The 72089-nt window shown below is 35.7% G+C and overlaps 1 protein-coding gene across 2 annotated transcripts; it reads left to right on the top strand.

Annotated features, from left to right (window-relative positions):
- The first annotated feature begins 17219 nt into the window (after positions 1-17219).
- emc2 (ER membrane protein complex subunit 2) lies at positions 17220-55116 on the top strand. Of its 2 annotated transcripts, none has more exons than XM_066715960.1 (11): positions 17220-17328; positions 18268-18381; positions 26023-26087; positions 30896-30981; positions 33665-33743; positions 39622-39707; positions 39832-39891; positions 42876-42957; positions 43294-43404; positions 44466-44570; positions 53925-55116. In XM_066715960.1, exons 1-11 carry the CDS (start codon positions 17262-17264, stop codon positions 54009-54011), a joined length of 942 nt encoding a protein of 313 aa, XP_066572057.1. In that variant the 5' UTR covers positions 17220-17261; the 3' UTR covers positions 54012-55116. The 2 variants fall into 2 exon arrangements, with proteins under 2 accessions (XP_066572057.1, XP_066572058.1); XM_066715961.1 differs by having other exon boundaries at positions 17221-17328; positions 33686-33743.
- The last annotated feature ends 16973 nt before the right edge of the window (positions 55117-72089 follow it).

Raw genomic sequence — 72089 nt, 5'->3', positions numbered from 1 at the left:
CTGACGCAATGCGCTCTGTCTCCGTATCTGTAGTCTGTTACACTTGGTTACAAGAGAACCTGAATATGGCATTGGAGATGCTTTCTTCATCTCTGTGTGTAAAACAAAAAATTAAAGAAAACGATAGAAAGGACCCCTTGGATCCAGGAAATTGGTGTATTGATAAATTTATTCCAATTTGATTTAATTTCTGCACCTACAAAGTCTTGCATTGAACTACAGCCCAGTGTGTTTTTGGTGTGTGTTTACATTTCTTACAGTGTGAACCGTAATTCGAATAAAGGCTGTTATATAGGATTTAGTCAGTATCCAGTATCAGGTAGTGCTGTACAACATGATTCACTGACTGACTAGATGGAGTTTTCTGGGAGGATTGACACTGACTAATATGATGAACAACTGCAAGTTTGTGTTCATGAATAAATGGAGTGGGATGCAAAGAAGGAAACTGATTCACCCAATGTAAGAAGAGAATAAATCTTCACATGACTGGGATTTCAGGGTCTCTCTTGCCAGGTGCACAAGTTTCCTTCATTTCTTACCAATCTGTTGATTATTCAACACAAACTACTGCAGCCTTTCAATAACAAGTGTGTATCACTTCTGTTAGTGCTGTTCAGTACCTCCCCTAGAAAACACCATCCAAGTATTCGACTCGGACCACCAGTCTGGGGTTTCTGCAGGTATCGCAAGCACTTTAGGCACATGATCATACAGTATGTGTGCTCAGTTTGGAAGGTAATGGTACCTAACAAGTGGCTACACAATTCCAATTAGTATCATCAGTGAGGTAGGCCAGTCTCTTAAGTCATGAATGGATGTGCAGTGCTGGTAGAAGCTTGACTTGAGATGTGACATGCTGACTCCTTTATGTCAGATATAAATCCTCAACTTGTCTCCTTGCAGTTGTATGATGGTGGTGTCATATCTTCTCAGCCTTGAAAGCTGACTGTTTTAGACTAAGCATTCCTGTAACCACTTTCTTTTCTTTAATAGCAAACAGACCATCCAATGATAGTCTTTCAAACTGAAATTAAACACTTGTAAAAGCAGCAAACAACAGATCCATGATCAGATATCCTTATATTTGTCACTTATTAGTGCATTGTTCTCTTTGTCTAATGCTGACAGGAAACTTTTAATACATATTATCTGAGAACCAGATTAAAGTAGTCCAACTTTCCAAATTCTTTATGTTTTAATAAAACATTCATTCCATAGTTCTGAAACTGGGTAAATTCTCGCTAAATGCTCTTGAGTCACACTGATTCACAGAAATTGGGCACAGTTGGCTGATGGCAGGGGGTCTCTGGTGTCAATAGCATAACAAAAGGTTGGTGAGGAGACGCTCTGTCTACCAGTCTTGTATCAATAGCATATCGTTAGTAGCAATAGTATAATAGGCAGGAACCATTGGCTACTCTGGTGGATGGGGTGGTCACTCTGGAAGGTGGAGTTGGACAGGGGTTCTGTCCTCCATCCAGCTGACCTCCATCAAGTCTTTGTATCAGTTTTGCCTTGCTGTACCCAGTATACCTGTATACTGTGCTCTATATTCTTGACTCTGTAATTAATAATAGTTAACCTGAATTGTCTTAGTTCCAGTCACTTTTACAGGAGTTCCATTTCTTACAGTTGTTTTGTGCTTTCATTTGTATCGATGAATAGATTGATTGTTTTTCTGCCATAACTGGTTAAGCGTATGCTGTTAAGTAAAAGTTTGTGTTCATTTGTGATGGATCTAAAAACATTAGTCATATACATAAATGTTACCATAGTGTTGTGTTTAATCTCAAGATGACATTGCTATCAGTACATAGCTAAAGACATATACCAAGGTCTTACCAGCAGTGTTGTGAAGACTGTGTAAAGTAATTGTTTGATTACTGGGCTAAACCATGGACAAACATGGCTTACAGTGGAGTTTTCTGATGTCTAGACCATATGCAAGTGATTATATTTATAATTCTAAAATACAATTATGAGAACTTTTGATATTTTATATTTGATGTTTTTGTTACTTTAAAAAATTGCATCCAACTCTGATAGCAGGTTTGCCTTTTAACTGTGCTTTTTAATTAAATAAAACACAACAGTATAAAATTGGCAGAACATTCTGGAAAGAGCAATATTAAAGCTTCACAAAATGTGGCCAATAAATACATTACAGCCATAGGTTAAATACCACAACTAAATCCTAATTGACAAAGAATTTTGTATTTGAAATTCTGATTTGGAGGCCAAATTGCTTTGGTTTCTCCTATTTCAACCAGCCAATCATTTTTAATGATGGAACTCCTGGGATCAGATTGTAGGAAAATCCACATACAGGAATACATTTTCCGAAAGCAAAGTGAAAAAACAAAGTGTTTTAAAGTTTGTTTTAACCTTTAATCTAATTTCACTTTTGAAATTCTAGGACTTAAAAAATATGTACTTGAATGAAGCTATCTTTACAATGTCAGTGAAGGCTGAAATTGTACCTGAGATGTCAGCACCTTTTAACAGATGACGTTTGTGTACTATTCATATGTAAAAAAAATAATAATAATATAAATAACATGTCAATTCTTAAAAAAAAGCATTTCTCAGTGAGTTTCTGTGCATCATTCTTGAAAATGTAAACCCCTCTGTATTTGATCTACATAAACCCTCTTTAAATTGTAAACATGCAGTAATATTTCAGAAATTCCGACTTGAATTAATTCAATTCTCCACACATCTCCCCATATTTTAAAACTTGGTCTGCATCTAGTGTCATTCCTCGTGCATTTTAATTTGTGATAGATTGAATTAGGAATACATGCAGACTGTGGTAATAGGAACAAAGGCTGGTCTAGACAGTGAAGAAAGGAATAAATCACAGAAGCCAGTTTTTTTTTTTTTTTTAAAGATCAGGCAAAAACTGAAAATATACACATTATAGAGCTCTTGTCTGTCAAAATAAAATGAAATAGGGGTATCAAGATAAACATAGAAATCACAGATCAGAAGCAGTTTACACACTACAATATAACATTAAGCCACCATAACCTTAACAAGAATTACTTAAGGATGTGTAGTTACATGCAGCCTTAGGTTTGGAGATGTCTGTTGTGTCTGTTGTGTCCTCCTGACATTTTCATTGTCCCCATGCCAATGAACGAATCAAAACTTCATCACCTAAAACCAACATATGTGTGGTTGATGACCATTACAAAATTAATTAGGTATTACTTCTTGGACCTTAATTTCATAGAGGATCCTTTTATGGATACATAACTAGAGTGATTCAGTCAAATGTTGCCAAATTATATAAATTCCCACACTATGTGAAGGGCTTTAAAACAATCAAGCAATTAAAAAAGGACTGAAGAAAAATGTGTATTGCTTTTGAAACGACTAATGTTCACTTAATTATCTCATAATGAGGAATCATTTGAGAATATAGAAAAACACATAGTTATGAAAATAAAAGTGATTTCCTAATGACATTTACAAGGGAAAAGGTTGAGTAAGTTGTGACTCGAGGTTCAGAATCATGCAAGTATGTTTTTTAATTATTTTACGTATTGCAAATATTACATAGGAATCCAGTTGTTGTCAGTTCCACATTTCTCATTAATTGAGGTCTGATATGCTTGTACTTGCATATTGATTCCAAAGATTCCCACTGAAACAAGGTTATTGTTTCTGTTTATCCTGTACCTGCTTTTTGACAGAGTAAAGGAGTGTAATCATATCAAGATATACAGATACACAGAAAATATAATTCAGTAATGAGACACAGTTTGAACTACTTGCTAAGTGGGTTTTGATCAATGTAATAGGAGTCATATCAATCTAAACATATATTTTATAGAGAGAGAGTGAGAGAGAGAGATTTGTATAATCCTATAATTCTATATTTGTCTATAATTCTATATTTGCATTTGTAATTATTTTCAATGGGTCTGCAAACTTTTCTATGATCCCCCCCTCAGATTTCACAAACCTCTGTACGATGGGCCACGCTGTTTAAATAATTAACACATACAAATAAAATCAATTCAACTAAAATCTCTCAAGGCACAAACAATTCATTGTTTGCACTAAGGTGGAGTATTTTGGAGACTGTTGCTACCATTAAAGGAAAAAAAAAAACGTGAATGTTGCTGGAGTGTTAAATGATCCTTGCATTTCAGTACTCAGAGAAACTGGATATTTTACAGTAGAAGAACACTACTGTCTTTCATATTCACCAAATACTGTAGGTAAAATGTACGTAAATACTGCTTGCCAGCCCATATGACAGTGTTTGCCATTTCTGCTTAATCAGTTTATTTTTAATGTTATTTTTTTCTTAAACATTGAGTCATTGATACTTGTGGCTGACTCTACATTCAGGGAAACAGTGGGAGCTAAGATGAGTGATTAACACATCCCTGTTCCACTGATGTACATCCTGAAGGAAAGACTTACACAGCTATGGCAAAAGAAAGACCAGGCTGTAATTTCAAAACCAGATGTATCTGTGCCCACTTGGGTACACTGCATGGTACCAAATATATAATAATCTGTGTATATGTAATGTATAGGCTATAATCTGTGTGAGTGTCAAAGTGAGTCGCACAATTCCTTGGTTAATCAACAACTTTTGCATTATCTGATCTATATAACGTTTTTTACTCGGGTATTTGCAATATATATTTAGATATTTGTATCATTATTAGAAGAAAAACTATTAAAAAAGACTTTAAGGTTTAAGTACTTAGTTCTTAATAACCCTTTAGTTTAAAATAAGTTTAAAGAGGCCTCCGTAACATTAACTAGTATGTTATATTATTCTATACATATTGATTTATAATTTGGAATGACCAAGGACGTGTAGAATTAAACATTTGCAGAAATTCAGTGTTGTCAGCAGTAAGCTGCATATAATATGTATTTAGATTTTATATATTGTGATAAATTCTGCAGTTGAGGTCTATGTAAATATTGAATCATGAGTTGGAGAAAACATTTATTACATAATAGAAAGAGATGTGCCAAGATGTACTGTACTTATATAATGTCTGTTACTTACGTGTATAAACAGAGAAGTTCTGTTTTATTAGTCCAACATGTTGTGTGGGATAATTTCAGTACATATATTAAAATAAAAAGTAAGTAACTCATTACATTAAAAAAAAAATGACAATCAGTTGAACAATCTGGTCAAATAGCTTCAGCAGATTCTTCCTGGGTGTTTAATAGAAATATGGTTTCAGTTTCTTTTGGGGTTCACACTCAATTCTGGCGGTTAAATCTAGCAACTGACTGACATAAACACATCAGTGTGGATGTGTTGGTTGGCCAAACTGAAATGAGCAAAGATGATAGCTATCTGATGGCTTGATTTTGTGCCTTGTGCAATGACTGATGTAGCTGTCCATGCAGAAGGCTGCTATTCTTTCTAAAGCTATGGAAATATTGTCAGAAAAATATGAAAATGTTTAATTTGAGGGCACTTGTACTCATATGGTAGAACTCTGTAGCCCTTTCCCCTCCTCTTCACCCCAAAAGAAAGAAAAAAAGCCACAAAACAATCACTTAGACAGAATAAAAACATTGTCTCATCCCAAAATACACACATCTACGCATGGTTTCACAATATATTCCAGGCACCACAAAGAGAAAATGTTACTGGAAAAAAAACAAAAAACTATAGTACTAGTCTCAATTCACAAACCGCACTTCACTGCAAGCCACAATTGATGCACACTTGCAAATGTCTGTTACTTTTGTCTTTTGAAAAAGCACCAAATTTTGGATATAAAAACAACAGACAAACCTTTTACTGAAAAGTCATATCAAAAAGTAGTATCATTTGTTTTATAACTACCACACTTGGCAACAGTGTAGAGTAGTGGTTAGGGCTCTAGACTCCTGAGTAGAGGATTGTGGGTTCAGTCCCAGGTGGCTACTGCTGTAGACCCTTGAGTAAGGTACTTTACCTTAATTTCTCCATTAAAAGCACTAAGAAATGTAATGTCATAAATAAACAGTCCCTAGTGATAATTGGCAATTACAGATGGCCCCTGAATACATGCAGGAAACACTTATTTTGCAACAAGTGGACAAAGATGTCAAACATATCAAGTTGATCCAGCCGGTGTCCTCATTTGAAACAAGTACTAACGTAATGTAGAATTAGAATTTGCATGATTGTCGTAATTTATATAATGTATACCCCATAAAATAAGTTTCTTATTCAGAGTAGAGATTATAGGTTGACAAAGTTGTGTGCACTTTGAAAAACATTGATTGATTGTATTAATCTACATAGATGTATGGTGAGAAGGGTTCCAGCTTTGATTTGTGTGTGATAATATTATTTACATATTAGATAATGTATTTGCCACATCTTTATTAAATGTGGATTGGAAAAATCATTAAATTTTTTAAATTGTTGATACAGAGGTTATTTGGAATTGACCTATGGTTCCGTCTGAACTGTTAAGAATTATTTTCAGTAATTTAATTGAATTATGCACAAAAGTTACATTCAGAGGATCAAATGATGGTAAAGTTGTGGCCCGAGCTAGGGTTAGGGCTAGAGTCCATGGTGATGTTATTCTACTAAGCAAACTGAATTGAGTGTTGTTTGAATTTTTGAAGCTTGCTTAAGTTTGGGGTCAGACTTGTGTTTGGATTTCAAAGGGGCAGGTAAACTACTGATGTAATACAATGGGTTTTGTTGTAAAGTCTCTTCAATCTGCAGTATAATACAGTATCACTGTTCAGCTAAGACATTCTGTTACTGTATGTAGTTGTTAGGCTAATACATTGATATATGGGAGACAAAATTGAACATGTCATTATCTATTATATTCTTGTGTTTTTTAATTATTATCTAAAGACATCTGTATGAAAAAAAGATAATCAGCCAGCTACATTTTGTGCTAGTGGCATGTTTTTACCACCCCCCTAGGGTTTTGATTGGAACAAAGACACCAAACAGGTGTACATAAAGTGGAAATCTGTGCAACAGGAGTGCGACCTACAACAAACACACAAAATAAGCACACAAACAAAATTAGACAAAATTGTAATTAGATTGTATTGTACTCATGGCCACTGAAAACCAACTTAAATTACCTAATTTCACACAAGTCAATCTTTTTTGCTGAAGAAAGTCTCTGTCACAACATAAGTAATACATGAGACACCTGGAACCAAATCCCTTGTTCCTACATATTAAGCCTTCTAAACTTAGCACCCGCTTTTTTTCCGTCAACAGTAGGTTACCTATACATGCAGAACAAATGCTCTTATTGCTCTTACTACCGAGTTTCAAACTGCCTCTGAAAGCAACGTCAGCAAGACAAACAAGACCTGTTTGTTGGGAGCTTCATGAAATGGGTTTCCATGGCCGAGCAGCCGCACACAAGCCTAAGATCACCATGAGCAATGCCAAGTGAAGCTGGAGTGGTGTAAAGTTCGCCGCCATTGGACTCTGGAGCAGTGGAAACACGTTCTCTGAAGTGATGAATCGTGCTTCAGCATCTGGAAGCCCGCTGGACGAAGGTCTACCTGCCCGAATGCATAGTGCCAACTGTAAAGTTTGGAGGAGGAGGAATAATGATTTGGGTCTGTTTTACATGGTTCAGGCTAGGCCCATTAGTTCTGTTTCTTAACTCTACAGCATACCATGACATTCTAGATGATTTTGCACTTCCAACTTCGTGGCAACAGTTAGGGGAAGGTGTTATGTCTATGCACGGCACAGTGCTTCAAATTCTGACAGTGTTACAAGTGAGTTACACAAAGGTTATGCTTATACACTGCTTAGGTACGGAAGGGCAACGCATTTTCAAAACCCTTTGCACTTTTGAACTCACAGTTTGCTACACCTCAGAGCATCATTCTCCAGAGAATACTTTTCCGTCAGCGCAGAAATCAGGCAGGTGAGTCAGTTCATCATTATATTGTGAATTTGAGGAGCTTAGTACGTCTTTGTAATTTTGGTGCGTTGTAAGACAAATTAATTAGAGACCAACTTGCAGAACATTCTAATAGACTGCTACGAGAACCTGATGACCTGACACTCACTAAGGCTATTCAAATAGCTTTTCAGATTGAGACTGCAGTGGACTTTGCATCTAAATTAACTTGCCTCAGCCCCTCTCCACCTCTGCTTGCGGTGCACCAGGTGGCTCAATCATGGCGGGCTGACAGTCTCTCTGAAAGCTCAGACATCAGCTGTGGGCATCACGGTGCACCCATTGTGAGAATTGTGGCCCTCTACCACCCTGTCCAGCTATGGCAGCTCTAAGATTTAAATTGTGGGCTCCCTTCGTCTCTCAGTGCGCTACGGCAGCAAGCCGTCTGACTTTGTGGAGTTTCGCCTGAAAACTGACGGCTTCAGCCCACTCCACTCCAACACCGAGGCAATCCAGCACTTCACTGAGCCACCACAGCACCACTACGTCAACTGCTGAGGAAGGACACACCTTGGGCCTGGACACCTGCCTGCTCCGAGCCTGTCCGGCTTCTGAAGGCCCAACTCACTTCGCCGGCTATTCTCTCACACTTTGTACTCTCCAGCCTCACCTTCGTCACCTGCAATGCCTCCAGCACAGCGGTGGGGGTTGTGCTCTCCCAACTCCCGTGCTCTATCCAAGCAGAATACTCGGTTGGTGAGCATGAGGCTCTGGCCTGTATCTGGGCATGTGAGAGTACCTCTATGGGCATGCCTTCATCCTGCAGACCGACCACCAGGCTCTCACAACCCTGCTCACAGGCTTCACCGCTGGTCTGAGAAGCTCCAACAGTACAATTTTACATTGCAGTTCACCCCTGGGCCTGAAAATGTCGTGGCAGATCTGCTGTCCCGCTCCCCTCACAACCCACCTGCAGCCCCTGGCTCTAATACTGTTGAGCCTGACCTCATCCTCATGCTTCATTCACCAATACAGGCTGCAGTTTCTCTCCAGGAGCTCCAGCTGGCTACGGAGCAGAACCCAGTCCTGGCTCAGCTCCGTCATTTTATTTGCACAGGCTGGCCTGCTAAAGTTACAGATGAGCTGGCCCTTTACCACCATGTCCAAGAGGAGCTCTCATACTGGAATGATTTGTGCGTTGCCCGCGGACTGCGCACTGTGGTCTTGTCAGCAGAAAAGCTGGGCCTCCAACCTCACCTCCGCTGCAGCCCCTCGACTGGCCAGCTAAGCCCTGGGGGCATCTTCAGCTGGACAATTGCGGGGAACTACATAGGGTTCCACAGTTCCTCATCATGGCCTACGACCTACATTCTAAATGGCCTGAGGTGACCTCTGCAGGGTCTGTCACAACCTGATCTTTTTGCCCGCTGGGGACTGCCTACACCTATCACTACAGATAATGGGCCCCAATTTGTGTCTGGGTAGTTCTCAGCACTCTTGGCGGAGAGGGGCATCCGTTACATTCGCACAGCCTTTTATCATCCCGAGGCAAACGGGGGAGTGGAAAGACAAGAACAGCATCAGAGCTCACCTGGCCGAGGGGTGTTCCTTCTCTGCGGCACTTTTTCTCACTCTGTTACATTACAGAGCCACGCAGCATGCCACAATTGGCTGCTCACCGGCATCTCTCATGCTAGGACGTGAGCTGCAGCTTGCTCTGGATAGGCTACGGGCCCTTAGAGCACAGGCCCCTCCACCATGTGGACACAACAGAGTTGCCCACCGCCGGCGTCAGCTGAAGCTGCATTTCAGTCATTCCCATAGGGTGAAGGAGCCCTGCATTTACACCCAGGATAGGGTCCGGATCTATCCCCATCACGACCACAAAATATGTTCATTTTGGTCCCCCCAATGCAGGTCATGGATAAGAAATGGTTTGTCGAGATCGGTGTGGAAGAACTTGACTGGCCTGCACACAGCCCTGACCTCAACCACATCGAACAGCTTTGGGATTAATTGGAACGCCGACTATGAGCCAGGCCTGATCGCCCAACAGCACATTGCAAAAAATACAAGTCTTATCAAGTATATTAATCTTGTTTCCAGGCTAAAAAAATCTAACCATCCTCTATGATACATTTCCTTAACAAGCAAGATAATAACACATAATAACACTTGTTTCTAAGAAAATATGCCTTGAATATGTTGTATTTAGGCTTGTTCCATTGGCAGATTTTTTTCACTTATTTCAAGCAATTTTTGAAATTTTAAGGATGATTAGATTTTTTAGCCTTTAAAGAAGATAAACAAACTTGATCAGACTTGTATTTTGTGCAGTACAGTGCCCGACCTCACTAATGCTCTTGTGGCTGAATGGAAGCAAATCCCCACAGCAATGTTTAAACATCTAGTGGAAAGCCTTCCCAGAAGAGTGGAGGCTGTTATAGCAGCAAAGGGGGGACCAACTCCATATCAATGCCCTGGATTTTGGAATGAGATGTTCGACAAGCAGGTGTCCACATACTTTTGGTCAAATAGTGTATAACTTAAAGACAACTGCTTGTAAAGTCTCTAACTTGATAGGTTGATAACAGCTGTTTATAGCTACTGTGAATCTCTTCTTTTTCTCACCTGGTAGGAAACTGCATTTTATCTCCCCCTTTATCTAACCACACTTGTATTACATCATCATTTTCCATGATTATTTCAGCTACTCTATTCTGTCTGTCCTCTGAATTTCTTTATAAGAAAAACAAGATTAAGACGTTACTGATCATTCTCATTTTCCTACAAAAGCTTTGTCAGATGTATAATGAATATGCATAGTATATATTTTTCTCTATGCTCTGTACATTTTGATTGTTTTTCTCAAGTCAGAGATTATTTCCCTGCCATTTTTTTTCAGTGCAGACCTCTGAAATGATTATATTATTGCGACTGCACTACTCTTTCCAATTTGTGGTCTTGACGAAATGACTGGAAAAGAAAGGTGAAATCTGATAACTTGAGATCATACCGTTTAGCAATAGCTTCCGATGAGGGGATATTATTTTCCATATTTTAAGTCTGGTTCCCTAACTTTTTGGAATAATTGCACCAGGATAATTATATAATGCAGTAGAGGGTCACTAACAGAAGTTTACTTTAAAAACAATGGAAAGAGATTGCTTATAAAAATGCTTTATAACCATAACTTCTTCCGCAGCAAAAAAAAAAAAAAAAAAAACTCAACATAATTGATAGGGAAAAGAAAAGATGCACTGCTAGTATACATAGTAGTTTGTTATCTATCTGTGCTTGATATAATAGTGTCACAAACTGAACTATTGCTACTGGTGTTCAAAATCTAATAATATCCCTGTAATGTTACAAAATACATTTAAAATATTTGAAACTTTAAACTAAAAGTCATACACTGCTAAACTTTCACGGTTTTAAAACAAAAAATATTTGTAATGCTTGATTTGCTGCTTATCACAGCTCTTGTATCGTACAACAATGTCATGGGAGAGTGGTGGTCACATTCTTCCTGTACTAAAACAAAGAACCTGTTCAAGCTATCAGGGCTTTTCCTTTTTAGCCAACTCAGAAGCTGTCTAAAACCCTTTTGCGGTTATGCCAACAGCTAAACAAAGCATTTTTGACTAATTAAAAATACACAACTTTTCCGTAGGCATACATCTACACACCTCCATGCCTCCTTGTATAGTGAAAACATAGAATGGTTACATTAACTGATGTACAGTTGTACACTATGTGATATGTGGCTCCTAACATATATACAAAATAAAACATGAAAATGCTGCATATTATTATGTCCTTTCACATGGCTCATCTTTAGTTTCTGTTTCATAAGAATGTGATTTTGGTCCCTCCATACAATGTTTAAAGTTAGATTTTTTTTCAAAGAAGGGATGAAAGTGCTAAAACGGATTAACCTAATTTGAAGTCTAGCCCATGATGGTTTTAGCAAGGCACAATATCAATTCCACATGGTAAGGTTATGACAAACTATCCCTTTAGAATCAGGAAGCTCTTTGGACAGAATTATCAGTTTCAAACTGGAGCCGAGAAACTATCCTATACCCAAAACATTTTCAAAATTCGTAACAGGAGAAAGGTATTCAGCACATCACTTGTAATAGTCTGGTGCTTTTCAGAAACTTACATCTTTACCACACATGGCAGGGTTCACAATGCTGACAGTGGCAAAAGCCTACAAGACAAGCGCAACACTACACAGCTGTCAGGAAAGTTTAGAGATTAACTAGGTTTCACTATGTGTCTGCTCAAATGCACTGATTTCTAGTTTCATCCTCTCCGTTTCTTTAAAATGCAATGAAAATATAAAGTGCCAGAGAGAGACAAGGAAAGTAAATTTCAAAAAGGAGAGCAATAACAAAGCAACTCCTTTATCTAACCTAATCAACCTGCATAAAGAAAATAACTTAAACATGTTATTAATCAATTCAGACCAGCTGTCCATGTAATCAAGATAAAATAATACAAGAATTCTTAGAAATTATAATTAGTGTGGTTAGGGATAATTTAAAACATTGTGGCAAAGGTTTGACCTCAGTGACGTTTAAGTATTGTATCATTATACTGCATTTCCTTTTAGTCCAACTCAATGCATTTAAAGTCTGACACTTAATTTAAATATAGAGATGACTTTATCCAGGACCAACTCATCCTTTTACAAAAATTCTTACCAGATGTAATTTATGCTATCATGTTTCCATAGATGTTGATTGTTCCCATTCAGTTTCCTGTGAGAAAAAAAAAATATATAAAAGTATTGCAAAGTTAAACATGTTAAAAGTGCAGTTGACTTAATTTATTCGCCAATTATTATACCCTAATATATAATCGACACCAGCCAATTTAACCACTATTCACCAGGCTTCATTATGTAGACTTTTAAAGGTCTCTTCTGTGGTCTTTATTGCAATTCTGGAGGAAAAAGTAAGCACCTCTTGTAAAGAGCAGATATTCAGGAACAAACCTGGAGTTTTACCCCAGTCTACAATTTTAAAAAGCTTCCTTCTGCATATATAAATAGAAAGAGAGAGAGAGAAGGATAATCATACTATGATCTTATATGTCTAATTCAAATACTTTTTAATGGGAAGTAACAAAGGTCATTTTATGTAATTTGTACTGTAGATAATTATGCTTTTGTAGCATAAGAAACTAGACTTTGAGGTGTCAAGGGAGCTATACACCCAAGACCCATTTGAGTAACATCAATTACCAATGACTTAAGACTCAGTATTGTTTTTGGCTTTCCCATAGAACAGAATGGTGACAAGCCAATATTAGCCACGGCAAACGCTACTTAAGGATCCAATGATGTCAAAGGCAACTTGGACTGAACTTCATTATTTGTAGTTAAGTAGATTTAAGTCATCTGTATAAACTGACTCACCAACTCTGAAGACAAACTAAGCTGATGGAAAGATCAATTTCATTATCAAAGTTTATAGATTGTATGTAAGAGCCAAGCAATAATCAGAAAATGAGATGTGGGATGTGCTGCACAAACAAGTCTGATCCATGGATGCCCCACCTCACAACTTACAGGACTTAAAGGATCTGCTGCTAACGCCTTGCCTCGTTGGGTCAGGACTGTTTTGCGGCAAAAGGGGGACCTACACAATATTAGGCAGGTGGTCATAATGTTATGGCTGATCAGTGTATATATAATATATATATATATATATATATATATATATATATATATATATATATATATATATATATATATATATATATATATATAGAGAGAGAGAGAGAGAGAGAGAGAGAATAATAATAATAATAATAATAATAATAATAATAATAATAATAATAATAATAATAATATAAAACATTTGAAACATCATGTTCAAATGCAGCACTGAGTACTTTAAGACCTTTGAAGCAATGTGGAGGTAGGAGGTAGGTAACCCAGTCATTGAATTTGACAATACAAAAAAAGGTAACGGTACCGATTGATATGCTGGTGAAAACTACATAAAAGCAAAAAAAAAAAAAAGGTAAAAGTATAATTTCTTCTTCTTTTTTAAAATTTTAGTCAAGAAACTGAAACAAAAGTTACATAATTTTAATAAGAAACCCCTGAAAACCTTATTAAACATTAAATAAAAACTGAAACTAAAATGAAATGTTGGAACTGAACTCTCACTGACTTAAACAGAGCTTGTTAAAAATGTGAACACTGGCCCCTGTCCATCAGGAACACAGTTACTTTGATTCAGGTCTGCAGTGCAGGTTTTGAGCAGCACACGTTTTTAATATCATCCCTGTCTGCTAAGGAAAGCCCTTCACCCAAAGGGCAGTGTTTGGTTATTTTTATGTGGTTCCCTCACTATTTGGTTTTCCAACAAAACTGACCACATATCGACTGACTGCCATCTGTGGACTTTAAAATTACAAGTCTATGGATCGCTGAAGAAGAGCGTAAGCTGAACCACACATAATGTACTTTTTGTGCATTTAACAGAGATGATGACATTTTACAATCCTTATGTACACTTTTATTTACCCATTAACAGGTCACACTCTGCTGTTTTACTATAGTAATACTTTGCATATATATATATATATATATATATATAAACTATTATTGTTCAAAAACATGCAGCAGTGTCTTACAGCACTGGGCAAAATGTCTGCATCCATTGGGATGACATCAGTTTTGGAAAACGCTGCTGCTGAAAATGTGCTGACTACACTTCAGCTGTGCGTAATAAAGTAGCAATGCAGACAAAATCCACAGCAATTCATAACGTACCTAGATTAGGGACCTGAAGCTGTTTAAATTATACTGCTGTATATGCAGGAAGTGGTTTTGCTTTGTACACATCATACTCACTCCTGAGTGCATATTAATGTGCATATGCATTTTTCTTAAAAAAACTAACAAACAAGGCAATACACCATAAGAACATAAGAAAGTTTACAAACGAGAGGAGGCCAATTGACCCATCGTGCTCGTTTGGTGTCCATTAATAACTAAGTGATCCTAGGATCACGTCCAGTCTATTTTAAAATTCCCAAATTGTCTCTTCAGCCACATCGCTGGGGAGTTTGTTCCAGATTGAGACAACTCTCTGTGTAAAGAAGTGTCTCCTGTTTTCCATCTTGAATGCCTTGAAGCCCAATTTCCATTTGTCTCCCCGGGTGCGCGTGTCCCTGCTGATCTGGAAAAGCACCTCTGGTTTGATGTGGTCAATGCCTTTCATGATTTTGAAGACTTAAATCAATTCCCCACGTAGTCTCCTCTGTTCCAGGGTGAAAAGGTTCAGTTCCCTCAGTCTCTCAGTAGGACATTCCCTTCAGACCTGGAATAAGTCTGGTTGCTCTCCTCTGAACTGCCTCTAGAGCAGCGATATCTTTCTTGAAGTGTGGAGCCCAGAACTGTACACAGTATTCCACACAATCACATTTACAACCCTTGCCTCCACCCAGGAGATATAATAACCACATAATGCATACCTTCTTTGTCAAGCCATTCTCTTCTTTTCACTCTGTAATTGAAGAGCACAAACTGCATATGTTTCAAATTGAGCAAAGGGAGTGACTGATACCACTGCATTCCCCCATGCTTGCAGGTATGCAACCATCAGCAGGGATAATTGATAGGCAGTGAACTGAGGAATCCCTGCATGGTCTGGTGGGTGTTTCCAGATACAGTCAGAAAGTGACATAGATTAACTGGCAACATCAGGGCTACTGGGCACCTGCAGTCTCAGTGAAAACTTCACCTGATAACTGACTACTTAATTTAATCAAAACCCTATCCTCAAAAGGTCTAGGCAAAGCTGAAAACTTATCAGTGCATAAAATACAACACATTTCTGAAAACATAAACATTGACTTTGATTATGATTATTTCAGCCACAGACAAGCTTGAGTTTGAACAGGAAGGGACTTACACTTTATTATAACTATTTAATCAATTCATCATACATTCTTCACAATGCTTATGGTGTTTATTTAGAAGGTCTTATTGTTTAATGTAAACAAGAAGACCTGAGGCTCAAATCAAAAGCAGGAAAGCATATAACAGGATTAATTCCCCCCCCATGCTATTGGTTAAGTCTACTTGACACTGTTTCTGAACATATATAAATTATATACAAATCCCACTAAATTCATTTTACTGGCTGGATGACAGGAACTAACACACTGAATCCCTGCCTCTCTCATGGTTTAAGAATTCACAGAATCTCCCATTAAACTTTCATTATTCCTCTTGCACCCCTCATGTGTCAACTATGGTTTTATTGGTTTCTCAGGACCCTTTTATCCTTCTTTGTAATAATCCTTCACCTTTTCACTCTCCTTTCTTTGCTCTGTAAGTCATTCATCTTGTAGAAAAACGTATTTGGCCTGAAGCCCTTGACTATAACAGTAGTGTATGTTTGTGTACATTCAACATTTGTATAATATTCACTCTTCTGGGTATGTCAAAAGTGAAGTAATAATCAGTCAATCCATGTCCCATCTCATGCAGGCCAGTCTGTGAAGGAAACTTTCTATTAGCATGTATACAATTGTGATGGCTTGCCTTTCATTGACTGGTGAGAGTGGTGTGAACTGGGGTATTGCAGTCCATAAAAATACTGCCCTCTTTTGGAGAATGTTTATGTGTCAGTCACATGTATCAGTCAGATGTATCAGACTGACCACCAACGGCTAAAAGTCACTCCCCACATTAAAGGCAACCAGAGCAATACATCTCCGTCACTGCCTTACGAATCATCTAAAGCTACCCCATTTAACGAAGTGAAAGCTATTCTAGGCTGATCCTAAACATGTATTCCAGACCCACTTCCCAGAATTTCATTTGCACAGGTTTTACTCAGAATGGACTTTACAACTGCTGATATAATTTACTCAGTGTGCAATCTTATATACAGGAAAGGACACAACATAACATATAAACCACTCATATTTCTTTACTTTAGTCCCCGAAAAGTCCTCTTTTAAATTAAATGTAAATTGTCTTATATCTATGAGTGTATACACAATCTATATATTCATATTCACTGTTCAGTTTAAAAAGAAAAGTCATCTTTCATACCTATCTATCTAGCTAGGGTGGCAAGGTAAGGGTGTCTGCAAATAAATACATAAGACATTATCTCTCATACATACATACATACATACATACATACAAACATACATACATTACTTAAATAACAAAACTAATAATTAAGTTATAAATAAGTACAAAAATATATAATAACTTCAAATTTTAAGTAAATAATAATAATAAAGCAATGAAATGGAATAAGTCTGCACCATAGATCTTCCTAATCACCACAAAGCACCTCCCCTTAGCGTGTGACCTCTGAGACGTTTACGTCAATGACGTCAGAGCGTAGTGTCTGGAAAATGGCGTCCGTTTCGGAGTTATACGATGTGACCTGGGAAGGTAAACATTCAGATTGTTTCATTTATTGCTTAATTAGAAAATAAATTCAAACGTAAAATCCAGAAGAAACGCATTTTCATCATTGCAATCGCAGAGGGCGAGGCTGGTTACAGATGACACGTCCTCTCCTGCTTGTTGTGGTTGAATGCAGTGTAGCATATGCTCCTGCTGCGCACACAGCCTGCTTGCGTGCGGATACACCTGGACTAAGAAAGGATATTTGCATGTTTCAAATATTTTGTACTCCACAATACTTACTATATATTTGCTTTCTGCATTAAGCACGTAATATAAGACTTTGTGTGCCTGTAAACTGAAGAGGAACATGGAGCTTAAGCTGTATGTGCTCATTGTATTTGTATTCGGTAGAAGATGCCAAATAATGCGTGTAACATGAACAATAAAACAGCATATCATTAATTTTCACTCAGTATTACCTTTCTGTATCCCACATGGTTCATTCTGACTTCATGAAAACTTAACTATGTCTGTCTGTCTTTTTATCTATTTGCATTTCTGACAGCATTTCTATCGGTCTGTTTGTCATCCAGGTTAAATGAAAAGCAGCCATCTTGGTTCTTTAAACAATTCGTATCAGATTAAATTGTAGTACCAATGCATTAAGTCAGAACATAGTGTAATTATATACCATGTACCATACACCAGTTTAGCAATTAGTTTTACTTAACCTTCTGGATTTTAATTTAATTTGATTCCAAAACGAATGTTATTAAAATGAAAACAACAATAAAAATGAACATGACAATCTGACAAATGTGGACTATTATTATTTTTCTTATGATACCCTCATTCTACCAGGTTCATGTGTTGTCAAGTTTCTTATATTTTATTTAACCCAAATCTATCTCTGCTTTAGGAATCAGAGGCTGCTGAAGTATAATGTCCAAATATGTAACCATCACTCTTTTCTTTGGACAGTCATGCGAGATAAACTTCGGAAATGGAGGGAGGAAAATTTCCGGAACAGTGAACAGATAGTTGAAGTTGGGGAAGAATTAATACATGAGCATGCATCCAAGCTCGGGGATGACAGTAAGTATTCACTCTTAAACTACACCGGAAAGTGCATTTTAATCTAAGTGCTGTTGTCATTTTAATTGGTGCAACAGAAAGGTGATTCGTCTATGCAACTGGAATCTTTGTAACTGGATATACTTTTCTTTGTGTTACCACTGTCTTCAGTTGTCAAAGCTCATTTCCCAAGTGTTTTTGAATTTGGAGATTCAGACTGGAAGTGCGAAGATGCAACAGTTAGTGTAGTAATACATTTTCTTGCTAGAAGTGTTACAGTAATAAATAAGTAACACATAATTTCTTGACATTGCTGAATACATTTATTATATTACATGCAGCTCTTTGTCTGTGTTTTAGAACTTTAATTTTAAGTATTTAATGAGCAATACAAACCAGAATAAATACATACATTTTATATATATATAAGTCTTAGATGGCCTTAGCCAGGGTGACTTGTCACAAAACATGCACAATTCAATATATATGTAGAGTAAAAGCTGCCCATTTTTAGTCATTCAGCCTGGACTGCAGGGGAAAACAAATATTATATATAGTGGATGTGTAGACCGCAAATCATCTATTGATAATATTATGATTTTAAGCAAGTTACAAAACAAATTCTGTAAAATGCAGATGTTTAAAAACGTTACACTTCAAAAAGTAAAAAATAGTGGGCTGTCTCCGAAGGTTCGAACGTTCGAAGGTTCATTTGTCACGTGACAATCACATTGATTATTTTCTCTCTTGTTGATAGACATTGACAATGTTTGAATACTGTAGCGCCACCGCACCCAATAAAGGGTTAATGGGGTAAAGACATAGGGAGAGGGGATAAAAGGTGAAGGGATGGAGAAGAACGAGTCAGTGTGTTTTTGCACCCGCAATGATGAGTTGAGTCGACTCCTTGGAAACCCCTGCAAGCGTTACATTACTAAAGTACACTTCAAATGTTTTAATGTATATATCTGATTTGTATAATGCCCATTCCTTAAATACAAGTTGCTGGATATATCTAAGTTCGAGCCACTGTCGTGTCAGCGGGCATTGGACAGGATTAAATGTAGACAATGTATTTTGAAAATATACGATTACACTGATAAAAAAAAGTTTCTTCTGAAAGAGAACTATCCTCATTTGCCAGCATCCCAGCTAACATACAATTCAGTTACGTTGCAACATTGTTTGTTTGCAGGGATACCTGTGGATATTGTTTCTTCATCTTTACAGCAAAGTGTGGACATGTAAAACAAAACAAATGTTTCGACAAACATTTGCTGCTTGGATTTTTTTGCTAAATGCACGGAAGACCCCCCAAAAAGCTTAATGTAAATTTGCAACTGAAAATTGGAATATCACGGAATAACAAGTATTTTCCAGGATCATTTAACCAATGTAAGTTTAAATTATTATGCGTTATTTATTAGGCTTAACAGATCAATTGCATAGAACTGAAAGCAGCGCACTGGAGATGATCCATACAACTCTGCAAGTTCGTTGCAATTGACCCATTATTATTATTATCGTTATTATTATATCGGTATAATAATATATAATGTTGACACAAACTCTGAACTGTAGAAGGTAGCCTTTTTATTATAGTTAACCCAAAGTTAAGGTTGCTTTGTTTCGGTTTCTAGTATTTACTACTTTCAGTACAGTACTGAACACAGGGATATATTCATAAAGGGGTTTACACTGATTCGCTTTTTCTTGCAAGTAAAATCAATATAAACCATGAATAAATAAAAACATCACTGTTTCATATAACTTATTTTAAACTACAAGGGAATTTTGTTTATATGGATTACCTTAAAAAAAAAAAAAAAAAGTAGTCTGTTCATTCAAATCGATACACTAGTAGCTGATGTGACATCATCAATAAATTATACAAATTAGCACCAGCGAAGCTTCGAACCTTCGTTCGGTAATGTGTTCCAAACCTTCGAAGGTTAAAATGTACCCTTCGGCACAGCCCTAGATAGTTAGTCAGAGCAGAATATGGTACAGGTGCAGTTCACTTATAACCTACCCCCAGGGACCATGGAAATCAGTATGTTATAAATGTAAGAGTACTTTGTAACCATTTTAATATTGAAAATGCTGCAGACATAATAACTTAAAATATACAATATAAATAACTGCCAAACATCATGAGTTTATTAGCCTGTATTTTGTTATTTTAGCTAAATCCATATTAGGAGCATTAGGCTATATAATATATTTGTTTTATGTTGTAATCTGTAAACTGCTTATGAAAGCATAATTTATAACATTTTTAACAATACTTCAATGCCAATACGTTGAGTAGCCGACATCCAACATTTGAAGACATTCATGTTTATAAGTGCACAAGGAATTTATAAACATTGTCGCCCCTCTAACAAACTAAAAAATGTATGTTAGATTAAATTACCAATTTTTGTCTTCAGACTTGCTTTTGGGATTTCCTTTACTATTTTAGTTTCTGAAACATTTTACTCTCCCAAATCTGTTTTATCAAGTAAAAAATCTCTGTGGAATCTTAAAACTATACGTTATAAACTAAATACAGTGAGGGAAAAAAGTATTTGATCCCCTGCTGATTTTGTACGTTTGCCGACTGACAAAGAAATGATCAGTCTATAATTTTAATGGTAGGTGTATTTTAACAGTGAGAGACTTTGTTGCCTTGGCTGTGTGTTTTGGGTCATTGTCATGCTGGAATGTTGTCACCTTCTCACCAAGCTGCTTGGCGATGGTCTTGTAGCCCATTCCAGCCTTGTGTAGGTCTACAATCTTGTCCCTGACATCCTTGGACAGCTCTTTGGTCTTGGTCATGGTGGAGAGTTTGGAATGTGATTGATTGATTGCTTCTGTGGACAGGTGTCTTTTATACAGGTAACGAGCTGAGATTAGGAGCACTCCCTTTAAGAGAGTGCTCCTAATCTCAGCTCGTTACCTGTATAAAAAACACCTGGGAGCCAGAAATCTTGCTGATTGATAGGGGATCAAATACTTATTTTCCTCATTAACATGCAAATCAATTTATAACTTTTTTGAAATGCGTTTTTCTGGATTTTTTTGTTGTTATTCTGTCTCTCACTGTTAAAATACACCTACCATTAAAATTATAGACTGATCATTTCTTTGTCAGTGGGCAAACGTACAAAATCAGCAAGGGATCAAATACTTTTTTCCCTCACTGTATAATAAATATAATGAAACATAAATGGAATATGGTATAAATGAGTCTGTTTTAACCACAATACTCCACCTTTATTTAGTTGTGATCTACCTTTTAAGTGCATTGTAAATGGAAATAAGTTCTTACAGCATCTGTTAAAAGTGTAATATTACATCAGTGTTACATAAACTATAGTCAGAAATAGTGATGTGCATGACAAATATTTAGATTATCAATGGTTCCACCGCTGTTGTTGACGACTATTCGAATAAAAAATGTATTGGACTTTTTCCATGTTTCAAAACCACACTCATCATTTACCAGTCCATGTTAAATCAAATTGGAAATATAGCTGTGTGTTTGAGTTCCAGTGAAAACAAAATAAATAGCCTAGGCAATATCTGGATATCTATATAGCTAACTTTTGTTGCTGTCCTCTTGCACTGCACATATTTTACACATAACAGTATTTTCATTTACTTTATCAAAGTATGTCCATACAGAACTTTTCTGTGAGGAAGAAATTGTTAGCTGAGGTTAGTTTTTGTTTAGCCACACAGACAATAAATAATAAATCCCATCCTCTAATCAGTCTTCATTACCGCTACATAGAGAATCAATACTACTAGTACTAGTACTGCTAGAACTACCCTGTACAGCTCTGGAACACAGTAAATGTACAAATTTGCTTCATTTAAACCATTAACAACTCAGCACCTTGTTATCAGACAGTCATTTTTTATGACTTTAATCAAGAGCATAGAAATCACTCATGCGTGGAGCAGTCATTCCCTTATATGATATTAATTAATTCCAGTTTGCCTTTACTTTGACTCAGGGCCCATTACCACTCAGGCAGACTGTAACACCCAGTAATGCTCTCTGTTTCAGATCTTTTTACTTACTTATTACGGTAAGCCTTGCAGTGCTCTCACACTTAATACTTTTCAGGCCCCAATAATAAAATTGTAATTTGGAAAATCAATTGAAACTTATTTAGAAATTACTTTTTCAGTCCATAAGCAAAGATCCGTTATCGTACAGTGACAGTAATCAAAAGTTGAAACTGACTAACTAATAACTAAAAATTATTTATCATGGTCTTAGTTTTCCTCTTCTGGTCAGTAACTGAATTTCATCCCATTCCTTGATAAGGGCTTCATGAAAAATAATAAACCTAAAACGTGCAGGGGAAAACCCGTTCTATGTAAACCACTTCTTAAATTGGCTGTGAAATGAGCAGGCAATTATCAAAGCAGAGTTGGAATGATAAAGCCATGCTTGAAAAAAGAAAGACTTTAATTTGCTTGTTTTGGCAAATCAGATCTTATGTTCAGTGACATGTTACAGTTCTTTTTAAGTTAAAGGTCTTAAAACGCTTATCTAGAGCAGCCTGGCATGCTGACTGAAACACATTGATGTAACATTAAACCAAAATTATATAATATACTCACAATGTTCAAAGACAAATTATTGGGTAAGTGTGGTCTTAAGTGTACTCATTTCTTTCATTTACAGTATCCAAAAAAACAAAATGAGATCATTGAGTCATCTAATACAACACTGCGATGTTAGTAGGTTGTGTAAGACTCACCACCAGCCAGCAGTTTTTACAGTATATAGGGTAACAGTGACGCACATTCGAAAGCAGGGTTGAACTAAGGGATTGATATATGTACAAAGAAACAAGTTTAGTTATTTAGCAAAACAACAACAGAAGTCCTCCTTTAATCTTTAATTTGAGGGTAGTTACATCCAAATTGGGTGAATGGTGTAGGAATTACACCCATTTTTATATGAGGTCCCCCCAACTTTAGGGGCTCAAACTTATTTGGACAAACTAACATAATCATGAATTAAAATGTGAGTTTCAATACTTGGTTGCAAATCCTTTGCAGTCAATGACTGCCTGAAGTCTGGAACCCATAGACCTCACCAGATGCTGGGTTTCTTCCCTGGTGATGCTCTGCCAGGCCTGCACTGCAGCTGTCTTTAGTTCCTGCTTGTTCTTGGGGTGTTTTGCCTTCAGTTTTGCCTTCAACAAACAAACAAACCAATCAGAGAAATAGCAAAAACATTAGGTGTGGTCAAATCAACTGTTTGGTACATTCTTAAAAAGAAAGAATGCACTGGTGAGCTCAGGAACACCAGAAGACCTGGAACACGACGGAAAACAACTGTGGTGGACAACAGAAGAATTCTTTCCCTGGTGAAGAAAAACCCCTTCAGAACAGTTGGCCAGATCAAGAACACCCTCCAGGAGGTAGGCGTATCTGTGTCATAGTCAACAGTCAAGAGAAGACTTCACCAGAGTAAATACAGAGGGTTTACCACAAGATATAAACAGGAAGACCAGATTAGAGTTTGCCAAAAAATCACCTAAAGAACTCGGTACAGTTCTGGAACAACATCCTATGGACAGATGAGACAAAGTTCAACTTGTACCAGAATGATGGTAAGAGAAGAGAATGGAGAAGGGAAGGAACTGCTCATGATCCGAAGCATACCACCTCATCTGTGAAACATGTTATGGCATGGGCATGTATGGCTGCCAAGGAAACTGGTTCCCTTGTATTTATTGATGATGTGACTGCTGACAAAAGCAGCAGGATGAATTATGTAGTGTTTAGGGCTATATTATCTGCTCAGATTCAGACAAATTCTTCAAAACTCATTGGACGGCGCTTCACAGTGCAGATGGACAATGACCCGAAGCATACTGCGAAAGCAACCCAAGACTTTTTTAATTTGAAGAAGTGGAATGTTCTGCAATGGCCAAGTCAGTCACCTGACCTGAATCAAATTGAGCAGCATTTCACTTGCTGAAGGCAAAACTGAAGGCAAAATGCCCCGAGAACAAGCAGGAACTAAAGACAGCTGCAGTACAGGCCTGGCAGAGCATAACCAGGGAAGAAAACCCAGCATCTGGTGAGGTCTATGGATTTCAAACCTTCAGGCAGTCATTTACTACAAACGATTTGCAACCAAGTATTTAAACTCAAAATTTAATTCATGATTATGGGACCTCATATAAAAATGGGTGTGATTCCTACACCGTTAACCCAATTTGGATGTAACTACCCTCAAATCCATTGTGGTGGCGTACAGAGCCAAAATTATGACAATTTTGTCACTGTCCAAATATTTATGGACCTAACTGTACATATGAATAAAAATAATTTCAGGATTTTAAGTGTCCTTTGCTTTATAAACAATGAAGGCACCTTTAAGACACAATGGGGTACTCTTTCATAAACACTAGAAAAAGTATTGCAGTGAAAACCTGGCATGATTAGTTTATCAATAAGCTGGTTCATTTTGATCAGTCTGAATTTTTGTTTTGTATGTTGGATTCTCTAAAAGTCACCAGATTATATTTCCTTCCAAGAGATTTTTCACAGTTAAAATGAAACAAACAAACAAAACAGTTCTGCATTTCCATCCGTACCCGCTTTCCCTTGTGGAAATCAATTTTAGGAATATATGTGCAAATGGCATCTTCTGATAAGTGCATACTCACTCAGATAGCCTACCATATAAGCTTTGTAGCTGTACTTGGCTACATTAATGTGAAAATACCCAGATTTGTAGGTGGCAACTTTTCTTTATAAAAGATGCAGAGTGGAGCCCATGATCATTCATATGTTCAAGAGTGTGGAGATCTTAGTCCTTAGTCATGAAGAACAATGGACCTTCCCCTAGTCAAAAACTATGAGTATTGTGCTATAATACAAATATCTAGTTAACCTTTATTTTTTTTCTTCTATTTTTTTTTTCCTTCTATATTACAGAAACACTTATTAAAACACATTACATGCATGGGTGAAAGACGTGACGTTTTGTGAATATCAAATATAAACAAATTAGGGGATTTTATTGTTAAAGCTTTTTTAAATGGAGAGTTAATATAATAATACAATGATTTTTAACTGCCTGACACTATGGTGTCCTCGCTGAACATATAACTCAAAAGATTATATTTTAATGAGAAACTATTAAATTGGGTGTGATTAATTTCATTATTAATTGCAGTCCTTCATATTTCAATAAATGTGTTAACAATCTAACCCTGCAATTATGAAACATTATACTACCTCTGCTGCTCTTCAGGTTTTCATGATGACCATCATAACGTTTGATGTCAGTGTGCATTACAGAAGAAAGAATTGTAGGCCTACTTTATAGCATCTGTGGATATATTTATCAAAGTGTCATTACTATTATAGTTATAACTGTGCAGTCCTGGCATGCCTGTCTACTTTAGTTTAAAAGAGGCAATGTTTTATGCTTTAACTGATTAAGCCTATTCAGTGCACCATTTATTTTTTCCATATGATCTTAAAACAAAACACACTTTGTGTTATAGTTTACTTATAGTATGGAGAAAAAACACTATTTATTCATTTATCATTTTCATCATCATCATGTTTGATACTAAGCTTGCTGTGAAAACAGAACGCATATTGAAACTGTCTTTTTTTTTGTGTGTTGCCCAGTTTGGATAATTTATGAGCAGGTGATGATAGCTGCTCTGGATTGCAGTCGGGATGACTTGGCATTGGTAAGTTTTACAACCAACCTCCCCACACAGACACACACACACACATGCACACCCTTTTATGGCTATTGCTACTTTGTATTACGGTTTCCCAAGAGAGACATATGATTGATTTTTTTTGTCCAAAACGCCTTGCCAAAAATATCACTTTATCTGAGTTGTGGAAAACCTTACGCTGGCAAAGCAATTTAATTAATCCCTCTTTGTATTTATGAACTTATGTGTGGGTTGCAAAGATTCTCCAAAATGAAAGCCATCTCTGACTCTTTATTTTATATAATTTATGAGATACAGATAAAGAAACTGTTACATAATAAGGCATTTAGCTTAGTAGTTAAATTTTCTGTTGGATACAGTGGCAAGTACAAATGACAACAGTCAGTTTTACAGTGGAACAGCTTCCTGGAACTTTTAATACTGGAAGTTTTCACATATTATTTTCTAATTTTTACAGCTTCCACTTCCTTGAATTTGTTTCCTTCCTTCTTAATCATGCAGTTGATTTCACTTCTTACCATTTCCATAGTTTAGTGTAAACCTTCATGGAAATGAGGTCCAGTCAAAATGAAACAATATGCACATTTTTCTTAAGTGTATTTCTAACACTATATACAACCATAAATCTAAAACTTTGGATGTCGACCTTTATCGTGCTACAAAGGATTGATTCTGTTTTTCACAGTTCAGCTATAGTTCTTTAATCTGACCTTTGATTGAATGTTGTTCTAGAGACTCCAACTGCTTACAAATGCTGGGTTATCCAGCTGCTGACATCACTGGGTGCACTGTTCTGTTACAAATCTGACAACATAAAGATATGCTCAACTCAACAATAAATGAAACGGCAAACAAAGAAATCTGGCACTCTTTAAAATATCTCTTATTTATGTTTCGTCAAGTTCGGCAAAAGAAACTTATTTCTTTTAATTTGATATCAGCAGCACATCAGTATATGCACTGATGAAGGCTTGATCACCACAGTTCATATACTGATGTGTTGCTTTTATAAAATTAAAAGAACGATTTTGCTCTTGCCAAATGTGATGAAAAATAAGATTTGTGGAGAGGTGCCATTTTTTTTCTTTGTTTGCTGAATGAAAATCAGTCACCTTAAAAAATCCTTTCTACTTGTTTGTGAGGAGATGATTATCAGTTCAGGGAAACTAAGATGTATACTGTGCCAGGAGTATCAGTTGGGAAAGTTTAACAATACAATCACCATCCCCTGAACTTCTGATGCATCATTTTTTACTTGCACAACAAAATATGGGACTGGATTCGACTGGGTTAATGGGTTAATACATATTGCTTACGATTTTATTAATTATCTCTCTCTTTTTAAAAAATGATAAAAACAACTTAAAGCTAATTGTTAGACCACAAAATGGAAAAATAAAAACATTTGAAGTACAGAATATCAGTGTTTGGTATTATGGATGCCCATGCAAATGCAATGGAAAGTCTCACTCTTGTCATGTATAATGCAACTGCTATCTCAGAATGATTAATGGAACATAATCTGTTTATAGCAGGTAGAGTGATTCTTAAAAGCGAACTTATCCATGCTTTTCTTGGAAGAGCTGTTGAGCTCAGCATTCACTGGGAACCAAAGAAAAATCTAAATGCATGTTTTTATAAATTTGTATATTAATGCATCTCTGACTTAAAAAAAAAATATATATATATATATATCAGAATCATCATTTTTTATGTAAGGTTAAGGGCTAATTATGATGTATAATGTCTAAAAAATACGTCAGTGTATTAAGCAAAAGAAAATACTTACCATGTGATGTATACAATTAAATTGCATGCACAAGATTGAAGCCATGTGTTGGAATTAGGAGTAAAATGTGGGCAGACTTAAGTCTATCAGATACATAGAATGTCACATTCAGATATATTTGCTGATAAAAGTGGGTATAAGATCTTAAAGGTGTATAGTATAGCATAACTAAATTATGTAATCTGTGTTTGTAGCTTTTGACCTCCTTAATAATATTTTTTTTGTGTGAAAACCTGTAAAATAAAATATCAAACAGACAAGATAAGTTTCAATATGAAGAAAACATTTAGCCTAAATCGCCATTCAGCATTTTCTGTCTAGATAAATTGGAGTCTGGCCACTCTCATAAATGTGTGGTGCATAAACTTAGTGTCAACCAAAGCAGGATCCAAAGACTTCGGGAACATTTCCAAGAGCAGAGAGATGTTTGTAGATATTCTGTTCAGGGCAAGGTTTGTCTGTGGTCAGCCACAGCAGCAGATGAACAATGTGTGTTCCCTACTGCAATGCTGAACCATTCAGCAACTGCTGCAGGGTTGTCCAGTGTAACAACCACGGGGGGTCGTGTTTCAGTGCACACAATCAGGTGTCATAAACATGGGCGCTATACCAGACTAACAATTGTTTCTATTGCTCTGCAGCCAATGCATTGGAGGTTCCATAAAGAGTCATTTTCTGTTTTTGCAGCTTGGGTCATGGAACTGTGTTCCAGGCTAATGAGTTATGGTATAATTTATAAAGTGGTTCCTGATGCAAACATAAATATGGAGCATCTGATCATTGCTGTTTTTGGGCTGTGGTCTGTGAAGAGATGCTTATGACCAGAGAAAGTGATCATATGAGAAGAGTATCAACATGGATGCTGCACTAACCACTTTGTCTTCATTAAAGTAGTATAATGTCTCTAACTCTCTGGGAAGACCTCCTTCATCTGATTGCAGCATCTGTTAATTCACATGTTGTTTCAATGACAGACAATAGTTGCCCTCACTTAGGGAGATTGGTGGATACATTTCTTGAAAGCACGTAGATGTACTGACCAGAAAAAGGTTACCTGATGTAAAACCCATTGGGTTCATTTGGGATGTTCATTTGGGACACCTCAGCAACATGCTGATACTGTTCCACAACTGCCCTGGTAGAAGTCTGAAGTAGAGGTTTATAGGAGATAATCATCTGTTTCCCAACTTTTTCGAGCCTAAAGGCCATTGCACACTGGATCTGATACATCATTTGTAGTCCGTCATCCGAAAAGTTGTCCATCAGATCTGTTATAATCACACCAGTTACGTCACCTTTCCCCTTCTTGCACTGGTGTGTGTCGCAAGCTGTGCCACTTTTTCTTAAAAAAAAAAAAAAAAAAAAAACACCTTATCGCACACATACTACACTTCAGACACAATAGTAATGTGTATTGTTCAACATTCAACTATTTGAAAGTTCAAATCTTTGAAAGTAACGTAGGTCACTTTTGTGTTGTTTATCTGTTTTTAACCACTTTCTGGGAAAATATTAGTTACATAAATAGGTACCATTCATACCCTGTTCCTCTGCAATAGCTTGCCATGCATTGTATGTCTATATTTATTTGCTTTGGTGTATACTACTGTGTGGCTAGACGTGCAGATAAGATTTTCCAGAGGTCACAAACAAACTGCATCTATCCACGTCTTCATGTCATTTTTCATTGGTCAATGTCATCTTTTCACTTACGTAAAAATCAGATGCATCATCGGATCCAGAAAGCTGCGTCTCACCTACTTAACAATTTAGGCAGCACAGCAACACCTTCTGCCCACCTGCCCCATTATAAACCTTGAAACAAAACTGACTTTCAGCAAGAAACCTGATTTGGCCTGATATACAGAGTTTAATTTTAATTAAATTTTAATGTAATTTTAGGAATTATTTAATTTGTCATTTTTTCTCTTGTGTGTCTTTTCCAAAATTCAATAACAACTGTGAAATAAATCTAACAATGGTAAGTTTTAATTAGGTGCATGAAACCTACTGATGTAATGCAGTGGTGTGTAGCTGTCTCTTTTTGTCACTGCAATGCCATTTTGCAGTTAAGGATAACAATTCTGAATAGTATTTAGGTACTAATGAATTGTTATACTAATTCGGAATGAATACATTTGAAAGTCGGACATTGTCTAATTTGACCAAGCTAGGATTAAATGAAGGTTAAAGATGAAGGTGAAAATAGTCTAATTGTTACCTTTCGGTTTTTCTGACAACATTATTTTAAATAATTTAGTTACATTGTGCATTCAAATGAAGTTAATCAATGACATTTTGGTAACATTTTAACCCTAACCTGACTAGGGTTAAGAATCCCCAGTCACTTTATGCTTTTGTTAAGGTTGGGTATGCTTTCCTACTGAGTTAATCAGATTTAGGTTTGGATTTGTATAAGCCAATCTTGAAATATTGGTGTTGACTAGAGTTGGGGTTCAGATAGTTTTGTAACCTCAAAATGGGGTGGGTTACCTACTGATGTATTACAATTGTGTATAGTGTAACAACTCTCCTTTCAGCACTGCAATGCTGTATTGTGGTTCAGAATAATGATTCTGAATAGTATTTAGATTTTAGATTAATTTGCAATATGTGGCCTAATTGAATATTTGGATATTTAAGACAAATATTACAAAATATAACAACATCTGACCAAGCTGTTTTAATCTCAAACCTACTTAAGATAAAATATTTTTTGATATTCCTCTTCCACTGTCAATGCATACCAAAGTGCTAATATAAATGATGTCACTTTCGTGGCTAATCATATTGTTATTGGTAAGGATATGGTTTTCTTTGGTCTCTGGTAAGTGTGCATTGGTTTGACATTTTGTTTATTGTTGGGCATACTTTTCTGCTTACAAAATAAAATTGTTGAATCTTTGTATTTAGGTGTTTTTTAATGTTTCATTTTGAATACAGAAATATGTATACATAATTTCTAAAATGCTTAAAATATTATTTAATTATGAGGTTTTAATACTTTTGTGCTCATTTCTTGCAGAGATGTCTACATGAACTGAGGAAGCAGTTTCCAGGTAGCCACAGAGTGAAACGATTAGCAGGCATGAGGCTTGAGGCTTTGGAAAGGTAGCTGCTTTTCTTATTATTGTCTACCTTGAATGCATCACATGAAAGACTCAACTTAATAAATAGACTTCCACTTTCCTAGAAACCATATTTATTCTGGAACCAAACCCAGAAAAGATGGGAAAGATATGAGTAGGGTTCATACTTTCTGTGCCGCTGTTTATGCCTGATGCAAGGATGTGTTATGCTTAAATTGCAGCTCAAGACTACAATAAGCAGTACATCTCTGCATATATTATATGTATTTATCTATGTATCTAATAGTTTTAGTCTTGTTACATTTGTAAGAGGAAAGAGATTGTGACAGCTATGCCATGACCTTGCTAGTCACACAACCACAACCCTATTGAACAGGCATGCTACCTTTGACTGAGCAGCTTTTTCAAATGTATAGATAAATCTTTAATCCAGGCAAATCTCCTTATAGTACATTGTGTAAAGCAATCACCTTTGATTTTCCTTTGTTTAATTTTGCTGAACATCTGCCTATCATAATGACCTTATTATACATTACCTGTTTTCATGTCTTTCTTTTTTTGAGAAGAATGTGTCTTTGTTGTGTATTCAGTCTGTCTCTTATAACTAACTCTAAGAGCTGATTTAGAACCTTCCTTTCAGACAAGTGGGGTTAGGTCAAACATCTCAAAGGTCATAAAGGCTCATTATAAGGATAGCTAATGTGTTGATTTGTTGGATTCACACATGCATTTTGCAGAACCTTAATTATGTCAAGGTTTTGTCATGACTACTGAAGAGAACATTCACTACATATTGATGCTTCATGATTATTTTACCTCTTTGTTGAAGAGTGCACAAAACCTAAAACTAAACAAATAATAAACACTGCCAAACAAACAAAGTCTGTTATCCAAGCCATAGTTTATGAACAGTTTATCAAAGCAATCCTTCTTCTCAGTACTCACGGTCAACCCAACACTACTCTTCTCCACTCCCAGGCTCTCCTCACTGTCTCTCCACAACAGGAAGTCATGCACAAGGATGTTGCAATGACTCATTTTGAGTGTAATGTGCTTTAAAATGTTGAAGTGCCAAGCACTTGTGAACATTGTGCTTATCTATCAGTTATGTTTAGTTTATAGGGTAATTGCCCCTGGTTGTTCTATTACTGTCAAGTGAAATAAATGGGAGATTGTTGTTAAATTGACATCTGGTGGAGGTATGATTAAATGACAAGACTAAAGATTTTCTCCTGGCCCTAAGTACAAAGCACTCTCTGTATCTGTGCCTGTTGCCATTAGGAATCCAAAGTGTATAGTCATGTAATAAAGTGAATTTGAAGGAGGAATGTAATGCTACACATTGGTGTGCAGTGTTAATAGGAACCAGAGTGCTTCTGTGTGGGTTGTGGGCAGAACAGTGTTTGATCATGGACTGTTTGGCTGTAAAAACATAAGCGTTGCATATTGCCTTTAATAAAAAATAAGTTGAACTTCATTTTGACTTGTGTATTTAAAATGACAAGTTTATTTTTTATTTTTTTCAATCTCAGAATAAGAAACTTAAGTTGATTTTCATAGTTTGTAAGTCTTCCCTTCAAACTAAATCATATTTATTTAGATTCTTCATAAAACATTTGATGTGTCCAGTTGGCTTGGCATTTCACAAAACCAGAGAGGTATTCCATCTTCCTTATATGTAGAACACATTCATTTTCTAATAGTTGATATAAATGGTTACTATAAAGACAAATTATTTCAATAGCTGTTTGTATTGACTATACAAACTGGAAAACATAAAAAGTAAAAGGTATTTAGAAAAAGCAGAGCATGTGCCCATTGCGTTCCTTTTCTTTTTGGGCTTAAGAGGATAGTCTTAGTTTTTCAACAGTGATTCCTTTTGAATTAGCGCCTGTAATAACTTTGCTTCACTCCTCAACTAACTTCAGATGGCGAGGAGCGTTGCATCCACTTGCTGACCATAACAGCCTATTGAGTGTATATGCAAACTTAATTACCATAACCTTTGCTTGAGTTTCCTGCAGCTTGCAATAATAAAACCTGATAGACTGCAGGGTATGGTTTGATTAGGGATGATTAACAGGCACCTTCAAATTAGAAAAACGCTGTGTTGGCTTGCTACAGTAATATTGTAGATGCATTCGTTTTGTAGCATTGTTTGAATTTATTTATATATGCTTTAATTAAAATCACTTCATGTTTACTTTGAGGTACTCATTCTTACTTTTAACTTCCAACCTGACTAGAACCTAAAACCCGACAACCTGTAAACTTAACTTAAGGCAGATTTAAAGACTGTTTAAAATCTACCAATTTGAGAAAGGCATCTGCCAAAATACACCTTTTTGGTTTAAGGTCAATTAATTGTAGTCAAGCTTCATAAACTGGCATATATTTCTGTACACACAATAATGGGCTTTATTATTACTGTGATTTTTGTGGAAGCATGCATGAGAAACATCTAGACAAAATGTAAAAATGTCTATATTCAGATCTTAATGCGATCACAGAAGTATTCCAAGCAAATAAAATATGTTCTTCCATGTAAACATATGATGTTTCCATATATACATATTTTTTGTTAATTTCTCATTTAATTCTGTACATATAAGATGAATGTAAGAATAAATATGGCATTAAATCCCTTTATGTTCATATATCTGATTTTGTTTTGGGTTCTACAAAAGTGTTTGAAATCTTTTCAGATGTTCTTGTTTGTTTTTTAGGTATGATGAAGCCTGCAAGTTATATGATGCAATATTACAAGATGATCCGACAAATACAGTAAGGAGTTTTTCTTTTATGTTTTTATTACTTATTTGTCTTCAGTTATATGTCTCGTACACACTCTCAATTTTACTGTATACAGTAGGACCTTTGTGATTGATTCCAGTTATTCATGATGCATATACAAGTATAGGTCAGATTGAGTTAAGTCAGTCATTTTTTAGATGAAACTGATGCGAAGCATAAAGGCATTGAGATACCTTTTTAAAAAAAATATATATTGCATACGGTATTGGTAAAACTTGGTAAAAAAAAAAATATATATATATATTTTCCAACACATCTTCCAGACAGCCGCCAATAGGTTTTATAATTAACTACTTGTCAGTGTAATTTCAATCGGAAATGGCCAATCCCCTGCAATGTATACTGGTGAATAGACTTTTTGTTTTTTCTAATTGTATCATATTTCAAATGTTTAGTGATTTCCAAATTTATTTAGTGCTGTGAATTTTTTGTTATTTTTTTTTCCCTTCCCCAAACACATTGTACCTGCTGCTAATTGTTTCCATAAGGACATGTGGCCATGCAAGAAAATAAATGTTTAAAGGGTTTTAAAAAGAAACCATGACCTTATTTGTTTTGGCTCTCCTGGAGACGTTCAACAGTTTCTTCTGTTGCGCTGACACATGGAGTTGCTTAGATATATTAAACATTTTCGCTAGGTTGGCAAGTGCTAGAAATGAAGCATAGAGATTTGTTCTTGCAACCCATGTGAGAATTTTGTACCGCACTGGCTGTCTGATTCAAACAAATAAAAGCTAACTGACAAAGTCAATAAACTCTCGTTCACACTAATACAGTCACCTCCTTTCTCTTCCAACATGGTAAATTAGTTCCCTTATGAATTACATTCAGCTGTGGCACTCGGCAGTTTAGCAAGCCCTACTTTTATTACCATCAGTGTTATTTATTTGAGATTTTGTTTCTTTTGGATGAAAACGGACTACTTTTTTAAAGCAGTGACAGACACTGATTTTTAACTGTAGAAAATGAGAGGTCTCTATTCTTTGTTTTGCACATGTTTCAACTAATAACTGTTTTGCTTCCTCTAAACTAAATTGCACGCACATTGTACATCATAAAAGAGTATTTAAGTGCAAATGTACATTCTTACCTTTGTGCTCAAACCTAGTGGAAGAGTCTCTCTACTCTGTGACATCTCTTGCAGGAATTAGATATGAAAATGTTGACTTTTTTTAATCCTGTGTATAGCAATTTATATAGCCAAGTGAACATATCAAATAAGTAACTTGAGATCTAATAAATAATTGTATAGTTTAAAGATTAAAATAATAACCCCCCAACAATGAAATGCACTTGTATTTACTTTGGAGATGCATCATTCTACTTAATCAATAGAGCTGGAAATAGTCAGTAGAATTAATAATGTATGTACTGATTTAATCTGCTTTTATGCTTTCTAATAAGGACTTCCATTAATCGAATTTGTTATTTAATGTGTAGACTGAAATAGTCATAATGAGTCAAGCCTCCACACTGTACATAATCAAGCAATTGACAAATTAAAAAATATACACCAAAATAAATGTGTTAATAGACAGTTTGTGATGCACAGGCTGTTGTAGGGAGGTACTTGGGTTCAATGTTGAAATGTAAGTGTTTCCTGCAGATTGTCAAGAGAAACGTATGTCAATCCTGTACAGCAAAGTACAAAATTAAATCTCGTCTTGAGATAGTTAAAGAAAACAGGAGGTACCTTTGAGCAACCCTTTTGGGAAATCCACATTAATAGTCTGGCATGGGATCCTCCCAAGCAGCTTTGCTCTGTATGGTCTCTGATCTATCCAAATGAGATTGCTGCTTTTTGATTTCCAAAGGGATAGCCATCCGTTAGACCTTGGCTGTTGTTCTTGACCAAAGATTAATGGAACAAACGGTACTGTATCATTGTGTGAATAAAATTAGCTGTTTCCCACAATACCATCATCATCACTTGGGATTACATCATTTAGGCCACCTGTCTTTAACCAGGGATTAAGTGTCACTTATCTTATTTTCAATATGTTTTTGATATACTTATGCATTCATTTTATACGTATATACAGTAGAAAAACTTGGAAAGTTGGCGCCCGCGGAAAAGACTTGTGAGGCATCCCAGAATCCCTCGTTGAGATTCGAAACTGAGCTGTTGTAATTACAGGCTGAAGAATATATGCGGTACTTATTAACCAAAATTGTTGAATCAACAGAAATTGTTCAGGGTTTTTTGCCATGGTGGTGTCCAAATATGTTTGAATTCTAAGCCTTCCAAAGGTTATTATGGCTCAATACCTACAGCAATGATCTGGCGAATTTGTCCTGCCTGTTAAAAAATAAATAAAATAAAATAAATGCTTTCCCCTTCAGGAAAAAAAGTTCAATATTGACTTCTAAAAACTGGCCCCTAAACAGTGGTTGATGAATAGATCATTGTATGATGCATATCATATCATGCACATCATATGTTATGGTAGACAATTTAGAGCATGAAAACCTCTAATAGCATACCTAGATTCAGAGATAGGCCTACATGTGGCTTTATTTCTATTACAATTAAGAAAATATTTCAGTCTGTAATGAAACTGGGATCAGCTGACCATGGGACTTACACAATGTCCTCAGACAACCATTACCTTGACTAACCGTAATCTCTCGGATACCATATTCATATAATGTACTTCACTGAAATTATTTGTTTTGATCTTCATAACCAAATTGTCTCTTTTGCAGAATCTGTTGCATGACGTCTCGACAACATTCTTGAAAGTGATTTGCATATTCCTTTGTTTTGACAGCCAAATCAATAAAATGGGATTTTGAAATAGTTTATGCTTTATAGGAGACATTTAAAATCTGTGCAGCTACTTTGCTAATGATGACACCTACTTCTATTGGATTTACAATAAATCCAAATAGAAACTTGTGTGGTTTTACTAAGGCTTATAATTTACTTTTATACATGTTCAAAGCTAATTGTTATCAATCAAGACAACATCAGACAACTGTAATTTATCTGAAACTAATAGTGGTTCGAAACTAAAGTTACTCCCAAGTTAATGATTTATACAGCAGGAGCGCTTTCCGAATAACTTCAGAATCCCAATAGTCTAGTGTTTGACTTGCTTGGCTTCTTGATACCAATTTCCACTGTATAAAAGTTAACTGAGAGGTATCGAAATATTCCAAGGATAGCACTGGGCCGTCTTTCTAATGAGAACCAGAAGTGATGCAAACATTCAGATCTTCACGTTAAGCTCCTCAATGCTAATTAAAAAAGAATCATGACAACTGGTGGATTAGTCTCCCTGCCAGAGTTTTGCATCATTAGTTTAAAAAGAAGTGGTTTGGAAGGGTTCAGCATTTAATAAAGTTCTGTGTGACATTCTGAACTACCTACTTCCATATGTTTGTGAAAGCCCCAAGTGATTCCTAAATCTAAGTGCAAGACCTACAGTCAAACTATGTGTTGTAACTTGTTTTTAGTATAGGCAGGATATCCACATGTTGGCAATTTAGTATGAATTGAGAATGCATTCAGTAAAACTTTAAAACATGTAAATCCCCACAGGATATAGAAACGTAAGATGACTGTGAAAATAAATTTTGTCAATGGCAATTTTTAAACGGATATTTTTTTGGAGCAGAGAAAAAATGACTCCTTTTTAAAATATATTCATATGTTGATGCATTATTATTTGTAATCCTTTTGCAAAACGTATTACACACATTTACATTTGTACCTTGCAATTATGGTTCAAATACGAAACTGATAATGAAACGCATACATATGAGCTTTCTCAAATATTGGAGTTAAAAAGATTTGTACTAATTAGGAGTATAATATTTTAGTATAATGTATTTTTTTTCTTTTTATCAGAAATAAATCTGAAATATATATTTTTTGTTTTTCTTTTGACCTGAAAGAGAAGTGTATGTATTTTTAATTTAAAGCATCTTTATTGATAATATTACAGATCACATAACAAATTTAACTTTTTGTACTGGTAAATTCTATTGTATATTGTTTTGTCTACAAACTGTGAAGGAAGGCAAGTTCTAATATTTAAGTTAATCAAGGACTATCTTCCTTTAAAATGTTTTCAAACTTTTGATCTGGCATACTGTCTACTTTTTATACTGTTTGTGGAACAAGATTCAGAAATATTCCAGTTGGTTTTAATGCATATAATTTTCTCCAGATTGGATCTGATCACCTACCAATCAATTGCTGTTATGCAAATTTAAACCCCAGGATATCTAGTCTCACACTACAGTATTGCTTAAAAGTGGTATTGAAGGCAAAACACTACACTGAATTTCTCTGCACATAGAAATTCTAAAAAGTAATTATTTAATGTTATTCTTCTTTTTCATGATTTTAAGTTATCTGTCCTGTTTAAATCAACTGATTCTACTAACTCAGAGATGGTAAGTGCAGTTTAGTGTAGTGTGTAATGTTAATGTTTCAATTTTTTTCCCTTTCCCATCAATAAGTCAGTGGGGTTAGTTTCCCATGCAGTCTATGTTGAACTGTGTTTCCTGGCAACCTGTAAGGATTCTCATTGATGGGTAGGAGAAGGAAACAATGAATCTGTAGGAAGCTGGAAGAGATTTGGTCTTCATTTCAGACAGCTTTAGTTGTTTCCCACATGTGAATACATCCCAAGAATACTCTTCAAATCTCCCATAGAAGAAAAGGCTGATTCAATGTATATCATAAATGTGTGGAATTGGACTATGTGTAGATCAGACTTCGTCTCTGATGCTTACATACATTTATTGGATTTCACATATAAGAAGAATACTTAGTAATTTCAATTTGTATGCAGTTGCAAAAAGTGTGAGGTTCATACATGGCTTCATTTATAGCCTGATTAAGATGATTTCTGTAAAAAGTAATGCACAGTAATAAAGGCAGTAGACCAATTCTGTAGAACAATTTGGAAAATTGATGAAAGGCTTTACTTTGGTTTTTGAAAAAACATTGACCTCTGCTTTAATGTTACCATATAATTCCCTTGTTAGCTTCAGTGTATTCTGCAAAATATGTTGATGAGGTTTCTTTCAGTTATTTTACTATTAATTTGTGTCTGTGGAAAAGTACGCATCTCAGCTGCAGAATATCATTGTGATAGCAAAGCGCCCTCATCTGGCAGGAAGGCTCATTGAGGATTAAACCCTGGTTTGATCTTTGGTACATACTGCTGCATGAGAACAAAATATTACAATGAAAATTATATATATTTATTGTCCTGTTCATGAACATGAAGAAGTGGTTGGGATTAAAATATAAGATGTTTTGCATTTGTTTAATCACATCTGACTATTGTTGTCTTGAGGGAATTAACTATAAATAGTGTTGATAACTGCTTTTTAACTTTTTAACTGGGATGCCTCACAAGTAGCTGCAGATATTTAAAGATCATATATTATAGCATGATGCATCCGTATTTCTCTAAATTACTTGGAGATACAGGGATTCCATTTCTGTGCTCAAAGAATAAGGTGTATCCCCCAATCCCTGGACACTGTCCCAGAGATGCAGATCTTGTGATTGACTGAAAAACACTAGGGATGAAAAAGATTAGGCTCCCCTGCTGGTTTCTAATTATTGGAATCTGGAAGATCATTTATTAGGATGAAGCGATGCGTGCAGTGTTTGCATCGAAAGGAGAGCACATGTAACATGATTGCAGAGGGAGATTTTACAACTCTCTGTGGGATGTCATGGGTAATGCTTCTAAACCCGAGCCTTGGAATTTCTCTAGCATTGAGATAATAATTTGCACAGTCAAATTACCTTCTTTTCTCCCCTCTTTAACAAACACTTGAGGAATTGAGACCTTAATCCTCTATTAATGTCAATCCACAGGCTGCAAGAAAACGAAAGATTGCCATTCTGAAAGCACAAGGGAAAAGCACAGAAGCCATCAAAGAGCTGAATGAGTATCTGGAGCAGTGAGTGTTTTACAAGAGGATTGAGCTACACATTTCTGATAAAGCTTTTTTAATTAAAATGGAATTTGCATCTTATTCCCCCACCCCCCTTTCCTTTCATGACGTATTCGTTTCTGGCTTGCAGGTTTGTTGGAGACCAAGAAGCCTGGCATGAACTTGCAGAACTTTACATCAATGAACACGAGTAATTTTATTTATTTATTTCACTATTTATTTCTTGACCTAAGGAGGAGTTATGAGAACACACTATATAATTAATAAGCACCTAACTTATTTAAGCACATAATTCATTTTTTTGCTGAATGATACAAAATGAAGAAATGTTTGAATTAACAAATTATAATTAACTGAATTAACAGTGTTTGTGAATATATATATATATATAATGTGTGTGTGTATATACAGCTCTGGAAAAATTAAGAGACCACTTCAAGTTCAGAAATCAATGTTAAGTGGTCTCTTACTTTTTTCCCGAGTTGTATATGTTTGTGTGTATGTATGTGTGTGTATATATTTTTTTTAATTGATGTTGGTGTGTTTAACCACTAGAGAGCTAGAGATTTTGACAATCTAAAACTTGACCACTGTAAAATTGTATTTCCTTATGTACTTCCTTTTTTTCATTATTTTGCATATTTATTTGGTTGTTTTTATTGGTTTCATTTCGTTATTCTCTTGCCTACTTTTAAACAGACCACTATAGCTTTTCACTAGTGAAAGGGAAAGGAACAGGTTTGAGGATGGGTGTCCTTATAAATCACTTTGCAGGTTGTTTTCACAACCCCACAGCTTGATCCAGGCAGGTTGTTAGATAATCACAATAGGCCATGAAATGCCAGGCTCTGCTGGAGCCATATTGAGCATTGTCCATGTTTGTTTCGTGGAATCGGAGTTTAATAGGATTTCAGTTTAAACCCCTCATACTTGTAGGATAAGAAAGAACTTCCCGTATTCCTGCTGATAACTCAGTTGCTAGGGGAATTGTCTGCAAGACAAGCGTGGTAAGAAAATAATTTCGTTTGTGTCACTTTTTATCCCCTATAGTTGTTTAGAGCTGAGAATTAGTAGTTAATGCTTTCAGCATTGCCTAGTCTATCACCCTGGTAGGAAAGCAGCAACTGCAGGAATGTTGACCGCAGTAAGGAGCTGATTATTGGATATTTAATGTTTTTGTCAGAGGTTTTTATTGCTGTTGTGGCAGGAGGAAATCCCAGTGTGAGAGGATTAGCTGAGAGCTTAGTCCAGGTTTTCTAATATCGCAGCATTAATTCCAGCCCCTATCTAAAGGCGTGTCATTTTTTTTGTCACAAACTTTACTTTCCTACTCAAGATTGTATCACATTATCTTCTCCCTTTTCCATGGAGAGAGCAGCCCCCGACAAGATTCCCAAGAGAAGGTGGTGGCACTTTGTGAGCCAGAAAAAATACTGTCTGGCAGACGAGGGAGGAAGACAAACAAATAGTCAGCTATCACAAAACAGTGTAGGGAGCTAAATATAAGATTTGGTTTCCAATTATAGTGTGTTATTGTTTAACTGTTGAACACTGCACAGCTTAGAAACCATAGTTTTATAAGAAGTAATAAAAAGACAGAACTGTATTTTTTCCCTGTGTTTTATTAACTAAGAGAATTTAACTTAATTCTATTGTATATGAATCTAAATTAGTCTCTTCACATCATTTTTGAGTTTCTTACATGTTATTATTAATTAAGCTCTTGAACTTGAAACTCCAGATTACCTTTCGGCAATAGTGTAGTATAGAAATATTTAATAATTGGCTTCAAATTTTGCTAGTTTTCCTTAAGGGTAAAGAGTTACCTTGAGCACTCAGTTTCAGTTTGGCATTTATTAAGATGTTAGTATATCAAGTTCTATTTGTTCCGTGTGCTGACAGAATATACACAGTTTTTGAAGCTGTGGCTCTGCTGATAAGTAGCATTGAGGAGCTAAGACTGCTGTAGGAGAACATCTGAAAGTATTTATGGAAAGGAAGCAGTAATTGTAAGCAGCCTTCGACCTTCAGAGAAGTTGGAGCAGATCTGCTCCCTTGAACCAGTCTTAACTTTGAAGTCCGTTAAATAGACATTAAGTGGACTAATAGCCACTTCATCTCATGCAGTATAATAATGTGTACATTCATGTCCTGCTGAAGTGCCTATGCATTCGATTGAAATTTTAGTTGCTCAGTGATAAGATTACACATGGATTAGTATCAAATACTTGAATTCCCTTTTAATTTTAGTAATTTGGATGTATGCAAGAACACAAGATCTAGCAATATGTGGGCAATCTGTCTTTGTTAACTTTGAATTATGTGCGTCTTGCACACAGTAGCAATGAAATTTGACAGAATGATTGTGGTTAAGGGAGGCTTTGTGAACCAATACAGATTATGAGGGCTGAAAATTGTATTTGTTTGTTTTCCTTCAAAAATGACTTACTTTCTGCTTTTAGTTAAATAACTCCTTAGGTTTAATGTAGGCATATCCCTTTCTTGACAAGTTGTATTTAGAGTTTTCTCTGTTATCCCATTTCTGTATCCAGAATTTCAGGAAATTTTCTAAAACACTCAACTTAGCTCTTTACTGTTGTTAATTGCTAAGACCATTTTTCATAGAAATATAGTGTGTATTGTATTGTATTGTAGCATCATGCTTGATGGGATTAAGAAAATACTTTAGTCATGAATTGTTGAGTGATTAAAAAAAAAAATATATATATATATACACACTATCCATTTCAGAACATTCTGAATTTGTATGTGATTGAGGAAAAACAAATTGGAAATCCAGAATGTGACAATTGGCTTCTTCATTGCACATCTAAATTGCAACTGACTTTCTTTCCATCTGCAAGTCTTGCAAATGGTAGACGTCTGTGTGGTCAGCGCCATTTAGAATTTGATCTCCTTTGGGAACTATACAGAACAGACCTTCAAATATGACTTTATTGGAACAATTTGTAAAATGCTTCCTTAAAATATTCAAGGGTATTTTGACAATGATTTTATTGAAATGCTTATTTTTTCTTTAAGTTCTCAATTAGTGAATGCACCCTGGACTTAGGTTTGAAGTTATGCATGTTTGTGTTCCTTTTTCCCACACACAAATTCTGGGAATGATTAAATTAATATATGTGCATCTGACATGTTTTTCTTTTGCCTTAGCTATGCAAAAGCTGCATTTTGCTTGGAAGAGCTTATGATGACAAACCCACACAATCACTTATATTGCGAGCAGTATGCTGAGGTATGTTTTTCAGTAATAAAATAAATACTTTAGTTATCTAAATATTATTTAGCTAGGTCTGTTGTGCTGAGCTTGAATCATTGTTTATTTTATTTTTTATAAAACCATACAGTACACTTTGAAGACCTAAAGTGGCTTAAATTATTATAGAATGTAAGATGTATTATTTAACAATGTTTCATTATGATTTGAAAATACTTTCTTAGGGAATATGAAATGGTGTGTCTTATGTTTGATTTTCATTTTCAGGCATTCAGTCAGAAAACAAAATTACCTTTTCAAATAAACGCGGATAGGCTGTAATTATTCTATGTTTGTATTTTGATTTTTTCCTAGGTTAAGTATACACAAGGTGGAATTGAGAACTTGGAGCTGTCCAGAAAGTATTTTGCACAGGCACTGAAGTTAAATAATAGAAATATGAGAGCTTTGTTTGGCCTGTATATGGTGAGTACACAGGTCTGTGCTATTGTCCCACAGTATGGACTGCAAGTCTGAATAATTACTGTATTTAAATGTTTTATATTAGGTTGAAAAAATGTATTCAGACTGTCCCAATAAATAGAAAATCAAATGAGTGAGTTATTTTAAACCAAATCTGTTCATGGTCAATTTTACACCAGATAACTAATGAGCAATTGAAAGGACCAGTGCCACAATGTTGCATATCCATTTACTTTTTTCTTTTGCATTTTGATTTCTTCAAAATCTGTAACAAGCGTAGAATTAACAGTATGCACAAGGCACAGGACTGGCAGGGAACTTGTATGGTTATGTTGAACAATAAATGCATGCTATGAATCATTTATCCCCTACTGTGCCCTTTTTTTTCTTATGTTAATTCCTGTCTGAATTATAGAGTACACCTTTCTGAATATTGCATATACAACCTTTTTCCAATCTATAGGATTTTCATCTTAAACAGAAGAAGATGCTTCTGAAATCTGGGCGGGGTAGGGGGGGAGCCACGCTACTGTATTTAAAATTTCATCATCATACTAAAAAAAATTAATGCTCTGCCCATTTAAGCTTTGTGGGGTTTATTTTTCAGCGATGATGGCAATAACATATTAAAGACATAGGATTTGTGGTCGTGAGTGTAGCTCTTCTGCGGGTGGAGAGCATGATTCACATTTTGCTCTCTTCACCACACGTTTCTAGTAATTGTCAAGCTTGTCAGCAGTTGGTGTCTATAGCATTTTATAAATTAAAGCATATCAAGCAGTGACATTCATATTGCTGGTCGTAAAAGAAAAAGAAAAGTTGTTTCTAAATTAACAGTTAAGGTAATGTTTGTTTCCATTTCAACGGTTTTCTCTCTTAATCATCATGGTAGGAGATTACATGTATATTGGTGTTTGTGTATGTATGTATATATAGATATAGAAAGGTATAGATATTATATAATCACCATCAGCCTGTATTGATCCAATGAAGGCCTCCCCAAGATGTTTCCACTTACTTTGACCCATTTTAATAAACCTCCCTCAATCCCCATCTTTCTGCAGTCTGCAAGCCATCTTGCTGCTAGTCCTAAAGTGAGTGCAAAAGTGAAAAAGGACAATGTGAAGTATGCCGCCTGGGCTGCTAGCCAGATCAATAGAGCTTACCAGGTGAGTATTTTGGAGAATATTCCTAATGCTGCCCTGGAAAGATCGTCAACGTTTTTGGTACCTCTGTGTCTATATTTTGTGTTCCTTGGCCTGAAGATGGTTTTAGTTAGCTGTCACTAATTAGTAACATTTTTTTCTTCACACTTGTCAATTTATCACACTCAGTATTCATAGCAATTTCATGGCATTTCAACATATTTATTTAACTGGAAAAATAATTTTCCATTTGGCCTGTGGAGATTTGAGTGAAAACAGAAATAAGGACTTTAAATAATAGTTACAGCATGTACATTAATATTAGTGGCCTAGGCTATTCTGTCTGGTGCAAAGCAGTCTTGCATCTATGTCGTTGTTGGTGTTGCTCTTTCCAAATCTTTATAGTACTATCATGAATGCAGGATCTTATGCCAGTATTTCCTTTACTTACATGGTTATGCTGTTTTTAATAATCACTGTAGAGAAACTGATGAGGCAGAAGTTCATCCACTGGGGAGTTTTTTTTTTTTTATCTTTTTTTTTTTTTTTTAGTTTAATTTATTTTCTCAGCTTGTGAAGCTGTTAAGTATTCCACAAACAGTAATTTACTGCCTTAGCCCTGATCTTGCTATATTATATAATTATTTATAATTATTCATTATTTATTTAAATTCAACCATATTTAATTCTTAGATTTCAAAATAATAATTATAGGTGTCTAAGTAAGATAGTCAAAATGCTATTTCTTTACAGTTTATAAGCTCTGTGTGATGCCTGCCCAATCTCTTTCACAGATATTCCATGTTACACACATTTAAAACTAATACGCAGCTTTACTTTATTGAACTCTGGTAATGTAACATTTACATATCAAAGTAATTATGTTGGAATGGCATGACCGTTGGAAAACGAAATATTTAAATGATGAAACATAATTGCAGCACTTGTGCAAATGAAAAATAATCTTTTGAATTCAGACCCTAAAAATCTGTGTTCTTGTGATATTCTTCTTGAAAAGCTTGTGCTTCACAGATGTTTTCTACGTTTTTATGTAACTCTAGATATGCATTTATCATGATTCATATCATTGAAAAGAAAGTCTGATTAAATCCTCAGAGGAAAGTATTTAGTTGTACCACTGCAGTGCTGTAGTAAGAGGAAAAAATGAAGCAATAATCAGATGGTATCACTAAACTAGTTTACACTGTTGCTATGGCATACTGAGCATAAATTTGTATTTAATAGAAATCTAACTACTAGTATTGAATATACATTGCTTATTTAGGCATTTACAGTTAAATATGTAATAAGTGGTTCCTTACTCAGCAAGTGCAGTCCTGAACTCTATCATACCATCAAAACGCTTAACAGATGAAATTTGCCACACAGTGAGCTCTTTTGGCTTTTTGCATAAGCATACCAATTTGCGCTTAAGCCAAACAAAATGTGGGGCTGATAACAGTTTCCGTTACTCTGTCCTCACTTACTACACTCTACTGAATCTGTACATGGGACGGGTTTGATCTCAAGTTCAGTGATTTGAAGGCTGACACGCTTCTTACTTAATTTACCCTACCCGCTCAGTTTTAATGAGATCTAAAACAAATGTTTATATTGGACTTTGTTTGCCAGATTTGCCTTTTTAGTTGACCATACTTTTTCCAACCATTGCCCTCCTGGAAATGATCAAAACAAAGTCAGTAGTTGTATTCTGTAAAGATTGTAGCCTTCATGTGAGAACAGCTCACTGTATCCAAATAAATAAAGCTGCAACAAAACAACAATCATTTTAAGTTTTTCTTTCTCTTTTTTAAAATGGTAATATTAAGGGCTCTACCATCTTATATTGAATGGATAATTTGAAGGGTTAAATACCGCAAACTTAGACTTGATTGCAGTATTCTCAAATATTTACCAACAATGGATAAACCCATATTTTGTGGATTTGATATATAAAGTTATGAAAGAGCATAGAAATTGTATACATTGTTTCAGAAAAAAAAAACATACTGCTTTAATTATGACAATATTAGTGGTTGGAATATAAAATAAATAGTGATAGAGCAAAAATGTGATTCTAAATCCTTTTTTTAATTCTGCGGCAAGACAGAAGAAATGTGCATAGTAAGATTCACAGCAGTTGAGCTACTGAGGAGCAAACCGAATTTTCAGTTTTCAAAGGAATGGTGAACGATTGTCTAAGTGAAGACTGTAGGGATATGGTACACTTTTTGTAAAAGTTTGATTTGTTTTAATGATGTGCATGTTCATGTTTTTGATTTGATATTATTGCCCAGAATGTGAGGCACTTTTTACTGTATTCTCCATGTTGAACATCACAGAACGTTTACAACATTCTGAAGAAAAGAGCATCCCAAAAGAAAATGTGACTTCAGTAAGGGAATCTTGAATCCAGACATTTTGACAAACCAGGTTAATGGGTGTCATAAAGCAGGGTTTCTGTTGGAATTGGCAGAGAGTTGAACAATACATCCTTCAGAATTAAGGCACATTTTCTAAGCTCCAAGATATTTCACTCCTTAAGCTTTTGGTAAAGGATATCAGTATGGAGAGAGCAATAATAATAGAACGCATGGAGTTTGTGTCTGTTTTCCACCTAATATGTCACAGCTGTCACATGACCAAAATACAGATCACTTCTAACAGGTTGGTGAAATACACCAATTAATTGCCTCTGTCAAAACTGAATGCAGTTTGTAGTCTTGTGTATAATACCATGAATGATACAAGTAAACAAATACCAAATAACCTGCAGGGTTTATTTTATTGATTTTAAAATTTTGAATCTGTGGACTTCAGCTATGGAGTTTATTTTTATATTTTATTTTTTTCCTTAAGTTCTCACTTAAATGTGTAATATTTCTCAAGATAAATCTCAGAAGTAAGTTCTCACTTTTAGCTGTCAAGCAAGGACTTCTGACCTCTGTATTTTCAAGCTTCAGTGATTTTTATCTTGAGGTTCCCAAGAACCATAATGGAATTTAAGCTCTCTTTGCATCAAAGCTCATTCTTGAGGAATTGGAACTCCCTAAGCATCTGATTAGGACCATTTCTGTGTGCCTGGGAATAGGGGCCATAAAAGAAAAGCCCTTCTGTTCCCTTCAAGTCACAGGCATAACTCTCTTTATCAGTTGGGGAAAGGAAGTAATAAGTAATCTCTTCTCCTGCTTAAAAGTTGTTGGGTTTTCGGTTTGCTTTTTTTGGGTTAATCACACTAGGCTGTTATGGGAACATGCTGTGTGCCTGAAAAGGTAGATAGATAATACCTACTGGTTAAAAATAAAATTATAAATTACAGGGTTTGGCATTCTTGCCTGTGGTTAGCACTGCAGACATTTTGAAAAGAGTACTGCTTGTCGCTTTGGGATGCGTTCTTTGATTGATGTTCACATTAACTTCACTTTATTGTGTGTACTACCTGGTTGTTATCATACCTTACTGTGAGAAAAAGTAGCCTATATTCTAAGCAAGGAACACGGGTGGTTGCGTTGGTGTACAGAGGTCAGGCAAAGGTTGTAGCCGCTTGGGAAAGTCTTTGAAACAAATTGTGCAGCTGACGATAGGGTACAGGCATGCAGGTCAGTGCTAAATGGTCTTATGCATGTATGTCTTTGAGTGGATCCTGGATACTTACATTATAGTAGGCTTGTCTGAATTTCTTTAGTTTGAATTCAGCATTTGTTTTTGCTTTCTCTACTTGAACCTACCTTTTAATACTGTAGTTAGTGTTGTTAATCCATGTCGGTTTCTCAATTAAATCAGAGATCTAATGACAGATCACACATTTATTAATAATTTTCAATTAAATGTACACACTTAAGACTGCAATTGGCTGATACAGAACAATGCACATTTTACAGTTATTGCCTAGTTGTGGCAGATTGAACTTTGTATTTCAAATTTCCGTAACACAATGACTATCTGTTGATAATGTGATTCGTGATATTTGCTGTAGTTTAATTATCATCTCAACATTTTCAGAAATCACTAATGCCCTGACTCCAGGGGCGTTAGTGATCAGGCAATGGTGCTTTAGTGACCACCCATTACTAACAAAAAAATCATACAAATGTAGGCCTCTTTGTAACATCAAAACAATAACAATGATAAGACACAACTTTGCTACTGCAAATGGCAAACAATGCCTATATGAAAGTACAATTGTATTCCTTCCATACTAGAACTTTGTGATGAGTTGTCATTATTGGCCATGATTTGTGGGTCATTAATGCCCCAGATGAGCCAAAATTATGATTGGATTTTTTATTTTTGGTTATGTAGGTGGTTCAAATACGAAATGTAACAATATATTTATTGCAAGGGGGATTAATGGTTAAAGATGATGGCATTTATTGGATTTTACTGACATGGTCACTAATGCCCCCAATCCAAGGAAAACAAAACATGGCCAACACTGAACCTTGCAGGAAAATAAAGATTTAAATTTTTTCACAAACTATGCCAAAAATATTGCTAATTAAATTTACCAAATGTTCCTACTGTAGCTTGCTCAGCTGTAGATTATCAATATAATGAGGGAAGGAATTGTTTAAGTTTATGAATAAGTAAAATGTTTTTTTTCTTATATAAAAAAGTTCAGCTATAATGGCGATTGGTGTGGAGTACAATTTCAAATTTCCCAGGCTCACCAAGAACGTGGCTATCTATTGGCTAATTATGCCCAGGCAGTGCAATAAGCTCTGTTGTGACTGGCTGACATGATACATAGGACATGACTGATCAGGAAACATATTTTCCAAGTGTTTAATAGTAGCTGGTCACTAATGCCCCCAACTGCCTAAAGCACAATTTAATTTGTTTTCAACAGGTCTGTCTTTTTATTCAAAGCATTATGCAAAGAAACACTGACAAGTAAATTACTCTTTACAGGTCCTTTGCTGTCCCCATATTTAGAATCTCCTTTTAATGGAAAACACTTAACAAATAGACTTTATATATATATATATATATATATATATATATATATATATATATATATATATAATGTGAAAAAAAGCTAATATCAGAAAAAATATTAAACTCCACTATTGAAGAAAAGTAATACAATGTATTAAATACTGCCCTGTTCACATAATTTGGCATACAACATGTTGCAAGCTGGCTGCTTCAGATGTCTTTAAACTATTTATTTTGCCATCTTACTAGGATCTGTGAAATGCATAGAAACAGAAAATCTGTGATTCATGAAACAAAGTAGTTGACTTGTATTTTTATTTACTGTTGAAATCCTTATTGAGCACATACTTGTTTCATTCTATCTAGAAGTTTACATTCTGAATAATGAAAGGATATATTTGACAATGCATTCATTTTAAATAATAAATAAAGTTACCTTTCTATAGTATAGTAAAAGTATATTTTGTACATGAGTAAGTTGTCTGTATGTAGATCCTAATCTCTACTTTTGGCCTGGTTTGCATTATACAAGCAAATCCACTGTAATAAGAAACACAGTAGTTGCTCTCCACACAAATAATAAATGCTTACAATTTTCATTCTGCTTGTGATGTGAGTTGGTTAAGTGAAGATTTGTAGATTAATTTCTCAGTCATTTAGTGGTTTTATGATAGACCAATTGATAGATTACAGGGTTTAAATAACATGGGCCTTCTTACCTGGGGCATATTAAATAATTGCATGCTCATTCCATGATAAATGTGCTCTGAGCTAGTCACAGCAATGCAGTGACCATCATCTTTAATGCCATGAATGAATCACGTACTTTAATTATACTGCCAAGCATTTACTTTCATGAAAGCACTACAAATTTATTCATTATGCATCAATGTAAACACTTTCAACCATAGCAACAGCAGGAAAATATACAGTGTGTGTATGCATCTATGTATCCCATTTATACTAAAGCCAGTCAGGATGAAGCCCTGGTGAACTGTGATTGAATATGTGCTATAGCCTACAACTAGAGAAGGTGAATGTTGTGTTTTGTCTGGTAAATCAACTTAGGAAATATAAGTAAATGCTGGGAATTATGAACAGATATGCTTTTTCTGCGTGATATTATGTAGGCATTTGTGATGAACTGTCTTTCACAAGCATTGCCTGGGTGAAAAACCCTACATTTTGTTTTAGATGTTTCTCGCCAACCATAATTTCCATAATATGCATTTCATTATTGCTCATTCCAGATTCTGGTGGAAATTAATTTGACAGTAAAATAAAAATATATAAATACTTCAGTTCTGCATTTATGTTATCAGATTTGATATAGTTCATTGGCAGGACAGACGTCTTATTAAAACAAACTGAATATTTGTCTGAGTACAAATCGTGAACACATTTGTACAGAAATGTTATTTGAATATACACGGCACATAAGATGACATAAATATTAAATTATGCATTATTGCTCACTGTATAACACTGTTTGTCTCATGATTGAGTTGTTAGTACTACACATCCTCTTAGTCTGCATCTGCATTGTAGCCTAAAGCACATAGAAGCATTTATACAGCGGCAAAATATATTCCTGGTTAAATTTCAATGTTTCGCACTACCACCTTGGGGTACTCACTCTTTAAAAAAAACTAAATTATATCAAAGGATAAATACCCAGTAGACCTATGTAAATACAAGAATAAAGATACAAATTTACAGGTAATTCCATATGTAGTGCATAACAGTAACCGTATTTCTTTAGTTTTGTTGTGGCTTCCAGCTCCATAGGAATTGATTAGTGGACCATCTCCTAATGGCGGTCTATGGTATAGCATACATTCCTCTTACACCAAGAAGCCTTCCTTCCCACCTTTCATAAATATTTACTATGATTGCCTGATACAGCAGACATTGTAATAGTGTGTCCCAAGGTAAGGTAAGTTGTAGCTTTTTGTTGACTATGTAGATAAAGTAGAGTTCTTGATTTCTTTTGGCGGCAGCTGCCTATACCTTCATGTTGCCTTTGGGAAAGTAGAGCCTATTGTAGGCACAACAAACTGTACATTTTTCAGATCCTGTGTCATGTCCAAAACATATAGACTATGTTTAAAAGTTAGACATTTCATTGCAATTATAGCTTTAAGACAACCTGGGATACCATTGTATAATAAAAATAACACAGTACATACTAGAGTCAGCGAAATACATAAGACATTCCCTTAGCTCCCAAATATATATTATACCGTGTCTGTTTCATTTGATTTGTTATTATTTTTATATCCATGCATTTTTCATGAAACTTTAACTCTTTAAATGATTTTAGAATTCCAGTGTTGCTTTTTATAAGTCATTTATGTATAAATGTCAAGGAGATTTTGAAAACCTACCATGAAGCTTCAAACAGAATGCCAAAGTACTTTACCCAAAAGTCTACACAGTTTGCATGGTTCTGTAATATAGGAGATGAGGTTAAGAGTTTAATACCCTGGGTAATCATAAATGTATTTACTTGCTGTGTTAAGTTAGCTTCTGTATCTTCAAGACATACAGCTGTATGCATGGGGATAAAAAAGTGGCCTGGCCAATTAAAACAAAAAATAGAGATCTTTTATTCTCAAGTGTGGGTTTCCATACTGCGGTCTAGGGGCCTCATAAGGCACATCAATCCCTTATGTAAAATGCCTGAACGTTTCTGAAACCAAGGATCCTGAATTACAGAGAAACAGCAGAGCGACATAGGAGAAGCTAATGAATCTGTAATTTTAAGGTTTTCTAAAGTGAGTGCAAATGTCAAGTTATGTGAGCAAATGCCAATAAATGGCTTAGTATTATAGTCTCAATGTATCCTCACTTCCTATGTTATACAGTTATTTTGATATCCGGAATGGTGTAATTAATTTCAGTGTGCCTATTTAAAGCATAACTGAACTTTTAATTGGCCAGGTTCGAGGTAGCTTATTACTAACTCCCTTTACCCAAATACTTGGAAGAAAAAAAAAAAATCAATTTACTTTTTATGGGAGGCAGTCAAAATTCTACCATGGCTAGAGAATTATATGTAATTGTTTCGACTTCTACTTATTCACATTTTCACAGCTTGCAGCACCATTTCTTGTATAACTTAGAGGACTGAGGGAATTCCTTTTTTGTGCGTTATAAATGGATGTTTTTAATTGAACCCTGGCTGTTGGGCATGTTTAAAGTGCGTCACACTCTATAACTCACCCTCAGCACAGGGAAGAAGTGAGCCCTAGAGATTGATCAAAAGTGGAACAATGGGGACTGAGCCCAGAGCATGTGGTGCAGGGCCAACTCGACAGTGACTCATCTGGACTGGGCTCACTTACCCAGTTTATTGGACCGCATTTAATTAGTCAATGCATAACCAGACTCATTTTACAATTTTTCTATAGTCTAATTGAAATTTGTGTAACAGCATACTTTTTTTTTTTTTTTTTTTTTTTTTTTTAAATATAAAGAGAGACCTTTAAAAAATTAATACACATGCATATTCCTACCACATTGTCATTCAGAGCATGCCCATTACCTGTATGGTTCAGGCCAGTATAAAGAATGGAGGCAATCCAGGTTCTTGTCCCTTGGAGTCTAAAGACTTGGGATAGCTATGACAATTTAGCTGTAAGCAGGCTGTTTTCTTATTGAAGGTTACTGGGGACAGAGCAGGAAGTTGTGCCCTCTGAACTGTGGCAGTAAAACATCAAACCCTGGTCTGGAGAACATCTCGCACTAGATGTTAATTGAGGAATGATACATTGTAAATGGAAATGTATTATTAAGATGCAGGCATTATTAGCATTGAAGGACCTCTCAACTTAATTGGTCTTTGCAAGTATTTTCAGCGTTTTGTTTCTTCTCAAGTTCCACTTTTAAAGACAATTGATAAATCAAACACCTTGCACCTTAACTGATGAAGAAAGCACTGAATCCATTCCCTCCATCCATCACCCCCCAGTTCACATTGTGTATAAAACTAAAATGGAGTTTGTACCCTGCCTAATGGACTTAAAGAGGGAGTATCCAAAGGGTGCAGTGTTTTAATAAACTAAAACAAATGTGCTTCTGATTGCTTTTCAAGACTCATTTTAATTGATGATATACTGTATAAATATTCAAACCAGACAATTCTAATAAAGAGGGATTTTAGGTTTTAAACATAACCCAGAGCTTACATTTTTAGAAACCCTGAAGTGAATGATCGTGCTAACAAGTGTTTCAGTATATCTTAAGTGGCATGAAATGTACACACAATGGCGCACTGTATACCTACAAATCTACATCCAAAGCACTGATTTTTCCACACAGCGGTACTAATTCGATTTTCCCAAGTACATGCCATCAGGTCAGTTGCACTTTCAAGTCTGTGTGAAGCCCTCAACCCTTGCAAAGTTAAAGTTTCTCAATTCTTTTCTCCTTTCTTAGTTGGCAGGCCATGCAACAAAGGAGACCAAGTGTTCTCTAAAGGCGGTGGAAGAGATGCTGGAAACCATGCAGATTACACAGTCCTAGAAACCTGCCAGACTGGTCATATGCGGCAAACTCAGCCCATCACCTCAGCGCTCCCCATTCAGGATTGGACACTTTCACTGTTCTCTTACTTTACTACCTGGCACTCAGTTTTAATTTTACATAAATAAATAACTTCATGACAAATTAAAAAAGGAAAACGGGGAAAACAATTTATAAAATTTATAAAACTAAACCTGGAATTGGAAATGTTTGTGTAAAATGTCCAGGCTGTACTAAGTGATGCCCCCTAGGTGCCCTTTCTAGACTGGACTAAGCCATGTGTAAGTAAATTAATACAAATAATACACACATGTAGTTACCATCCATTTTTTTTTTTTTTTTCATAAATTGTTTGCAGTACTCTCCTACCATATTGTTACATCTTATTAAAAGTTTTACAGTCTTTGTTTAATAGCAACAAGTCCATTATTTTCCACTCATTACTATGTCAAGTTCAGCTTTTCCAGTGGAAGAAGCTGATGATAAATGAAAACTCCAGGTTTATCTGAATAATGATTTTTTCAGTCTCCCAGCCAATCATAAATATATCCTTATTTGTTTCCGTGTATGCAATAATGTGTCTCCCACTCGTTTGCTCAATATGGACAGAACAAGACTCTGCTTAAACAATTTAGAGAGGAGGTGGGTTCTCATTAAAACCTAAAACTGCAGCCTCTATATTAAAGTACTCTTCACACAGTTTACAGCTGTATGTCACACCCTTCAATTAAAAAAATTGTATCAAATTCATTTTACACGGACAAGAAAAGGTCTGTAATTTGAGTTTAGTAAGTAATGTGTTGCACATTGCCAGTAATTAAAAGCGCAACATCAATTTTTAAAATCTGGTAACATTTAAAATGAAAAACAAAAAGGGTTCCCCTAAAAGAAACGATTGGTTCTTTACTGCGTTACGTCTCATTGTTCAATTCTCATCCACCCATATAGGATCAGATGTTTGTGCCATTGGTTTTGTTTGCTAATTTCAGGCAACATTCTTGCAAACCTCATTGGCAGTTCCTTGAACAACTTTTGGAAAGAATGTGATTTGTTTTAATGAGCTGAAAATAAAGGAAAACCATTTTAACGGCTGTGTTAATGAGAATTTTAGTAGGCATATCTTTATTTGTTTTTGAATGACAAACTGGTATAAATCAAGAAAGAAATGAGAGATCTGTGAATGGACTGACATAGTGGTTAAGTGAGAACCACCAAATTTTAATTATTCTGAAGCAATACCAAGGAAACTTGACTGGGTAGTCAATGACATTTTTGGCTTTTCAGTCAGACCTTTGTAATTGCTTAATTTGTAGAGTTTGTTTTATGCTTGTAGAAACTGATTAAAAAATATGTATGGCTTTGATGTTTTAATGGTTCACCACTTTAAATTGGTTACTTTGAGTTACAACCTAATACAATAGTGCCATCTGTAGTTCATAGGTAGGACTTTTGTCTAACTGCTTATGTGTTTGGGTTACAGAGTGTACCCACATCAGTGAATGCCTTGTAAAACTGTCATAGGAGGTACCGATTGGCAACAGTATGTTAAACAAAGGGTGTGCTGGGAAAAGTTTGACTAAGGCAAAACATTGATTGTGGTTTTTGACCATTTTCAAGTCTTTCTGCTGAATGTATGAAACTGACAGACGATATTTTCACTTTGCAGAACCTAACAAAAATATTGTTCTGGTGTGAAAATCATTAGCACAAAATTGTGGCCAGATCTGCAGACACCTGTGCATTGATGTGCAGTTCTTTTTCTGTATTTTTGCATCTGTTGAATTTTTTTTTTTCACGGCTATTAGGAATCCAAAAGCTGTTCTAGGTTTCATTAGTTGAGACCTCGTGTTGTACCTATTAAATTAGCTGAATTCTAGTAAAGCTAAACTTTTTCATAGAAAGTGCAAATTACATTTTTAAAAGCATCTCTTCTGAACAAGGGAAAAACTCTGCAAAATAGTTGGTAGTGTTTCATTTAAATGCAGTGAAATTCCATGAAAAGGTGTATAGTAGACCGGACATCTGTGGTAGAAGTCTTGCAATGAAAGACACTGAGCTGATTTAATTGCTTAAAGATTTTAGAGTTGGTCTTCGTTAATAACAGTACCATCTATGTTGACAGGGATAGACCAACCAGCAGAAAATGAAAAGGGTCTACATTTACTACTCCAATATATTTTAAGGTCTCCCAATAACATGACAAATAGATCTTAATGTAGTAATATATGTTTGTTTATTTATTATCTATATGATGTAATTTATTGTATACAACAATTGCTCTATTTTATAGGATCCACAATGGGTTTAGATAAACATATTCTGTATGTGACTGATCTATGGCCTTTTAAAAGGGAAAGGTATATGAAATGCCAGCATACTAATAGCCTCAAATGTCTAGGGTTGCTAAATAACTACATACATTAATAAAGCCATCCATAATAATTTCTGAAAGAACAGGAAAGCCGGAGCAATTTTGATAATGAATGTACAAACTATGCCTTTGTTTTCTAGGTTTGCTTAACAGTAATTTTCTAAGATCAGATATTGTTGTACAGATGAAGATAAATGCATGTCCCACTAGCCAGCAATGCATTATTATATTAATACCTTGGCTGAAATTTCCACAAGCCGCATTTCCACTGCCGAAGTGGCTGAGCCGGGCCCATTTCTGGACTTTTTGCACACCAGACTATGCTAAGGTTGGTTCTATGTCAACTGAAGAAAAGAGAATAGATTCTCGAAGAATGCTACCATCATTTAGGAGATGCTGCAAAAGTTCTATCTTTTGTGTCAGTAAACTTGGACCTTCTTAAAAATAAATAATAAACTTGAACACCCATTTTTGCTGTGTTTATTTTTATTGTGCAAGGAGCATTTTAGGATTTTGTAGATTCAACTAGAGCTCAAAGGAAGGTATGAAAACAAATTCTATACCGACCTTGGCAGTAGTGCTCACTTTTTGTGAAGTAGTTACAATATAAATAACAGTTGTCTGAAGCCACAAAAGAGAGAAGAAAATATACAATTTTGCCTTAAACTATTGCCCACTTTTTAACATAATGTTATGTGGATTACTTATTAGTCCTGCCTGTAAACCCTTCCACCCAAAGAGATTATCTTGAAGTTAGCTTCTTTGGAGAATTAGCATCTGCACAGTTTCAGTAGGTGGTCAGCAACTTAAAATTCAATGTATACCTTTTTAAAATCCACTAAGATGCAAAGGTTTGGAAAATCACTCTGTGGTGAAGGTTATTTTGATGTGTAAATGTTTCTAATACAGTTGTTTATATAGTTGAGTAATGTATTAAAAGATTGGTTTCACATTATTACCATGAATGGAAAGAACATTTATGTAATATGTAATACAATATATTACCCACCTCTCCAAGATCATGCATGAATTAACCTAGGTCTTTAAAATCTAACAAATTACAATGAATGCATTATAGTTGACACTTTGTACATTATTGTTTAATATTAAGCTTTTTTTAAAAGAATGTCTCAAGTTTTATGGATTGTACAATAAAATGTGTTGGCAGGATTTATGATTGCATTTCAAATATAATATGATAAGAACTTATTCAAAGCCCCTCCATCAGCTGCAGAGTTTAGAATATATTAACACAATAGTTTTGTACTACTTTTGTAGTGAGGACACTATGCAAGATTTATGTAACAGTCCATTTATGTTAATTTTCATTCATAATATCCACATTTGTGTTTGCATCATCATACATGCTTCTCTATTACACTTATCAAAAGATGGTCTCCATTATATAATTAATAGAAAGGGCTTATAACAGAATTTCACTACCAGAGAGTATCCAATTAAATTGATTTCACCCATAGCAGCAGTATGGTACATGATAGTGATAAGCAGTTAATTTTAATTTAAAATAAGTTAATTTCTTAAGAAGAGTAAGGTGAAGTGAAAGGGATGATGCTGATGGATAATTGCGGGAAGTATAAAGACAATAAAAGTTGGAGTTCAGGAAAAAAATACATTAACAAATTATCGTTAGACTTTAGATGAGCTAAGGAATCCAATTAAGCACCCACAAATATTGCTGAAAGCTTTGATCATGAAATGCACATTAAGATCCTTGAAGCAAAACTATTTTAAACAATGCAGAATAAATATAATTGTCAAATTGTTAATGAACCGAAAAGGTTAAGATGTTTTTCCCCCCTCTGTTGCAAACATTTATAGATTGTTGAGTTACCATACAAGGAAGAAGATGTCGATTGAAGCACGTAGCAATTTTCTAAACTGCTCTGCGGAGTAAATGTTGATGTTTTTAAATACAATCTTTTGCTGAGGCATGTCTGTAATTGGAATTAAATTTTACAAGTTGGTTGTGAGGAATCACTTAATTGAGAAAAGTGATGAAAAAAAATATGATAATATTAAAAGGGCTTGAAACAACCAAGTAGATAGATCTAGATCATATGTAATAGATTACTGTACATAACCAGGTTATGCTTCTTTGAGGGTCAAGTGAGGTGAGGTGAAGCCAGAAGAAACTGTAATAGTTCAAGAGCTGGCACTAAATCTCAAGATTGAGCTCAAACTTGTTAATTAAATATTTGTTTTTGTAGTAAATTATATTTTATGGGTGGTGGTGAAACTACCTTTCTATGATGCTATTTTTCAGCCATCAGAAATGATGGTTTGTATGTAGAAAGCATAATCAAAATCCCAATGTAACTCGATAAATTATACAAGAGTCTTATTTTGGTGATATATACTGAAAGGAACCTGCTAATAATGAATACACATATATGAATGGCAGTCCCAGTCTTAAAAATCACAATTTAATCAATTACATTACATGCTAGCAATAGAAACGGTTCCATGATTCCTTTAGTGGAAGGATCCCACGATGGATCCCTGAGCTAGCGTAGTTAAGACTATTTCACAGAAAGGTTCCCAGGGTGAAAGTCTAACTGTCTGGAGTAATCTGTCCGTGTCTGCTTAAAACTGATGGGCAACCGTGGGTGTGAAGCATCCCCAAATGATAAATAAGGTCTGAAGTACTAAATCCTCACTGTCGAGTCAAGAACTTGTTAAGTGATGAAGTGACTGAAATGGTGTTTTTATTACAACCAATACTGGCCCACTCCCTTCTGGGAATGGGGGATGCAACACTCAGATTCATGACGGATTACTCAAACAACACCTGACACCTAGAAGTGGAATTTCGATCTTTCCACAGCTAAAGACAGAGCTTATGGGACAGTTTTAGGCAGCAGTTCAAAACACGGAGTAACGGAAAGAGGATTAGTAGAGCATTGGTTGTAGGTCAAGGAAAGTTCAGGAAGAATCGAGAACAAAGAATTGGTGCAAGAAACCCATAGTGTACCAGTTAGATGAGAACTTTCTGGTTTACAATCCATGATTTTAAATGATCAAGAATTTGGACTTGCCTAATCTGGTTCCAGTCCCACAGTCTTTGGTAACTGTTACGTATTCACAACACAAAAATCATTCATGTAAGACACCAAGACTTTTCTTTTCTTGTGTCCCCTTGATTTGTCATACATGCGCAGAAATACGGCATGAGTAGGAGAAGGTTAATATCCACACAGCGACTTTCTAGTAGATAATACACAATATTATTCATAGGTCACATGCTCATTCTTCTTTTGTTTTTAATTGTAATGTCATTAAAGGTTAGCTACCGTAATGATGACATCCCTGTGGAATGTTTTTACAAAATTGAAGTACATTTGGTAGATGAGCAAGAAATAATCTGAAATGAAAACTTCATACCATGGCATGGAATGACTAAAATTAAATAGGAATTAAAACATGCAGATTCACTGTTGAAGCCAGGAGTCAGATGACTGGTAATGAATGGTTGTGCGCTGCCATTTGTGCAATCCTGACATTCTTCCAAAACTCATTCCCTGGCATTTAACACACTCCAAGATCTTTTCTGTAAGGGGGAATAGACCGTTCTTGAGGCTAAACCAACAATAACACACCAGAGACGGAACACACACAGCAAAGTCATACAAAACTATTTTTGTTGGGGAGACACGCCACTGCTGTCACTACACAAGTGCATTCGCAGTCCGTAGGTTTTGGGGTTTGACGGCTTGAAATTCACCAACCAGTTTCAGGAAATTGTTAATTACTTTGAACAGAGCCTGTCCCTAGGGGAATTAAACAGAATGTGTTCAGTTCCCCAGCCTTGATTCATACAGCTCTGGTTGCAAGAAACGAAAAAAAAATGTCAGTGAGGACTTTGCGCTTTGTGCAGCAACTTTGGCAACATGTCTGTCAGTGTAGCAGCATCCTGTCTGCCTCTTCAGTCTGAATACGGCATGTGTCAAATTATAGGGGAAACAAGTCAGGATGAAAAGCACGCTACCAACTTCAAGAGCTGGTTGTTTTTGTAGCCTAGTTTTCAGAGACCACAAATCTTTGCAGATCATCTTCGCGGCCAGGAGGCATGTGGCATACCCCACACAAGGCCTAAGACCTAATTACAAAAAGAATAGAGATTGGCTACTGATTGAGCTTCCTGGGTGAGCACTATTGGCAACCACAAAGGATATTTTATACCAGGGCTGCTTCCATCACGACGTCGCTAGCCTCCCACACATCTCAGAGGATTTATGAATGGCATTCAGGTTTCAGAATACTGAGAGACAGTTGTCTTATATTTGTCATTGTTTGCTTCTTATTTGTGTTTACTCTAGCAGGCACTGCGATTGGGTTCACTTTTCAGTCTACAGACAGTTGTTATTCTTTCAGTAATAATGTTGCCAGTCTATGACAAATAAAGAAATTTTGAAGCTGTGCCAGGTTCAAATCAGGGTGGCAGGCTAGCAACAATGATCTTTGTTCAAATGGAATTTCTATGAATTTTTTTCTATTTGTTCTTTAATCGTGCAGGGCTTCACAAAGTTTAGGTCTAATTTAAAAAATGTACTTTTCAGGACTCACATGATGCCTTTTTTTCCAAGCCTGTAATTTTTCAAAATAATTCAACAGCCAACAATGCTGAATATCAACAAGGTCTTTGTTAGCGTTCTTTTTGTTTTGACACAGTGGTATGCTTACTATTTTCACCCATCTCTGAAATGTAAACCACTTTAACTTGTGTGCCTTTTTCTTTTCATTATGTGTGATTGTAGTTATGAATTAAGTTATATTATCAAGTTATGATATATATATATATATATATATATATATATATATATATATATATATATATATATATATATATATAGCGGCTCTCAAAAGTATTCACCCCCCTTGGACTTTTCCACATTTCATTGTGTTACAACATGATATCAGAATGGATTTAATCAGGAGTTTTTGCCACTGATCAACACAGAAAATGTCCATAATGTGAAAAATATAAATAAATAATATAAATATAGCCAATTGTTCTAAATTAATTACAAATACAGAACAGAAAATAATTAAATGCATAAGTAATCTGATTAAATCCATTCTGATTTCATGTTGTAACACAATGACATGTGGAAAAGTCCAAGGGGGGTGAATACTTTTGAGAGCCACTGTATGTACAGTGAGGGAAAAAAGTATTTGTTCCCCTGCTGATTTTGTAAGTTTGCCCACTGACAAAGAAATGATCAGTCTATAATTTTAATGGTAGGTGTATTTTAACAGTGAGAGAGAATAACAACAAAAAAATCCAGAAAATTGCATTTCAAAAAAGTTATAAATTGATTTGCATGTTAATGAGGGAAATAAGTATTTGACCCCTTCGACTTAGTACGTGGTGGCAAAACCCTTGTTGGCAATCACAGAGGTCAGATGTTTCTTGTAGTTGGCCACCAGGTTTGCACACATCTCGGGAGGGATTTTGTCCCACTCCTCTTTGCAGATCCTCTCCAAGTCATTAAGGTTTTGAGGCTGACGTTTGGCAACTCGAACCTTCAGCTCCCTCCACAGATTTTCTATGGGATTAAGGTCTGGAGACTGGCTAGGCCACTCCAGGACCTTAATGTGCTTCTTCTTGAGCCACTCCTTTGTTGCCTTGGCTGTGTGTTTTGGGTCATTGTCATGCTGGAATACCCATCCACGACCCATTTTCAATGCCCTGGCTGAGGGAAGGAGGTTCTCACCCAAGATTTGACAGTACATGGCCCCGTCCATCGTCCCTTTGATGCGGTGCAGTTGTCCTGTCCCCTTAGCAGAAAAACACCCCCAAAGCATAATGTTTCCACCTCCATGTTTGACGGTGGGGATGGTGTTCTTGGGGTCATTCCTCCTACTCCAAACATGGTGAGTTGAGTTGATGCCAAAGAGCTCAATTTTGGTCTCATCTGACCACAACACTTTCACCCAGTTCTCCTCTGAATCATTCAGATGTTCATTGGCAAACTTCAGACGGACCTGTACATGTGCTTTCTTGAGCAGGGGGACCTTGCGGGCGCTGCAGGATTTCAGTCCTTCATGGCGTGGTGTGTTACCAATTGTTTTCTTGGTGACTATGGTCCCAGCTGCCTTGAGATCATTAACAAGATCCTCCCGTGTAGTTCTGGGATTATTCCTCACCGTTCTCATGATCATTGAAACTCCACGAGGTGAGATCTTGCATGGAGCCCCAGACCGAGGGAGACTGACAGTTATTTTGTGTTTCTTCCATTTGCGAATAATCGCACCAACTGTTGTCACCTTCTCACCAAGCTGCTTGGCGATGGTCTTGTAGCCCATTCCAGCCTTGTGTAGGTCTACAATCTTGTCCCTGACATCCTTGGACAGCTCTTTGGTCTTGGCCATGGTGGAGAGTTTGGAATCTGATTGATTGATTGCTTCTGTGGACAGGTGTCTTTTATACAGGTAACGAGCTGAGATTAGGAGCACTACTTTTAAAAGAGTGTATCTTACCTGTATAAAAGACACCTGGGAGCCAGAAATCTTGCTGATTGATAGGGGATCAAATACTTATTTCCCTCATTAACATACAAATTATACCATTAAATATACCATTAAAATTATAGACTGATCATTTCTTTGTCAGTGGGCAAACATACAAAATCAGCAGGGGATCAAATACTTTTTTCCCTCACTGTATATATATATATATATATATATATATATATAATTCTGCACCTCATTAACCACAGTTGCCATGTATTGTGCTATGCTTTTTCCTTCAAGCCACCCTCCCCTATATGTTTGCATTGCAACACTTTGTTTCAGTTTCCTGTGAACTTATAGTACAGATGTTTTGCTGAATGTGAGTCTCCTGGTAAAAGGTGTCCGCCTAATAAATTATAATGATCACATTAGGTTACAGATTACAGATTAGGTTACATTCAAATTCCTGAGCTGTAAGTTTATATTATTGTTCTTCTCCAAACCAATCCAACAATTCAGGTGATGATACCTTGTGGTTCCCCTGATCAAGCAAAGTAAAGTCGTCTTATGTTCTAAAACTCAATGTCACAGATAATTTTTTTCACTGATGTTCACACACACACAAAACAAACAAACAAAAAAACAAAAACACACACATTCCATTTGAAAACAAATACAATAAGTGATAGAAGTTATGTGAAGTCTATATAATACATAGTGCCTTTTGGAAACCCCCTACAGAAAGGCAAAAACGCATGTAGGTAGTATTGAATGAACCATTAATACTGTCACAAGAGCTGAGGAGACTGTAAGAGCCATAATTTTATCATTTCTACTGCTTGCTGAGGCAGGTGTGGGAAGGTAATGTTCTAAACATTTAACAAGCGAACAAATACTTCCGTGAACTTAATTCCATGAAATTGAATTGTAAACTGCCAATCCTTTTTGTGGTGAATCCCATTGCTTTATGAATAAAGCATTTTGTTAGGGAATTTAAAAGTTGTTCTCTCACCACTGGTAATATACATAAAGGCATGTTGGGTTTCCTTTAAATATAGTTTGTAGGTTGCTGTTCCTGGATCACCCCCATTGAAAGAAAAAGTTTTTATTTTTTTATTTTTTCGCAGTCACTAAAAATAATCCAATAAAGTACAGAACTTCAAATGCAACACTTTTACTCAACCAAATAAAAATAAAAACAGTGACCATTTTCCATGCAAGTGTCTATAATCATCAATAGTAAAAACATAATTGGTTTATTTTTAAACAAGGAAAAATATAATTTGATGTCTAGTCTAGTTTAATTACAACATCTGCTTTGTTGTAGTTTTACCTAAAGTGAACTGGATATGTGGAACAGTGCAAAATTGTCACTCCCAGTCAATCATTTACTGTATCCTTCTTAACTGTTGTCTGAAACCTATTTTTATACATATGTTATATATTTAAGGGATTCTCCTGGAAACACTGAGTAGAAAATGCATTTGTTTTCAATTTCATCCTCTTGTATGTTGACTTGGTGTTTGAAAATGGAGGTAAACCTCTCTGAATCATAATGACGGTAAGAGGATTTTAGCCCCCCTGACTTAAATCAGTCCCAGTAGAATGAAATCAACCATATGTGTTTATTCTGAGTTTCACTTTTCTTTCTTACTTTGTATTTAAGAGTTCAAACACTCAGACGTTCCTCAGCTGATTATTTCACTTCTTTGTATGCCTGATTAACTGTAAACAGTTGCTTGAAGATTTCTGAACTGGAAAAGGAGAAGGCGGATGGAAGAACACGTAAATAAGGGCATCGTTCAATCCACCCCCAGTTATCTTAATTTATTCTATAACAACATCTTTTAAATAGAGCGACCAAGAGGAAAATTTGACATAAGTTGTTCCCATTCCCTGCTCATGATAACATAACAAATTAATTCATTACTTCTAATCAAATTAACCTTAAGAATTATTTACACTACGGTATGGTTTTTCAGGGAAAGTCACTGAATACAAAGTAAAGAGAAACTATGGATCCACTACATATGGTACCGTTTTATGCTGTCTGTGATTTGTAATTTTAAGGCAGTGTAAATGAGTGCAGATCTAATTAAATCATTTTCGAAAATTAGATAATTGGAAGGTACTACCAGACATGCTATACATTTTTTCAATCAAAATCCATTTGTGACAGGGAAAACATGGCTATTTAGCTTTTTAATGTCTGCCTTTCTGAACACAGGTAAATAAGGTCGTAATAGCTGGTCCTTAGAAGAGCACTTGACTTCTTGATTAGTGTAAAGACCCCCTTTTGGAAATTTGTATCTTTAATGCCTTGCTTCCACTTCATATTAACTTGTTAACTGTCGGTTATGACCAGAGTTCCTAGTAATCTGTTTTTTGCGGAAAAACACAGAATTTTCAGTTCGGCAGAGAGTTTGAGAGAATTCTGTTTTTCTATATTTTGTTTAAAATATGATGTTCTCAGACAAAAGAACACTGAAACTGGCACTGCTCTTACCAGTCTTTAAACAGACTAGGTGCAGTTGTCACTGACTGCTACCTTTTGCGCACAATTTCCCAGAAATATGTAGATGCAGCCACTGGCATTCTGTTCCACCAGCAGAGAGCGTTACAATACGTTAATGAACTAATAAACTGGGCATTCTTTTCTCTGCTCAACACCAACGTCTATACAAATATGTAATGTTGCAGCTCTACTTCAATAGCACCCAAAATGTTGACAACAATAACAACAACATTAAGTACAGTAAATTGAAAGTAAGCTGTTACAGCATACCGGTAACAAAGTGGCTGAAGCATTGAATACAAATACACTAAATACGTTTGTTTTAGAACATTAATACATAAGAAAGTTTGCAAACGAGAGGAGGCCTTTCGACCCATCGTGTCCATTAATAACTAAATGATCCAAGGATCATATCCAGTCTATCCAGGCTTCAACCACATCGCTGGGGAGTTTTTTCCAGATTATAACAGCACTCTGTGTCCTGTTTTCTGTCTTGAATGCCCATGTCCATGTCCGTGTGTCCCTGCTGATCTGGAAAAGCTCCTCCGCTTTGATGTGGTCGATGCCTTTCATGCTTTTGAAGACTGGAATCAAGTCCCCAGGTAGTCTCCTCTTTTCCAGGGTGAAAAGGTTCAGTTCCCTCAGTCTCTCAGTAGGACTTTCCCTTCAGACCTGGAATAAGTCTGGTTGCTCTCCTCTGAACTGCCTCTAGAGCAGCAATATCTTTCTTGAAATGTGGAGCCCAGAACTGTACACAGTATCCAGATGAGCTCTAACTAGTGCATTGTACAGTCTGAACATCACTGCCCTTGTTCTCAATTCTACACTTTTGACAATATACCCTAACATTCTGTTTGCCTTTTTTATTGCTTCCCCACATTGTTTGGATGAAGAACGTGACGAGTCCACATAGACTCCTAGGTCTTTCTCATGCGTTACTTCATCTAGTTCTATTCCTCCCATAGTGTAATTATAGTGGACATTTTTGTTACCTGCATGTAATACCTTGCACTTGAATTTCATCTGCCAACTGAATATTATCTATGTCCCTTTGCATAGCCTGTGCTGCCGAGATTGTATTTGCTGAGCCACCAAATTTGACAAGTTTGCTAACTATCCCAGAGTCCAGATCATTAATACAGATTATAAAAAGCACAGGCCATAATACTGATCCCTGTGGAACTCCACTAACAACCTCACTCCAATTAGAAGCAACTCCTCTTATTAAATATTAAGAATTATCCCCATCAGATTTTCATTTTTACTTCTTGGCAGGTGAAAGACAAAGGCTAGCTTTTGAGTGCCCTGGTAATTGCTTACTTCTCTGTGGGGTTGTCTGTCACATTTAGAATGCAATTTTACTTTACAGTAGAAAAATAGAGGACGTATGAAGCCATCTAAGAAGATACATTTGCAACTTCACTTTTTAAATGCAAAAGATTTCCCATAGACTTTAATGGAGGAAAAAGGTCAAAAAGCACATTTTGTTTTTGTGAAAAAACTTGTAATGTAAAATGTAATCATGATCAACAAAGCATAATATTATAGTACCGGTTGTCTAATTTAATTTGATAGGTGTCACATACCTGTACTCCTTATAATGTCCATATTAAACATCTAACCAACCAGGTGAAAATGGAGGTGAGTGTTAAGAGTTAAGATGTATTCAGTGACACAATTTGATTGTGAAGTATCTCAAAAATACTTTTCATTAGGTCCTTTCTAAACTGTGGGATGGAAACAAAGCACATCAGATACACTAGAAAGAAAAGATCCCTCATAAGAACATCTGATTCAGAAAATGTTGGCTTTTTCAGCAGCCCGGAGAATGAAGAGTTTGACTTTGCATGAGGGACGCTGTAAGATAAGGACATAGCAGCAGGAGGCTCTAGAACTGAATGATTTAAAGTGAACTCCAAGAACCTTTTGCATTCCTGCACTAGGTGAACAAACAGTACACTTAGGAATAAAAGGAACTGACACCAAAGGGGCCAGACCTTGTAAAGATTTATAAACTAACAGAAGGATTTTACAGTTAATAGGAAACATCACAGGGGGGCAATGAAAAGACTTCAAGGCAGCGGTGATGTGTTCAGATGATGTAGTCTTGGTGAGAGTTTTGATAACAAACAAGTTCATAAAAAAACGATCTTGTATTAATTCATTCTTGACATGATAAATGTGTGCTCTGAGTATCTGAGTATCTCCCTGAGAAATGTGACATATCTTATGACATATCATAAGTTTTATGTTAAGCGTTGATGGTACGTATAATACACATCATTGAAAAAAGAGTTCTAAATCAAAAGTAACGCCCAAGTTTTTGACAGTTGGGCAGAAGAAGATGGTATTTTGACAGTGGTCAAGCACACCACCTAAAAATGGAAAGAATTCTCAGAAGAACTTTTGCCACATGCCAGGGTAATAGCCAATTTTTCCACTCAGTCTAGATTATTGTCTCAATCAAAGTTTTGTCTGTTGTGACAACTCACACATTTCCTGGCCTGGAATTTAAGAGTTGTGGAAATGTATTGGGACGCAACAGGCAGTAAATGGAAAACTGGAAGAGAGCCTGGCAAAATGTTATTTCACCCTTTCATTTATATATTTTTTATTTTCCCGGTTTAACTGTGTTACACATGTTAGAATCAAATACATAATGGTTTAAGACATTTTGTTGCTAAGCTTTCTTTTCCGGTTACCAGTCAGGTAATTTAAAATTAGTTTTTCAAGGTAGATAAACAGGAAACAGATTTTATTTTTGAAGCAGGTTTCTGAGAAATGTAATTTTACATTTGATGGGAATATTTTGTTTTCATCAAAGTGTAGTATAGCATTAATACACATACAAAGAGCACAAATTCTGATGAGGTGCTGTCTATGGTATTGTCCTCTTTGTCCTTGTATGATATTGTTTTATAAACAGGAACAAGACTGGTTTTATCTTCTGAAATGTGTGTGTGTGTTTATGTATTGTAATGTAATTTAGGAGAGAATATCGTCTACTCATTAATTCTGCTAAAACAAAATCATTTATACAGTTATTTAAAAGTTTTTATATTTGGATATAGCTTGGATTGCTTTTAATAATACAAAATACCTATTTGTCTGATACATTTAGAAAGAAAAGTCAGCAGAGAGGGAGGAAGAAAAATTGATGTATTTGTAGGTGACGTGGGCGTATCTAGGCTTTGATGGCTGATGGAGTTAGATGTTAGTAAGGAAAAGTTATCATCCTGTAGTCACAAGAGAAGTCAGAGAGAGTAGAGAGTGAAGAAGCATCCCTAGCGCTCACCGTTGACGAACACCTATAGATAGGTTGGGTGGCAGGACAAAGTCACACTACAAGAGCAGTCAGATAGGTCTGAAGAGAGCAAAGCAATGTGAAAAGAAAGCTGGATGGGGTGGTCAGCTTTTCCAAAATGTTCCAGAGAAATTAGGATGGAGGAGAGTGAAATAGTGTGGGCCGCAAGATGAGTAAGGGATGGAGTAGAGTTGTAAACAAATGTGTGATGTAAATGGAGCGTAACTTTTCTGCACCACAGAACTGGGAAGGAAGCACAGGTCAAGAGGCAAATTAGGAGCAATGCTGAACTAAATTTGCATTCCTGTCAGGATGACTCTCTATTCTACATGCAGAACAACAGACTTGCAAAGGAGACATGTTTGTGTGCCACATGGTATCCAGAATGAATCACTGTATATTGAATCTGCTTATTAAAAATCAGTAGCACAGGAATACAACACTGAAGGTATTGAATGTAAATATTGTCCTAAGGAAAAAGCACTTTATATTGCAATTTTAAAATTTTTACATGAAATTTGCCATTTTACATTGCAATGTGACATTTTGAAGTCACATATATTTGTTTGTTCTCGGATCCATTTCTTGAGTACTGGTATGCATTGATCATATATATATATATATATATATATATATATATATATATGTAATTAGTGACGATTGCATGTGAATTCCAAGTATTCACCACCATCTGCCATAAGTATGCTCTAAATTGTGCGTACAGCATTTCCTGTAATGGTCACATAAGGTTGATGGCTGTTCGTAAAATAATACAGTGGATATTATAGTGCTCATAAGATATATTTGCATTAAATTCCTCACAGATTATGTAAATTAGGCATGATTTGATTACATTTACAATACATTTTGGAAGAATTACATTTTTTTTTCCATTCTGTTACTAATCATATTGTTTTTACAAAATTAAACTAAGGCTTTATTAATTTTCCTAATGTCAATCACAGATATTGGACGTCATATTTTATGTGATTTTATGCAATATGGTGTGTAATTACACTAGACAAAGCCATGTGGAACATCCTATTATGCTTATTACTTTGCAATATTTGTGACCCTTTAAGCTATCCTTTAAGTAGAAAATATGATACAAATAAATCCATGTGAGTCATACAAAATTAAAATCCAGTGTAGTAATGTCATATTTATGAGTAATATTATAACACTGCCTACAGATAAAATGTCATGAATTAAACAATTTTCTATATGGAGCTAGTGCGTTCGGCACATCTTCTGGAATGGAGATGTCACCACAGAAAGATGTTAGATAGAGATGTTACTCTAGGAAAGGATTCTATTATCCTTAAAAGTATCAAATTTTGCATGGTCCAAAGAAGCTTAATTTAAATAAGGGCTACCAAGTTGGATAAAGCATGGCTTACAAGTAGTATGAAAAAGTATTGAAAACAATGTCTTGTATTTCAAAACACAATTATAGGCATTTAAAAATATGTAAACATTTGTATACACTTCCCTAAACACAGAATTTGAAATGTGCTTGATTACTTGCATATGCTGTTACACATCAGAGGGAGCAATAGTTTCAAGTCAGTTCTTTAGTATCATTTTTTTTTACATTTTGTTTCCTTTGTTGCCAGTTGACATGGCTGGTATTCAGCAGTGTTTTATTTGTGACTGTGAAATGTATTGCTCTCAAGTTAAACATGTTAGTTTAATTGTAAAAAATTGTGTCTGATTCACAAGGTTTTCAATATGACATCAAACATGTAGATTTATGTGCGTCTTGTTTTTATGTATCTCTATGTTGTTTTGGGAGGGGGGCTGGGGGGGGATTGCAGTTGGGAATGTTTCTATTTCTGTTTCTATGCTGAAATGAGTATTTAGAGCAGGAAACTGGGAACTGGGAAAAGCCTGCCAGTGGTACAAATGTGGGGCTCTATAATCCACATGTTTTTAGTTGGAATTCAGGCTGGTCTGAATCCATAGCTGTGACAATTCCTTAAGGGACACTGCATGATTGGCTAAGTTCTCCAAAGGCTGGGTGGACCTCAGTTTAGCTGGGGTTTCCTTAGCACGTCAAGCAACAGCAACCTCCTGTGCTGTTGGTTTGAACTGCAGTAATTCTGCCTTTAATACCACTACTCTTCTGTTAATGCTATGGATCGTCATTGACTCTGTGTTTTGCATTTCCATCCATAGAGCCAAGGTAGGTTGCTGTAACTCTTCGGTGTACACTGTTGAAAAGGTAGAGGGGAGGATGTACACATACACATGCACAGACACAAAACAAACAAAACTCAAACTGGGGGACAGCTATCAATCATTGAGATGAATGAATGCATTCTCTAAATCATACCTTTGTGCCACATTTTACATTTAGAAGGCTCAACAATTGAATGTATTTATATAATAAATAGAATTTACCATTGGAGATCTAGAAGAAAATGGGGTGAAATACTAATTTTTATAGTATATAAGTTCCTTGCTAGATGTAAGCAATCTTAGTCAGGTGTGTCTGCCTGCTCCTAATTGGTTCCTAAGCCATTCCTGTCTGCCGTTTTTACAAGCATTGGAGTAAAGTTGAGTCAAGGAGACTGTCAGAGCGTGCCTCTTAGATATACATTGGAACTGAGATCCAAAGCATGGGAAGGTCTTCGCTGTCGCAAGAAACATGTCACCATTCAAGCTGTCTGTAGTTGCCAAGCTTAACCTGTGTCCGTGGCAAGGGTTGGTCTCTGGAAGTGGTCACAGTGTGTCCTCTGGTGACATGATCTTGCCCATTCGCTCTGCTTTTTAAATGAAATGGTTACAGCACTACTGGGCTTGAAGCTGAGATGGCACTTTTTTCAGTACAGAATTATTAAGAATAATAGCACTGGCAAAGCAATTTTGTGGTTGTACTGATGTATTATAGACTTTGCAGATTTCCAGGACAACTCCCACGATCCATCAGAGCTGTCAGTATGTGGGCATCTATGGGCCTCTGCTTCATCATCACATTTGTCAGTATTTGGTCAAGAACTGGATGGCCCCCGATGTGGTAAGGGCAACTGTTTAGTCTGACATGGATTTCCAACACTGTCATTCTTGCATCATTACCTATGGCCCTGAATCAAAATTACACAATCATTACGTATAGATATAACACTAAATTATCATAGTAGACCCATACAGTTCTACTTCATGCTTTGACCCCTCTTTACCTATTAAAAATATATTACAGTATTTACTGTTATAATACATTAACTATTCCTAAATATAACCAAATGCATCCAGCTATATTAATTTTTTTCAAGTATATATTGTAAAATTGTGGATCTAAGTTAAATAAAAGTTGGAAAACATATTTTTACAGTATGACATGTCATAGGGGAAGTTTTTTCAGATTTGTTAACGTAAGAGGAAGGTGCAATGCTGACATTGTAATGTATAGAT

The sequence above is a fragment of the Amia ocellicauda genome, chromosome 10 (genome assembly GCF_036373705.1).
Source record: "Amia ocellicauda isolate fAmiCal2 chromosome 10, fAmiCal2.hap1, whole genome shotgun sequence".
NCBI lineage: Eukaryota > Metazoa > Chordata > Actinopteri > Amiiformes > Amiidae > Amia > Amia ocellicauda.
Note: the sequence above shows the minus strand (reverse complement) of the source record. Positions and strands in the feature narration are given on the sequence as shown.

Excerpts from the sequence above, each read along its gene's own strand:
- emc2 (XM_066715960.1), top strand. The coding sequence starts at position 17,262 with ATGACGTCAGAGCGTAGTGTCTGGAAAATGGCGTCCGTTTCGGAGTTA. Across the intron at positions 39,892-42,875 it reads CTTTACATCAATGAACACGA|CTATGCAAAAGCTGCATTTT; the intron begins GTAATTTTATTT and ends CTTTTGCCTTAG. Across the intron at positions 44,571-53,924 it reads AGATCAATAGAGCTTACCAG|TTGGCAGGCCATGCAACAAA; the intron begins GTGAGTATTTTG and ends CTCCTTTCTTAG.